The sequence below is a fragment of the Spodoptera frugiperda genome, chromosome 17, assembly GCF_023101765.2.
Source record: "Spodoptera frugiperda isolate SF20-4 chromosome 17, AGI-APGP_CSIRO_Sfru_2.0, whole genome shotgun sequence".
In the NCBI taxonomy this organism is placed as follows: domain Eukaryota; kingdom Metazoa; phylum Arthropoda; class Insecta; order Lepidoptera; family Noctuidae; genus Spodoptera; species Spodoptera frugiperda.
In genome coordinates, this window is record NC_064228.1 from 6,563,167 (window position 1) to 6,635,255 (window position 72,089).

At 38.2% G+C, this 72,089-nt stretch overlaps 5 protein-coding genes and 1 long non-coding RNA gene across 8 annotated transcripts; 4 read left to right on the forward strand and 2 right to left on the reverse strand.

The window, feature by feature from the left end:
* Positions 1–1,767: 1,767 nt before the first annotated feature.
* LOC118266829 (uncharacterized) lies at positions 1,768–2,891 on the reverse strand. The gene is made up of 2 exons (XM_050699670.1): positions 2,247–2,891; positions 1,768–2,175 (listed from the first exon to the last, which is right to left on the reverse strand). Exons 1-2 carry the CDS (start codon positions 2,889–2,891, stop codon positions 1,768–1,770), a joined length of 1,053 nt encoding a protein of 350 aa, XP_050555627.1.
* Positions 2,892–3,434: 543 nt separating this feature from the next.
* LOC118276873 (pro-resilin-like) lies at positions 3,435–8,524 on the forward strand. 2 transcript variants are annotated; one of them, XM_050699906.1, is made up of 6 exons: positions 3,435–3,723; positions 4,337–4,398; positions 5,465–5,638; positions 6,343–6,448; positions 7,173–7,262; positions 8,138–8,524. In XM_050699906.1, exons 1-6 carry the CDS (start codon positions 3,718–3,720, stop codon positions 8,360–8,362), a joined length of 663 nt encoding a protein of 220 aa, XP_050555863.1. In that variant the 5' UTR covers positions 3,435–3,717; the 3' UTR covers positions 8,363–8,524. The 2 variants fall into 2 exon arrangements, with proteins under 2 accessions (XP_050555863.1, XP_050555862.1); XM_050699905.1 differs by having other exon boundaries at positions 3,447–3,723; positions 7,128–7,262.
* Positions 8,525–10,447: 1,923 nt separating this feature from the next.
* On the forward strand, positions 10,448–14,131 carry LOC118276728 (uncharacterized). Its single transcript, XM_050699903.1, has 8 exons — positions 10,448–10,574; positions 11,352–11,468; positions 11,842–12,058; positions 12,423–12,790; positions 12,871–12,911; positions 13,307–13,394; positions 13,624–13,676; positions 13,758–14,131. The coding sequence occupies exons 1-8, from the start codon at positions 10,569–10,571 to the stop codon at positions 13,774–13,776; spliced, it is 909 nt and encodes a 302-aa protein (XP_050555860.1). The 5' UTR covers positions 10,448–10,568; the 3' UTR covers positions 13,777–14,131.
* A 2,588-nt stretch (positions 14,132–16,719) lies between these two features.
* Positions 16,720–17,556, forward strand: LOC126911623 (uncharacterized). The gene has a single exon (XM_050699672.1). The coding sequence runs from the start codon at positions 16,720–16,722 to the stop codon at positions 17,554–17,556; it is 837 nt and encodes a 278-aa protein (XP_050555629.1).
* A 4,095-nt stretch (positions 17,557–21,651) lies between these two features.
* LOC118276930 (uncharacterized) lies at positions 21,652–23,432 on the forward strand. Of its 2 annotated transcripts, none has more exons than XM_050699911.1 (4): positions 21,652–21,752; positions 22,163–22,330; positions 22,648–22,732; positions 23,254–23,432. In XM_050699911.1, exons 1-4 carry the CDS (start codon positions 21,697–21,699, stop codon positions 23,302–23,304), a joined length of 360 nt encoding a protein of 119 aa, XP_050555868.1. In that variant the 5' UTR covers positions 21,652–21,696; the 3' UTR covers positions 23,305–23,432. The 2 variants fall into 2 exon arrangements, with proteins under 2 accessions (XP_050555868.1, XP_050555869.1); XM_050699912.1 differs by having other exon boundaries at positions 21,655–21,752; positions 22,166–22,330.
* A 3,619-nt stretch (positions 23,433–27,051) lies between these two features.
* On the reverse strand, positions 27,052–40,401 carry LOC118276783 (uncharacterized). Its single transcript, XR_007706165.1, has 4 exons — positions 40,201–40,401; positions 29,011–29,157; positions 27,773–27,964; positions 27,052–27,121 (listed from the first exon to the last, which is right to left on the reverse strand). It is a non-coding gene; the product is annotated as an uncharacterized LOC118276783 (long non-coding RNA).
* Between the last annotated feature and the right edge of the window lie 31,688 nt (positions 40,402–72,089).

Genomic DNA, 72,089 nt, shown 5'->3' on the forward strand with positions numbered 1-72,089 from the left:
TATGACAATGGCACGGACCAAGAGTCCGTGGAGAACTAATACAAATATAATTAAAAAATAAACCTACCAACGGGAAGTACCAATGTGACGTTTCCAACAAAAAAAACATCGTGAGGAAACTTGAGCTTATAATTTCTATTTATAAGTTTGAATTCGCCAACTCGCTTTGAGCAAACGTAGTGCCGCCAAGTGTGGTGATTAATGCTCAATCTTTCTCTTTGCGAAAAGAGGCACGTAAGTGTTGGTAATGTAATATGTGACTCCACTTGTGGCTACTTATAGAATACGCGTAGTTGCAAGCCTTCTAACATACACCGAGCCTTAATTGATAAATTCCAAGCATTTAATATTAAGAATATCGCAAATACAATAATCCCTAACATCTAAAAGGCTGACAGCGCATTTTCTACTTTTCTAGTACGGCGCCGATTGCATACCGCTAAGTGCTCCGTCTGCTCGTTTGCTGGCCTATATATATATATATTAGCTTTAAAAAAGCATGGGATCTTCAACACTCTTTATTCCAGACAACAAACAACATAACTAAAAACTGCAGATACCCAAAAATCCAGTACTTTACGTAATCCAACAATCGATCCTGTTTCTTATTGTTCGACATCCGTTTCCAGTATTCGAGTCAACAGAGGCCACATCATCATAATATGGTTAGACAGAACACGTCCACAACTCAACATAGGCCTTCCCCAACAACATAATCACACTTATAATTATTATAAATGTGCAAGTTTATTTATTTGGATGCTTGTCCATGAATAACGCTGAAACTACTGAACGGATTTTGATGAAATTTTGTATAAACCCAGGGTATGAGCCGTCTTAGGTGATAGGATACTTTTTATCCCACGGAAACGCGGGAAAAGCCGCCGTCGGGGAAAGTATTACTTGACCTTATTTCGGATTTCGAAAATTTCTCAGTAGGAGCATGGAGCTTGGAATGCACCCAGTATATGGCAATAGGCTCACCCCCCCATTACATGGGACTTACAACGGCATTAAGTGCCATAATGTGCACCTCTGCCTACCCCATCAGGGATAAGGCGTGACGTTAAAATAAATGATTGTTAGTCTATACATATGTATATTATGTGTAGTTAATCCAGAGTAAGGTCATATATTGCACACAAGTACTAGATATAATGCAAGTTAGTGCGTGGCAATAGGAAGTCACCGCGTTGTTGGTACATCCTTGAGTGACATCTGTCGACTAGAGAATGGCGTGGAGTTGTGTTATGTGGGTAAAAATTTTATATAGGTATGTTGTTGTGTTAAGAGTTGTTAGTGTCGTGGGTTGTAGATGATTTTGGGTTTCGTTATAAAAAGGGGAGTGAAATTAACATATGTAGGTTTTATGGTAAAAAAACCAGGTGTTACTTTTCAGGAAAATGGACGGTGTAAATGTGATTTTCATTGCGTCATTTAGAACGATTTTAGATGATTTCTTTAGATTTACTAAATCACTTGACTATGGATTTTAAGTATTTTAAGGCTAGATGCTATAAAGTTTTAATTAAATTGAAGTAGTAGCTTAATCATTTAAAGTAATCAATGATAAAAATAGCACCTAGTCCTAAGTATTCCTAAAAGTTGGGCATGCATATTATCATTTTATTTTATTTTATTTATTTATTTAATCTTTATTATCAGGCTACTTTGGCCCATAGATAAATACCTTAAGGACTAACATACATATTATTATAATACAGATTATGTTAGTATATAAACTTATAACTATGTTAGTATTACTTCCTAGGGCACTTTATTTGTACGGTCGTGTGGCACTTGTCCGCGGAAGCGTCGGAACACCACTCCTTGCGGCCAGAAGTCCTCCGCCAAGACGTTGTGCAGAAAACACGTCGGTACTCGCACCACGAACGAATTGAAGTAGACGTTGCGGCGCGATTCCAACTGCTGCACTCTCAGCCTGTACTTGGTCTTCTGGCACACGTACTCCACAATGTCCTCCACCTTCGTAGTATAGTGAAGGCGGGAAATGTATACGGGAGTGTTCGGCTGGGCGACACGAATCGGGATGTTAGCCTTGATGGAAGCTGTGCCGCAGCGGTTCTTGTTAGTTCTTTGACGGCGCTTCCTCCCTTGCACCGTCACGAAACCATCTTCATCAGCCCTTGGCGCTTCCTTCTCGGGAACGGGCTTCTGTTTGAGAACACTAGGAGTGCTCGTTCTCACACACTTTTTGCTGGCGCTGCACAACTTGTCAGCTGTACGGTGTGTTTGTCGGCGGGCGCGGGAGGCCCCGCAGGGGCGGTAGCGGGCAGGCGGGGTGCGCGACTTGCGCACTCAGCTTGCTCAGCAGTCCTCGGTGACGATGACGGTGTAGACAAAACCGCTGACGCGAAACTGACCGCCGATGTGTCAGCAGCTGCTCCGCGACGCGTGTTTACGTTCGATGCCGTTGGTGACCCAGTTACTGTTACCATGTTGCGCAAATCACTAAGTTCCTTACGCAAAACGGCAACAGCAACTTGGGATGCATCTAACCTGTTCTGTACATCCACCAAGCTGGCCTTGAGGACAACGATGTCCTTCAAAAGGCTGGTCACGTCGACGTGGTCGAAAGTTACGGGAGGAAGCTTGTTGAGATCCCTCGCCACAAATGTCGGCACGTCATCCGGGTCGGTCTCCTTGAGCAGCGTGATGATGTCCTGGATGCTTTTCTTGGTCCCGTCACGCCTGCGGGACACCATCTGGTCGCACTTGTTGAGCGACTTGTACAAAAGCAGCTTACCAGCTGCCACATCTTCTTCACTGAAGTTCGTTGCGCAGATCTGGATGGCGGACACCTCGTCCATCACATCCAGTTTCTGCTGCAAGAACGCCAGCAGTTCGTTGGCTATGAGTGTCTGACTCATATCAGAAGTCGAGTAGCGGCTTCCGCCGCCACGTTAGCGTTAATATAATTAGTCACGTCGGAAAACACGACCGCATCGGATCGCTGCCACTACACGACTGTGTCATTATAAGTACAAAGTTGATAAACATTAAATAAGGATGCTTTACCCCCAGAGATGTGCTATGCTACGTTGCTGTGGATGCGTTTGGCTTCCACCAATCATATTCATTGGTACACATAGCTTAGCGCTGGTGGAAACGGAACGAAACAGCTAAGCTTTATTTTTTATATAGAAAAATGCGTGCTATAGTTAGCTTTCCTACTATCGATACATCGCATACTCGAGATACGCATCTTCCTCACACAGCTACATAGCTAAGTATCAATCGAAACGGTCACATAGTTTCACAGCTTAGCTATTACATCTTCGTAGCATAGCACAATTCTGGTAGAAAAGCACCCTGATAATAATTATATCTTACATCTTAAATTTAGTTCAGTCACTACTAATACCAATAAACTAGCAACGCCACAAAAAAACCCAACACAAACACCACTCCACACCTTTCTACGTCTCAAAGCACGTTTACACCTTGAAAGCTCATCTTTTATTCTCTAATGAGAGACAATTATTCATCCCCAAAACCTTTGCAACACATGCTGTATAAAAGCTAAACCCAACGTGTAATCAGTATCATTTTGTAACTAGTACATCAGCTGGTACAAGCAAACTCGGGTTAAATATATAGTTTGGAACTGTTCAGTGTTTTAACAAAGTTGTGTTTTAATATTATATAAAAAGTATTGTGTGTTTTGGTTTGTGAAGAAGTGTTGATTTTGACAATATGAAGGTTTGTTTTTGTTCTTTTGTTATTTGTTTAATTATTTTTAAGGTGTTAACATTATCACAGCCCTTTTTTACCTACTTTTCTTTGGTGACTATTATTTACTTAGATCTTGCATGTTGCCCGCATTACCGTGGGATAAAAGTATTCTATCACTCAAGTCAAGTCATATCCTGTGTATAAAATTTCATTAAAATCCGTTCTATAGTTTCAGTGTGGTTGACGGACAAACATTCACATTTATAATATTATTAGTGTGATTTTTAAACATTGCCACAAATTAATATGTTTTCCTGTGTCGTTGGTGCGTTTACAAACATACATTTTCACATGACTATGTACAAACAGATGGTAACAACCTAAAAATATTAACTCAAACTCAAACTCAAATCATTTATTGCATTCTAACCTAACTTGAAAATCCAATGAAAGTTCTTTCAAATCTTAGGAGCTTATATTACAAACGGAAAATCTATTCTATTTTTTTTTTTTATTTTCATGGGACAAGCCCGCCACAACCTCCCATACAGTTGCAACTCCTGTAAGCCAGGATTTATCTATTCTATTCTATTATATTTTATTCCCAAACCATGCTAATTTGATTGCTTCCTGCTTCCAGACAATCGCAGTAGCTGTACTCCTCGTGGCGTTCGCTTGTGCTGAGCCACCTCTATCAAACAGGTGACTATTGCTCCTGTATTAAATATCTGCTGCGTCATCACCATCATCACTATCTTCAGTCCATTTCCATTTTAAGGGAACAGAGAGTAAAGTTCCCTAAGAAAAGGAGGATCCTCCGGCCAGGTGAGGTGATCGTGCTTGGCGGGCTTTCTGCCCAACTGTTGTTCGTTGGGATTTTCTATCCATGTTTATTCGCATGTAAACTTCATATGTGCGATGCATGATATTTATGACGTCATCCATTGATTTTGATCGTCGATAGTCTAGATACTTCTAGACCTAGACTTCTCCAACATCACCCCACTGAGATTAACACATTGAACGCCGTGGTGGTCACCGGTGACCGACGTTAGCGGAGGTATTGCCTTCAACAGTTTTCTATTGGCAGTCAAAGACTTAAAGGTGTGATACAAGCTAATGCCCGCGGCTTCGCTCACGCGGATTATGGACGGTGTGACTAATATAAGTAGCATAAGTTACTCCTTAGTACATCAACTACCTGCCAAGTCGAACTGCGCAGTTAAATCGTAACGTGTGTCGGCTGTATTGTATGTTGTGTAGAGCAAACAGTCGAACAGATTTAACTGAATCAAATAAAGAATGGATATATGTCACACTAGCTACTTCCGCGCTGTTTCACCGCTCTGCTTGGCTCCTATTGGTTATAGCGTGATGTTTTATAGCAGGAATGGCCAACTCATATGTACTCGCGATCGACTTTTTTCTAATAGTTCCTCACGATCGACCTTTTATACAAAATATTTATGTGTACACATACCAAACATTTTGAATTTTTTTTTTATTTCTGGTCCATGATCGCTCAATAATGCTTTCGAGATCGACCGGTCGATCGCGATCGACCTGTTGGCCACCCCTGTTTTATAGCCTATAGCCTCCCTCGATAAATGCACTATTTAACACAAAAAGAATGATTAAAATCGGACAAGTAGTTCTGGAGATTAGCGCGTTCAAACAAACAAACTCTTCAGCTTTATAATATTAAGTATAGATTAATCTAAATGGATGTTCAAATACCTTTTTTTGAAACTAAACCTTTATTTTCCAGCTACTTGCCACCTCCATCTTCAAGCCGCGGAGCCGGTTACCCTCAAGGACCTGCCAACCAGAACTTTGGACCCCAGATTGTAGCGGCTCGCACCCTGGACGGGGCTCAAGGTCGAGCTGGTCATGGTGCGCACGCCCATGGTGGACATGGGGCTCAAGCTAATGGTTTTGGAAGGTAAAATATATAAATCACTAGGTCCAATACAGAAGCAACGCACTTTCGACTCTTCTAGTGTTCAAATTAAAATACTAATTAGTTTATTTGCCTTAAAACATGGTATTATAGGTGTTACAATGGAATTAGAATGTACATGTTTTGCTAAAGATACATACCTATTTAGCATGCAAACTTATGGCCTAGGTAGGCGTTATATAGTGGTAGCCTGGAGGTTTAAAACGCCAGCTTCTCGGGGTCAAAACCTACCTACGACAAGACCAATGCGACATTTTCCGAATTATATGTGCTTTCTAAGATTATTTAAACACCACTGATAAACGGTGAAGGAAAACATCGTGAGGAAACCTGGGCTTATAATTTCTAATTATAAGTTTGAAATTGCCAAACCGCGTTGAGCAAGCGTGGTGATTAATGCTTAAACCTTCTCCATGTGAGAAGAGGCTTTGGTCAGCCTAGCCAACTTATAGGCTGAAGATGATGATCAGGCGTCATATCGCATCATAACAAATTTCAAATACATAATAAACATCAAATAATTATTGTTGGTGCATGTTTTGTCTCAAGAAACTCTTTAATAGACTGATACAAATCTCCATATGTGGCACCGATTATAACCATCACCGTTTGCTCGTATACCGCCTTATCCATCTTACCAAGTTATCAAGTAAGTAACGCTTCACTCTTCTCTTCCTGTCGTCCAGGTCTGCCCAGGACCATGGAGCTGCTGCCCACGCCCGCCACGGCGCTGAAGAACCAGCTGGCTACCCCAACAGCGCAGCCAGGAACGCTCTAGAGGAGCTCAACTCTGTAAGTAGACAAAATTGACATTATACGATCTTCAAAGTACTTACCACCGTAGTCAAAGTCGTTTAATGGTTACTTAACCTAGTCCTTAGCAATTGTTTTCGGAACAAAATCGTTACTAAGGAATAGTTTAAGTACTTAATCATTAAATGTCTCTTAGTGTGGCAGTCAGCAGTCTCGGTTACTATTTTTGTTAAACAACAAGAAATGTCTCTATTTTTTGAAGAAAATTATTTAAAAGTAATCAACGTAAAACATCTTAAGCAAATATCCCTTTCGTCCAATGATGTATTTTTTTTATATGGAAAGATACGAGCTATGGATGTGTGCTATGGATGGTTTCCCTACTATTGACACATCGCCTACTCGAGTTGGGCATCTTAAAAACACATCTTCTCGCACCTTATACCTTAGTATTCACAGCTAAGCTATTACATGTTCGTAGCATAGCCACAAAGCACATCTATGGTGGAAAAGTGGTCCCATAAAAAAAAACTCTTCATACCTACCTAACTAGCGGGTTTACCGAGGCTCCGGTTCCAAAAGAGTAGGAACGGGGTGGTCTTTAGTCAGTAAGAGTCTGACACTCCCTCTACCCTCGCCCAAGGCAAGAATGATTGGATGATTCTCCCCCCTTAAAAAAAGGGACGTCCTATAGTTCATGAGTTCATAACGTCTACAGGAGCCAGCAGACTACAACTTTGGTTACATGGTGAATGATTACCAGGAGGGTACCGACTTCGGCCACCACGAGGAGAGGCAGGACGAGCGCGCACAGGGAGAGTACCACGTCGTGCTGCCTGATGGAAGGAAACAGGTGCGTAGATTTTTTTTTTTTGAAACAAGCCCGTAGTCGGGCAGACGTATTACCTGATGGTAAGCAATCGCCGCCACCCATGGACACTTGAAACACCAGAGGCGTTACAAGTGCGTTGCCGGTCTTTTCGGGGGTTAGGAATTTAAGGGTTATCGGGGATTGGGAAGATTGGGAAGGGGGAATTGAGCCTCCGGTAACCTCACTCACACAACGAAACACAACGCAAGCGTTGTTTCACGTCGGTTTTCTGTGAGGCCGTGGTATCACTCCGGTCGAGCCGGCCCATTCGTGCCGAAGCATGGCTCTCCCACACTTAAGATTCGTGGAAATCTAGCCAAGTTGTATAGAATAGAGTCAGACGTTACTTTGCGGAAATCCATGCTACACTAAGAATACAATAAATTTAATTCTGCTTGTAGATGTATTTTTGGCATAGGGTGTGTCATCACCTCAGCCCGCAATTAAATGATCATACAGCATAGGTGCAACATACACGTTACGCAACAAAACAATCGACATATGTTTTGCTCCTCCACGGAGCATCTTCAGGAAATTTTGACTCGGTAGCTCCCGCAGTCGAAATCGAATCCGGGGTGCTGCTAAAAACGAATTTATTGTATTGTTAGTCTAGTGAACTTAACAATTAATCAATCGATTTTAAAAGTTCTATAATAACTTGTTCTAAATGGTCGTATAGGTCCTATTTCCAGGTAAATGATTATGAGTTCAATTCTTAAGTCGGGAAAGCTAAATCTGTAATCTGTGGTAACCATCACAAATCCCAGTCCTTATACTGCAAGCTGTCTTTTTACAGTTTAACTTAAAATTAAACACAGTTCGATGGCAGTGGTATAAAAAATACATTTTCTCTCCAGACCGTGAGCTACGAAGCTGATGAACGTGGCTTCAAACCTCAGATCTCCTATGAAGACTCTGAAGACCTGGCTCGTTCAGGAGGTTACGACGGCAATGCGAACAACGCCCGCAGCAACCAAGCCAACGGTTACAGCAACCACGGTAACCATGGCAACGACAACGGTTACCATGGCAACGACAACGGTTACCATGGCAACGGAAACGCCCGCGCTAACGGTTACTGACTCAAACATGGCCGCGTTCTAAACGCTGTTCTAATTTTGAATGTGTATTTTTTTCTTTAATTCTTTTATTATTATTGTGTAAAATGTAAAAAAAATATTGTGTTCGTAATGGTAACTTTTTAAATTCATTTATTGATTTGATTAAATTATTTAAGATCAAAATTATTTTTATCTTTATTTCAACTAAACCCTACTTACCTATCGAAATTTAAGTAATTTTTATCTATTGTCACATTAAATTAGCAATTTTTAATCAATTAATTGAATAGTAAACAATCTTAGACCTACAATAGGCTGTGTGAGAAGAGGCCTTCAGTCAGCAGTGGCCACTTATAGGCTGTTGATGATGATGATCATGAAACAAGCTCTCACTTCAAGTTCCGAATTTAAAAATAAAAAATGTCATCATAGAATATAGTCTTTTTTGAGGGAGGGGGAATCATCCAATGGCTTCGCCCTCGGACGGCGAGCTACCCTTGCTCGCCTCCCTAAACCTTCTTCCAAGTCTGAAAACTAATAAGCTGAAAACCGCATTAAAAAACGGTTCAGCCAGACGCGAGATAATCGCGCATAAACACACATACATACATGCCAAACTGAGAACCTGGTTCTTTTTTTATGTCAGTTAAAAAAAATGCTAAATGCTTTATTTAAGCTTGACATCTCTAACTTAAATATAAAAAAAAATCTATAAATAGATGAAGAATACTCTTTTGTTTTTATAAGAATGACGTCACAAAATTTAGTTGTTCGGTCCCAAAGTAAATAGTTCGCTATGTCCACATGTCCACAATAATTAGCAGAGCGGAACCAATGTGTGGCCTTGGGCCATAACTAGGTATTTCTATTTAAGTACCTACTTCTTTAATTAGATTTCCGCATTTAACTAAAAAGCTGTTTGTTGATAGAAGAACAGATAATGTCACTACTACTCCAGTAGGATTTTTTCCTGTCTCGTGTTCGTGTTTACAAAAATATAATTTCACATGCATTCGACACCCAGACCCGAAACAACAATTTGCGGATTATATAAAGAGTTGTTCCACCCGGGAATGGAACCCGCGAACAAAATAGGGATGATAATAAGGTACCACGATGCTTAATAACGCTGGAGAAAAATGATTTGTTAAATAAAACTAAAGGTTTTTGAAGAACCACCCAACAACTAACAACATGTACAATTCCAGACTCGGGGATTACTAAAAATTTTAAGAAGTAAAAGTTGAGTAACACAATATGAAACTTCATTTATAAAGATCATATCGTTAAGGTCATTGGTCAAAAGAAATTTAAAGTTGACACAAGTATTTGTAACTTCAAGTCATGGAACAAAACTTCTCATACCAGGGCGAGGGGAAAGAGAGTATCAGACTCTTACTGACTAAAAACCACCCCGTTCCTACTCCTGCTTGTCGAGCCGGAGCCCCGGTAAACCCGCTAGGTAGTCCGCAGGTCCGGAGACTCATGCACGCTACACCATCGTATCGCTCTCATTTGACACAAAAATGTCTAACCTATCAGTAAAATATTACTTACAGTCAGAAGCTTTAACAAACTGACAACAAAATCAACGTAAGATTAATATTGGAATGTAAATTAATAAAAAATAAAATATTTGAAAATGGCGGCTTACTCACATGAAGTTACTGGAAAAGTTCTACTAGTATCAAGACACAACGGGACTCTTATTCATAAGCAACGTGGATAAACACAGCCAATCTTAAAGTTCTCTATGTAAAAGTCAGTAAAAAAGCAGAAAATGCTAATTTAACCGAACAATATTGTTTATATTAAGTACTTTCCATAAATTCAATCAAAAGTTTCACTTAAACTTACAATCTCAAAGAAGAATCAAAATAATCAGACTATTAACGTACCTATTAGTCTCGAAAACGAATTCAAAATCACCAACTGTAAACCCCATTAATCTTCACCGAGTGATCAATTGGAATAATCAATCGAAACTACCAATTCTACCTACCCCACTTAGACAACAGAATCTTGACCTTGACTAGTTAATCCGAACAATTAATCCACATTAAAAATTGCACAACGATAACTCAATTAAATCGGCGTTCAGTAAATATTTGGACAAAATATTGATCAAGGCTTTTTGGTCTATTGTTTGATTTATCTCCGTATATAAACTGGGCCGACCGAACATTGAGCATCATTCGAAGAACCAGTTCTTTAGATCTCACACAACATGAAGGTAACAAGCCCTTTGATATTATTAAAATATTCTTCCTTCCTTTCAATGTTTTTCTCAAATCGTTCCGCTCTATTTATATTCAAATGAATTTGTTATTATAATCATCGAGTGATTTTGTTTTCTAATATGTTTTGTTAAAAAACAGGAACAAAATACTCATCTCCTTTCTTGCCTAAAGCTTGTTTATCTCAATATAACTAAGGCATTAAATTCCGCATTTAAGTTAAATATGTGATCATACATAATTACATACATAACCTCACGCCTATCTCCCATGGGGGCAGGCAGAGGCAATGGAATGCCAATTGCTACGATTCTTACACACATCTTTCGCTTCATCAACAGTCATCAGTAAATATTATGTAATCATTAACTAATTCATTTTAAATAATCTTAATCAATCACTCACAAGACGCTGATTATAGCTTTCCCAATAACTTTCAGTCTAGTCGATTGGAAGCGATCTGTATCCAACCATTCCTTACTTACAACTCATCAACCAATATTAATAATCTATTTATCGTCAAAATAATCATGTTTAATTGTGTAAAGAAGAAAGGAGTAGAACTCCTTGCCGGAGTCTGTGTTTCTTGATGGGTATAACCTGGGTGTCTTCAAAGCCCGAGTGAATAGGTTGCTTATGGGCAGACGTGCTCCATCGTAGGCCGCATCATCACTTACCATCAGGCGAGATAGCGGCTAAACGTCGGCCCATTTAACATAAAAAATAAAGAAAAAGAAGTAAAATTCCATTTCATCTTCTATTCCTCCATTCAGGTCATCATTGCTATCATTTTCGCCATCGGCTCCGTGTCGGCTCTGGGCTCTGGACCCTACCTACCCAGTGGATGGAGGCCTTCAGGTCCCAGCTTCTACCTGCCTTCGGAAGTCGCGGTAAGTACTATGTTATTATAACTACACGTACCAGTGAGTACGTGTCAGTAATTAATAAAAAAGTAAGAACTGCAAATAAAAAGCTCTCCTTAGCTTTTATCAAAGAACTAGCCAAATCCGCGCGGTTTCACCCGCTCTGCTTGGCTCCTATTGGCCATAACGTGATGTTTGTGCCTATAGCCTTCCCCGATAAATGCACTATTCAACACAAAAATAATGATTGAAATCGGACCAGTAGTTTCGGAGATTAGCGCGTTCAAACAAACAAACAAACTCTTCAGCTTTATAATATTAGTATAGATTTGTTATTTTTGTCTCAAAATAAATGTTCACCTTAAAATTCCTCTTTACAATCATAATCCCAACTTTACAGAAATCATCAGAGGGTCCAGTGAAGGAGAACCTTCTTCAAGAGACTGAAGCCTCCGGTTCAGACGCTCTCAGGGAATATGGACCCCCGAAAGAGGAAGAAATCCAGTACAGCGTGAACCAAGGGCTTCCTGATGTGGCTACTGAACAGACCTTCTTTGTACAATCCCTGGCTACCCAGGAACTGCAGGCTGGAGCTGGTGAATCCGTTGCCGTCGAAGGTAAGGATTAGTTTAAAAGTAAAATGTAGAAATCGGTAGAAATTGAAGTAGATGAAAAGTAAAGTGAATAACATAAGTTACTAAGATAAAAAAAATAGCTTAACAAAAATTAGCTTTAGCTACCTCTAATAAAGATAAGAATTATATACCTCTTAAATTCCATTGTCACTTAGTAATCGTAAAAGATACGTAAACGCAAGCAACGTAGCAAAACTTATTTTTTATAACACTATAGGTATAAATAAATACCACACATAGAACAATAATATAAATCAATTATACTAAAGTAGATAGAGGCCAAACGTCGGCCCATTTAACATAAAAAAAAAATACTAAAGTAAACAACTCAATACTATTATTACAGTTAACACAGAATCCGCCGCCATAGTAGAAGAAGTAGCATCAACTGCTGAAGCTGTAGCTGAGAAAATCGAACAAGCTGAGGTCATCTCCGAAGTCCAGCCCACTTTGGAAGCTGTAGCTGAAGTAGTCGAGCAAACTGAAGCTGCCCAGGCTGTTGAAGCCACAGAAGCAGCTGTAGCAGACATTGTGGAACCAACTGCCGCTGTCGAAGAAGTGATAGTGGCTGAGGAGGTTGTACCTACTGTGGTAGTGGAAGAGGCTGTTCCTACTGCTGTTGTTGAAGAAGCGGTGGTTGAGAAAGTAGCTCAAGGTGTTAACAACATCGCTGAAGCTATTGTTCAGGTTGAGACTGAGGCTAATGCTGCTGAGGTAATTATAATGTCAATTGCTATAGTTTAACTTATAGTTCATGATAGAGATTATATTTATTTGATTGTTTTCTCTTGCAGGCTGTTGAATCTGCTGTGGAAATCAAACAGAAGGTTTCAGGGTAAGCTTTAGCTCAATTTCATTCAAAAATATACCTTATTCATAGGTATTAAGAATATCTTTTAAATAAAAAGAACAACAGTAGTAAATCAAACTTTAAGAAATCAAACAAAATTTTTAAATCTAATGTGATAAGTGGATGATGCATGAAAAGCCTGATGACTGTTGATGAAGCGAAAGAGGTGTGTAAGAATCGTAGGAATTGGCGTTCCATTATCTTTGCCTACCTCATGGGATACAGGGGCCTTAGTCTGCTATTACAATTGTGTCAGAATGGTCGATCACTGAGCAGTGCAAGAGGGACGGAGCTATGTAGGTTGTATAGCTCCGTCCCTCTTGCACTGATGCAGAATAAGGCCCCAGGTGTGCGGTTATGATAAGTGATATTGTTTCCAGATCCCTGCAACAGGCTCCTGAAGGTTTCCTCGAATACGGACCCCCTGGCTTCAGGGAATACGGACCCCCTAAGTCTGCTGCAGTTCAGGTAAATGCCAGAGAACCATAATTATTATATTTTATGGGCCGAACATTAATCCTGCCATGTTAAAAAAAAATGAAAAAAGTTCTTACATAATATGTCTTATCTGTTTACAAAAAAACATCTTCAGTCGTACCATTGATCGCAATAATATATTCATGTCGCCATTTTGGTACCTATTTTCAAACTTTTAAGGTCTAAAATTGCAACTAATAATTTGTCTTTTTATTTACAGGCCGCCCCCGAGAACAACGAAGTGAGAAGGAGACGTTTCTCACCCAAATTCAAGTAAATATTCGATAAATTAAATAAGTATAGGTACTAAATAGCGATAGAACATCACACATTAACTTTATGTTATTTCCCCAGGTCCCACAAGAAACACTAAATGTGAAAAACCTAAACACTAGACCGATGGCAGCCAACAACAACGGATTTCGTGGAACACTTCTTATTTAAAAAAGCAAATTAAAAAAAACACTTTCGCTATTAGAGTTTTTTGACAGCTGTCCGCCATCTTTGATTTGCAATTGGCGGGAAATTGTTGACAGTTGTTTGACAGTTCGCTGTCTCAACTTGATTTGAGGTTATATTAATACATCTAAACTTTTAATAGCAAAAGACAATAAAATAATATGTTTATGTATGTAAATAACTATTATGAATAATTGTTTTACATATCTTCGGATGTTAAAAATAATTGCATGTGATAACTAATTAAATAAATGAATCTTTAATTAATATTTTATCTTTTTTATTTGATACCTATTTGGTCGTTTTTATTTGTAGTACCTAGCTATAAAAACAAATAACACTACACTCATAGACATACACATAGGTCTTTGATTATATATAAACAGTATGGAGATCACTCATATGATTTAAATGAAACTACAAGTACTTGTTGTAAAATTGAAATTTTCCAACATGATAATGAAATTAAACAAGTATTAAATTCTGTGGGATCAGCTCCATGTTTCTTTACCATAAAAGCACTGTAATTTTGTAGGTTGTCTAGGAATTTTACGGACATACGGCGCGGTTGTTATAATGCCATATTTGTAAAGAGTGTCCAAATTAGCTCAAAGAGAATAATGCACTTTTTGGCTTAACTACTGGCTTATTTCACAAATTATCTGGGACGAAAATGTTCTCCTTAAAATTATATAAAATATATTCCATGACAGCATATGTAGGTATATCTTTTATGGTTGACTCACAATAACACGTGTGACTCCCGATAGCTTAGCAGTTCGGAGCTTTCTGATTATATTTGTCTACTCTTATGGTGGCTACACACGTAGCGGTATACCGGGACTGAAAACTTGTGCAAGTATACCGGAGCGTGTGTGTAACAAAAAGGGGGTATACATTTACATGTCTATTGCACGGTTTCTAGATAGCATAACAATTAACAAACGATACTGGAAGGGTTTTTTAAACTCATGTTTTCATGGTACCAAATTACCTATGAATTTTTCCAATCGCGCCGCCGCGCGTATCAAAATTAGGTAGACATGTACTAGGCGATCAGATTTACAGAAGAAATGTTTCGTAATAAATTAGCGAGTGATCCCTGTAGTGTTATGACACGTTTGTATGATTTGAAATCAAGAACTATGCGATACCAAAGTATTTGGTACTAATTTTTTTTAAACGTATTTTAAGCTGAAACTTCGTGTAGAGATTCTATTCAACCTGTATTCATCAGCGTTTCTTTATGTATATGGTCATTTTGTTACACGTTATAAACTACTCAAAACTAAATAGGGCCCACCATGTTTTTTTGCTCTAACTTAAAATTGAACCGAAAAATTCAGTTTTTATGAATGTACAAGTTTCAAGTGGGCTTTCAGGAATACTGTAAAACAGAAACAATAGAAACTTTGGTGTATTTTGTTTATTTAATCAATAAATTACACAAAAATATGGAGTTTGTTATTTTTTAATAACGAGTGGGCTCTCCTCTGCTCCGTACGCACTCTCTGAGCCTATTTTAGACACTTTCAATCAAGTGCGTCACGGTTTCTTCCGGTATTTGTTCCCAACAGAGTTTCAGGGCGTTTATGAGTTCCTGCTGGCTTTTCACATTACTGTAATTTTCTTTCAGGCGTCTTTTGAGCTGATCCCACAAATGTTCAATGGGGTTGAGGTCGGGACTCATGGCCGGCCATGGTAAGATGGTGATATTGGCTTCAGAGAGTGCTCTTTGTGTAAGACGAGCTGTGTGTGCACGAGCTTTATCATGCATAAAGACAAAGTTATTGCCCAATCTTTGTGAAAATGGGATGACATGAGGCCGGACTACTTGCTCGATGTAACTGGAGGCGGTTACGGTACCTTCATTTAGAATTACAGGCTCTGTTTTGGCATATAAGCTAATTCCACCCTATATCATAACACTGGGACCCCCAAAACGGTCTGTTCCATGAATGCAGGGTTCAGAAAAACGTTCCCCTTCTCTTCTCCACACGCGTACCCGTCTGTCGTCACTATAAAACTTCACTTTACACTCGTCGGTAAAGAGCACATTCTTCCAGTTGTCCATGGTCCATTCCAAATGCTCGTGAGCGTACCTTAAACGTGCCGCACCCCTCGTCAGTTTCAGTCGAATAGCTCGTACTCTGAAGCATTGTCCATCTTCATGAAGCCGATTCCAAATGGTTTGATCGCTGACTCTCGTTCCTGTAGGTTACCGTAGTCGAGTTTGTAAGGTACGAGCGGTTACAGTACGCTCCCGGCGCGCAGTCAATCTTAGGTATCGATCTTCCTGGGCAGTTGTAGCCCGAACTCTTCCTGACCCAGGTCTCCTGGCTACACTTCCCGTCTCCTGATACCGTTCCCAAACGTTTCGGATAGCTCGTCGTGATACACCGAGCTGCATAGCCACAGACCTCTGAGACTCTCCCTCCTGAAGCAAAGATACCGCTCTTGCAGCGGTTTCCATGTCCATATGTCGGCGAAAACCAGGCATAGTGTTCACAATGAATACAGAAATCAATCAAAATCGTTAAAAACGTGAGTGTTCCACAACAGCGTTTAGTGTAGACTGAAAACATAAGTGACTGAGAATTTGTGCAATCGATGTTTTTTTCCAGTATTTCAGTTTTTAGCCACCCTCTTGAAAACAATATGTATGCTGTCGGAATAAACATTGATAAGGCACTCCTAAACATGTCAGCTTGACGGTTAAATGCATAACTTTGTCAAAAACTACTTAAATAATTATATATTAACCGAAATTGTGACTAATTCGAAGTGGGCCCTATTTTGTTTTGAGTAGTTTATATATACCTAGTATATGAGCTTTTTTGAACCCTAGTCAACAGTGATGAATTATAATAATAATCATCATCAAAATAAAAATAGGGCGCTGGTAAGCGCTCGGGATTCGCTACTTAAAACATATTTTGAAAGTAGCGAAAACCTCTATGATACACACTCGATCCTGTACTGTGAGGCGGTAGCAGCTTGTCGAGTGGCTAACGTCAGATTCTCGAATCTTGACGCAGCAGTCCGACCAAAACCAGCAGTACCAGCCTGGCAGTGCAGGATTGAGCGTCGTATCAGTGAGGCCAGGGTGCTTATCGGCAAACTATCCTGCTTCAGGGAGGGCAATACTCGTCCTAGAGTGATGCGCTTTGTAAGACGTGCATTTGTGGGGACTGAAACCAGTCCTCATGAATACATGTCGCATGTTACAGAGCGCATCGACTTCCTGAAGCAGAAAGTCTACGCATGGGCAAATCGTATCAGGCGGTACAAAAAACGAGTTGAGCGATATACTCAGAATCGCATGTTCCAAAGAGATCAGAGATGGGTATATAGAAATTGGGAACGATCCAACCAAGATGTGACTGATGGGCGGCGACCGGATGATGAAGCCACTAACACATTTTGGCGCAACATCTGGTCGGTGCCTGTCAGCCACACAGAGGATGACTGGATTTGTGATGTTGAGCGAAAGTGTGAAACTGTGCCAGAGATGGAGGAGGTGATAATCACCTCCTCTGATGTGAGCAGTGCAGCCTGTTCGGTCCCAAATTGGAAATCACCGGGGCCAGACGGGCTGCACAACTTCTGGCTCAAATGGTTCACCAGTTCACACGCTCGCTTAGCATCACAGTTCCAGGCAGCTTTAGAAGCTGATCGTTGCCACAATTTCTAACAACAGGCGTTACCCATCTGCTCCATAAATCAGGTAGTTCCACTGAACCCAAAAATTATAGACCAATTACATGTTTACCAACGGTCTATAAACTTCTTACATCTATTTTGAGAACAAAAATAACAAAACATATTGAAAAACATTCCATTATGTCTGTATCTCAAAATGGATGTAGGAAGGGGTCTCGTGGAACTAAGGAGCTACTCCTCATTGATATGGTTGTAAGCCAACAGGTTCGTCGGTCGCAAAAGAATTTGTCTACATGCTGGATAGATTATAAAAAGGCATATGACTCTGTGCCACATACATGGCTCATGAGGGTGCTGGAGTTGTATAAGATAGATGCAACTCTACGCGCCTTCTTGCAGTCATGTATGAGGCAATGGAGTACTGTGCTTTGCTATCCGGGATGTAGACAAATCCAAGGGAGTGAAGAACCTGTAAGGATAGTGCGAGGAATATTCCAGGGTGACAGTCTGAGCCCACTATGGTTCTGCTTGGCCTTGAATCCTCTCAGTACTTTATTGGAGGCTTCAGGGCTAGGCTATCCTTTGCGGAGAAGGGGTCTAGTCATATCCCACTTGCTTTACATGGATGACCTCAAGTTGTTTGCTCCAAATAATAAACAACTGATGGAACTACTGAAAAAAACTGAAAAATTTAGTAGTTCCATCAGAATGGAATTTGGAGTAGATAAATGTGCTGTCATGCATGTGAAGCGAGGTGGGATTGTGGAATCTGAGGGTCTAGAGCTCTCAGATTTCACAAAACTAAGAACGCTCTCCGCAAATGATACTTACAAATACCTGGGTATGTCAGAGGGATTAGGCTTTAATGGACCGGACATGAAACAATCGTTACGGGAACGCTTCTTTGGCCGCCTGAATAAAGTGCTGAAAAGTTCATTAGCAGGCGGAAACAAGGTGCGAGCCTATAACGGTTATGTCATGCCGGTCCTGATGTATTCTTTTGGTATACTCAAGTGGACTCAGACTGAACTTGACGCCCTGGATAGGCGAGTCCGAACATTGCTGACTGCAAATCGTATGCATCACCCTCGTTCATCGATCATGAGGTTGTACATCCCGCGGAAGTGTGGGGGTCGAGGCTTATTAAATGCTAAGACCCTTCATAACCGTGAGGTGTGCAACCTCAGGGAATATTTCCTGAAAGTAAACGAGGGTATGCATCGAGAAGTAGCAGCAGTGGACAATGGATTCACTCCACTATCTTTAGCAAAAGAGAACTGGCGCAAACCTGTGGTATTAAGCGTCAATGACCGCAAGGAGGTATGGCATAGCAAGGAGCTCCACGGACGCTTCTTCCGGGCCCTTCATGGACCCAGTGTAGATTTTCTGGCGTCCGTATCTTGGCTACGATTCAGTAATCTCTTTGGTGAAACTGAAGGATTTGTCTGTGCAATTATGGACGAAGTTATCCTTACGAATAACTACCGGAAATATATTATTAAGGATGGGACCGTTGACATATGTCGGGCATGTCATAGTCCTGGTGAATCCATAAGACATATAATTTCTGGTTGTGGTCGTTTGGCTAATGGTGAATATTTGCATAGACATAATCAGGTGGCCAAGATTATCCAACAGCAACTTGCTTTGCACTACCAACTTGTTGAGTTTGAGGTTCCATACTACAAGTATGCGCCCGATCCAGTTCTCGAAAACGGCCATATCACGTTGTACTGGGATCGATCTATCATCACTGACAGGACTATTGTAGCCAATAAACCTGATATAGTGGTGATAGATCGGCAAACGCGCCGCGCGATTATAGTCGATATCACCATTCCTCATGACGAGAACCTCGTGAAAGCTGAAAAAGATAAACAAATAAAATATCTTGACTTGGCTCACGAGGTTGTCGACATGTGGAGTGTGGATTCGGCTATCATTGTGCCGATAGTCGTGTCGGCCAACGGATTAATACCCAACAGCCTCGACAATCACCTTAGGAGGCGTTGATGGGGTTGGGCGGATGGATCAAGCTGGGCCTGATGCAGAAGGCAGTACTCCTCGAAACGGCACGTATTGTGAGGAGGTTTCTGTCTCTGGAGCCCTAACCACCGGTAGCTTGGACCATGTTCCCGCTACTGGTCGGCTCCTATTTTTATATTTTTAAATATTATTTTATATTGTGTGTTTTAAATATTATTTAAAAATGTAAATTTAGAGAATTTTAAATAAATATAGTGATCATCATCATGATTATAATTCATCACTGTTGCACATCACAACAATCAAATAAATATAATGAGAGGGTTGGTAGATGGCTGGAATTTCTTGTGTGCTGTCCCGTATCCAGTAATCTTACTTTGCTATCCCGGAATGAAATATCGCGCTGCGTGAGTAGCGGGGCGGGAAGGGTGAGTTCTAGGTACCTACTTAAGTCCTACTTTTACAGTTTAGTCTCGGATGGGACACTAAAGCTCAGATTCCATTCGTGGCCTTAGAAATGTTCAGGAAATGATTTGTCTAGATCTGGCAACCCCACTATTGACCGGTCTTTTTTTTGAGGGGGGAAAGTCATCCAATAACTTCTCTCGCCTTGGGCGAGGCGAGAGGGAGTGTCAGACTCTTACTGACTAAAAACCACCCCGTTCCTACTCCTGCTTTCCGAGCCGGAGCCCCGGTAAACCCGCTAGGTAGTCCGCAGCTCCTTGACCGGTCTATGTTTATAATTAATCACCGTTGATTTATGTAGAAAAATGGGTGTAAAATGACGCATGGTCCATTCGTAAATGGTAATTAACAGGTCCCATTTTGCCGTTTTTAAGTCAATATGAAATGTGACAAAAATTCTTGGACTGCGTCAAGTAAGTCCTTTCCAATCGTGTACGTCTGTAGATTTCGTCATCGCTTTATATTTGTGCATTTAATATTTGTTCATACAAACTAGTTAGTGCATCGCCGTAGTTTGTCGTAGCAGACTGCATGATTGATGCAGTGACGAAAAGTGATAACGGCATTTTCTGAGAATGATCCTTACCTATTATTTCACCCTCCCTTTTTGTTTTATTTCTTCCTGCTTCTTGATTGCATCGTTGATCGAGTAGTTGTAAATGCGACTGGTGTGTGTGTCGGGTTCGATTACCGGGTCGGGCAAAGTATTACTGGGCATGTTTCGGTTTTTCGAAAATTTTTCGGTAGTAACACGGAGTCTGCAATTGTGCCCAGTATATGGCAATAGGCTCACCCCCTATTACATGAGACTTGTAATATAAATGGTGAAAAGTGGGTGTACATTGTATAGCGGCATTACGTGCCATAATATGCATCTCTGCCTAACCTTTCGGGGATAAAACGCGTGACACTCACGACACAGGAGCAAATCCTAATGTGGGACAAAAACATAATTATCGAATCTATATAAAAGTTATTACAGTAGCTATTACAAAAGCAATTCTGTTGAAACTGAATACATTTTCATTTCTTTTGCGCAAAAGTTTTCCTACATGTCTGTTTGTCTGTATTATAATGGCCGAAAATTAACTGATCTATCTAAAGATTCGAATCCAAAGGATCGATCAATTTTGTTACAGAAACTCACAAAAATTAACCTTAATCCTAATGATAATAACCTTAATGATTTTGAATTGAATTTTGTTAATAATTTCAGCCTTTTGAGGGATGAAAATCGTAAAATCACTCCTCCCACCTTGGGTAATGCGAGAGGCAGTGTTAGACTCTGACGGACTAAGCACCACGCTGATCCTACTCATGCTACCAACCGGACTTATAAAACAAATGGTGAAAAGTAAGTGTACATTGTATAGCTGCATGACGTGCCGTAATGTGCAACTCTGCCTACCCCTTCGGGATAAAATGCGTGACGTCGCATTAATTTTCAATCTATTAACAAAAATAGAAACTTTTGGAAAGTTGTTCAATTGTGACTAGTGTTTTTAAACAGACGAAGTCGGGTAGACAAATATTTAATAATATGTATATTCGGGAATCTACATAGACGGTGACGAACAAATTATCTTAGATTTAATTTTTAATAAATAATAATGACTCAATCATTACATATTAGCATTTTTATGGGAAAGATGGGTATAAATGGTGGAGTACTCTTAATTTCCAACATTAAGTATCTAAGCCTCGATTGGAAAACAGTAAAATGTTTTCAAATAAGCTTATTTTGAACACCATCGTGGTTGTCTCCATTTTATTCATGTGAGTTAAGCATTTAATATTTACTTCATTCTTTTATCTTCATTATTTTTTATAACAAACTTTGTTTCACACTAGGATTGGGTAGGATTTTCTTGTTTCCTAATTCCTAAATTATTGCAACATCACGCCTTTTATCCCCGAATGGTTAGGCACATTATGTACACCCACTTTTCATAATTTATGTTATAAGTCCCATTTAATAGGGGGTGAGCCTATTATGCTACTGAGAAATTATCGAACAACCGAAAGAGCCCAGTAATACTTTGCTTGACCCGGGAATAGAACCCGAAACATCGAGACCTTTTGTCCGGCAGTCGTACTTGCGACCACTTGACCAACGATGCAGTCATCTGAATTAATCTAACAATTATAAATAGGTAATTGTTTGTAACGAAGTATTCCTATTTCAGCAGCTGCGCCCCAATGGTCCAGAGTTACAGGATCCTGGTATTCAATCCAGATGAGCAAATGAATAGATACGCCTGGGACCACAAGAGGTCGGAATCCTATGAACAGAATATGATTTCGTCCACCAACAAATCGCCAGTAGATCCTAGCTGCTTATCTGAGCCATGCAAGTGAGTTCATTGCATTTATTTACTCATTTCTACCACTCTGCCTGCGTCCCCGTGGGATAAAACAGTAGCCAGTGTTTTAGACTCCGGAGAAGACAACGTAAAAGGTTACCGGGGCTCGGGCTCAAAAGCCGGAGTAGGAACAGGGTGGTTTTTAGTCAGTAAGAGTCTAACACTCCCTTTCGTGCTTCATGTATTGTATGGTAAACTTTTAGCTAACCAGTCCTCTTGCTATCCCAAATACCTGATCTCATCAGTAGGTATCACACTCCAAAAATGTACTTATAGATATAGATTAAAATATACTATTTTTCTTCCAGTCCCGATGACCTGGCACCCAGGCCCCTACCCGATATGAGTGCAGATGAAAAACAAAAGTCCAGTATTAATAATAGACACAAAAAGGTAACTCACTCTATCTATTTCCCTCTCTCTCCCTCTATCTACCTATCTCTCTCTTTTAAAACTGTCATGTTCTCCTATGTCATAATCATGGTTGCATTTGCTAACTTCTAACACCTTTTTATAGTATATGATCACCTGATGGTAAGCAATTACCGCCGCCCATGGACACTTGAAACACCAAAAGCGTTATAAGTGGGTTGCCGGCGTTTTGGGGGTTTGGTATTTAAGGGTTATCGGGGATTGGGAAGATTGGGAAGGGAGGTAATTGGATCTCCGGTAACCTCACTCACACAACGAAACACAACGCAAGCGTTGTTTCACGTCGGTTTTCTGTGAGGCCGTGGTATCACTCCGGTCGATTCGGTCCATTCGTGCCGAAGCATGGTTCTATTCTATACGATTCTAAGCTATCTGATCACCGCTTTTCAGTAAACTTGGTTGCGCCGTTCTTGAGTTAACTAACACAAATTTCTTTATATATAAATATCGATATATTTACATAATACTTTACTTTCTTTCAGTTCGGTGCGTCCAAAATCTTTTACTGGCCCATGTTCGAAGAACAAATGTGAATAGACCACACTCGCTGCCAAAGACCAATATTTTAATGTACCGAATGAGATTATTGTACCGAATGAGATTATTAGAATTAAGTGATAAATAATGATAATTTATTGAATAAAATGTTGTTATTTTAAGAGTTAAATCGTATTTTTTTTTTAATTTCGTCACGCCCTTTACCTCCGAAGTTTAGGCATTGGTGCACATTATGCACGTAATGCCACTGTACATTATTGTACATCCACTTTTCACAATTTATGTTGTAAGTTCCATGTAATGTGCGAGCGGCGCGTCGCGTTCCGCGCGCGCCTCAAAGAGCCATCAGACCACCACAGATGGGGCCCAATAGGGCTGATGCCTGATCCGGAGCTGCGGACTACCTAGCGGGTTTACCGGGGCTCCGGCTCGAAAAGCAGGAGAAGGAACGGGGTGGTTTTTAGTCAGTAAGAGTCTGACACTCCCTCTCGCCTCGCCCAAGGCGAGAAAAGTCATTGGATGATTTTCCCCCTCAAAAAAAAAAAAAAAAAAAAAAAAAGTTCCATGTAATAGGCGGTGAGCCTATTGCCATATACCGGACACATTTCCAGACTCCGTGCTACTACTGAGAATTTTTCGAAAAACCAAAAAAAGCCCAGTTATACTTTGCCGAACTCGGGAGTCGAACCCGAGATCTCTTGTCCGGCAGTCGTACTTGCTACCACTCGATCCACGAGGCAGTCATCTGAATAATTATAGAAAAGAATCTAGGAGGGTGGAAAATCATTCAATTACTTCTCCCGCCTTTGTTGAGGCGAATGGGAGTGTCAGACTCTTACTAACTAAAAACCACCCGGTAACCCGCTAGGTAGTCCGCAGCTCCGGAGCTTATGAGTACCTAGGAAAAAGCAAGGTTCAGGAAAAAAGAAAAACAAGTAATCAAGTTGCGTAACTTTAATAAATATCCTTATTACATAATACATACAACATACACATACAAATATGTATTTATTCCATTCAGTCACAATGAGAATCAGATACAAACTATACTTAATTCATTCATTCATTCATTACATTTATTTTAAGTAGTTAATACTGATTAAAAGAATGTCACTATCGGGATGTTTGTCAGTCATAAATATATAAATAAATTATTGTTTACATTACTTATATTGTAACGTTTCATGAGACATAGTAAATTAAATAAAAATCACGTTTTATCTCACGCATTATTAATTGAGAAAAGCTCTACTAGTTTCGAATCACAGAGGGACTCTTTATCATGAGTAGCGTGCGCAGACGCGGCGACATCGCGCAGCCTACTGACGCCGAAACTAGTAGAGCTTTTCTCCAATACGTGAGTAAACCGTGATTTTTAGTTAATACAGTATGTATCACGATAGTTATTATAAAAAGATGTTCTAAATTAATTATTATGTTATCGGCTTACTCACGTAACTGTTTGACGCGAAACTCGAATAGTTTCAAGCCATGCTAGAGGTTCTTATGAGCAGCATTCCGACATAGTAGCAAAGCGACAGTCGCCGCGTCGTGTGTCGCGATAACATAATAATTAATTGTTTACATTGTTTAAAGGAATGTTTGTACATTTGTTAATTTACAATTAGGTACAAACTATATTTTTTCCTGTTGGAGATATTCCAATTTTACAAATATATCTTTGAAAATTCCATATAGGCTGTTGCTAACCACTAGCACTCTAGCACTCTATTATTAAATAAAAAAAACTTTTTTATTAAATAAAAAAAAACTTTTTGCAAAATAAATAACCGACTTCACTGCAGAAGATCGGTTAAAAAGAACAGTAAAATGGTCAAAATAACTTTTATTTCGGAGGTCGGTGTTAAATAATTAACGAACAATAATGAGAAACACCGACTTTCGAAATCAAAGTCAATTTGATCCTTTTAATTTTTTTTAACCGTCTTTCTTTAGTGAAGTCGGTTTGTTTTGTAAAACGTTTTTTTTTCTATACAGCATAATAGAAAAGCTTGGCACTGACTATCACTTATAAAAAAATCTATAATTATATCTTTTTCGTTGGGACAAACAAATGAATAATATATTTTGTAAATTTTAATACTTACGTTTTTTTTAGCAATTTTATCATCCATAGCGGTTAAAAATAAACTAAAAATCTAATTTGACTAGCGAATATATCGAAAAAATTAAATAACTTTAAATAGTTAAACATTATGCAAAATAATTACTTTTCTTTTTCATATCTATCTGAAACTAGAAAAACAATTTTTTTCGCCAAATATTTTTTATATATCGGTATTACCGGGTATCTTTGACCCAAATGGTCAAAGTCACCCCCTTGGGTCAAAGAAACCCAGTCCTACGGTAACCACAATTTTCATCTTAGATAACACATATAAAATAACTAATGACTATAATAAATATAATGTAGAGGTACAGTCAATAAATTTTAGGGCCCAGTCACATAAAATCGGAACCGCGGCGGTTTTTAACCGCATAGTTGAGTGAAAAATGAAGCCAAATATAAGTGTGCGAGAGCCATGCTTCGGCACGAATGGCCCGGCTCGACCGGAGTGATACCACGGCATCACAGAAAACTAACGTGAAACAACGCTTGCGTTGTGTGAGTGGGGTCACCGGAGCCCTAATTCCCCCCTTCCCAATCTTCCCAAACCCCGATTCCCCAACAACCTTTAAATTCCTAACCCCTAAAAGGCCGGCAACGCACTTGTAACGCCTCTGGTGTTTCAAGCGTCCATGGGCGGCGGCGATTGCTTACCATCAAGTGATACGTGACGTCTGCTCGTTTACGTTGCATAAAAATTAAATACGAGAAACCGCATTTGCGGTTAAATTTTAATACAATAAACCGTCACGGTTCCGCCCTAATCCGACTAGTGTCTTAGCCTTTTATATACATAACATATTTTTGTAATAACTATCGTGAAACATAGTAAATTAACTAAAAAACACGGTTTACTCACGTACATTAATAGAGGAAAGCTGTTCATCGCGTCACACAGCTTACTGGCTGCGTGACGTCATCAAGAGTCCCTCTGTGACTCGAAACTAGTAGAGCATTTCTCTATTAATGTATGTGAGTAAACTGTGATTTTTAGTTAATACATAATAATATACTTAATCTGTATCATATTCTTCAGATACAAGAGTGTAGTTGGGTACGTTTACAAATACATAATATACATATACTGGGTGACTGGTGTGATACCTTCAATATTTGAGGACGTGATAGTATGCGAACATACATATATCATGAAATAAAATAACATAAAAATGAAATATTAAATAACTTCTTAGTAAACTTCGTACACAGTACACCGAGAGTCCAGTATTTATTTATTTAACTGCGGAATACTTGGACACCGCGCGGACGCACGGGGCGCTATCAACACAGAATACATAGGCACCTACACTGTACAGCTGTTACCTACCTACATCGAGACCTATTCAAATTTCACTTATTTTTAGAGACAGTTCGATAAAAAAATAAGTATCTATTATTTTTTTATACCAAGTTGACGAGAATCGAGTACTGAGTACTCTCCATAAGTATTGAAGGTATCTCACCAATCACCCAGTATAACAATTGGTGGTTCACATAAAGAGTTGTTCAATGCGGGGATTGAATCAGTCTGAGTATATAATGTGATAGGGGCGAGACTTCTAACCCGTTAAGGCTGAGTTCTACACCTAATTTTATGGACAAAAGTCGGGGATCGAAGTGGTCGAATCCCCTCCCCTAAAAGTTATGGCTATTTTAATATTGAGTTTTCCAAAGAGTTGTCAGTAACATCCCGATGAGAAGGCGGCACTTAGTCAGCGAAACGACTGAAAAAATAAGAAAAAAACTTCAATTCAATTCAATTTCATATTACGAAGACCCATTTAGTTGGTAACATGAAATATACATACCGCCGCATTAGGAGATATTTAATGATTACTCAAAGTATTCCTTAGTAACGATTTTGTGTCGAGGACAATTGCTAAGGACTGAGTTAAGTAACCATTAAATGACTGTGAGTACGGCCGTAAATCTATTTTAGTTTCTATTTAGAGATAATCACATTAAATAATTAATAATCAAAGGGCATTCGAGTGCTTTCCACCAGATGTGTGCTATGCTAAGAATTGCTCCGTGCGGGAATCGAACCCGCTCCACGTTGCACGGCAGCCAGTTGCCCAGCCACCGCGCCAACCGTGCAGACAAATCGTTGCAATTACATCTTCGTTGCATAGCTACATAGTACATCTATGGTGGAAAAGCAAAATAATTTCAAAAAATTGGTACCCCTATTACATGGGACTTTAACACAAAATGGTGAAAAGTGGGTGTACATTGTATAGCGGCATTACGTGCCGTAATGTGCACCTCTGCCTACCCCTTCGGGGATAAAAGGCGTGAAGTTGTGTGTGTGTGTGTGTAATTGTTATCAGCTAATTAATGTCAAAACTAACCGCTCTCCCCCTTAAAATGCTTACCTATTTTAATTCGAAAGTGGAATTATCGAACAATCATCACAGTCGTCAATCAAATTGCTCGTTTCGCCATTGCCAGAGTCGCTGCCCGAATCATTACTGTTCTGTCTTGTAAAATTATCATCGTCACCGATTATTGTTCCGTCTGACTCCGATAGCTCAGGTTTTCTTTCAATAGGTCGCAAGTCATCCGGACTGAAACATAATTTGTATATTAGTTTCATAAGTCATAGAAAATAACAATACTAAGATACATAGGCGTAGCCAGGTTTTAGTATCGGGAGGGGTTCAAGAAAGTAAAACGAACAAAACTTCCTTCATGAACTTCTTTCATTCATGAGTAAAAAAACAATTTATGTAATATATGTAATAAACAGATTCATAGGTAGTCATAGGGACCCATTGCCAAACAGGGGATTTACTATGCTAACTAGAAAAATAACGCTCTGTAATGTCTAGGTACGCATTTTTCGGGGGGGGGGGGTTGAACCCCAAACCCCCCCCCCTGGCTACGCCTATGCTAAGATAAAACGAATCAAAGTTTAGGGGTGTGTATGGGTTGGTACGTCATTTCTACGAATAAAATGTACCTAGAAGTGATTAAATTAGTGGTTTGCACCGGAGCGAAATCTAGCGTACCGGTGAAATTCACCGGTGATTTGCCGATCTCCGGAGATTCACCGGTGATGAAAACCATTAATTTCAAATCAAGTTTTTATTAATTGAAAAACAAAACTTCAACGGACTTTGAACTCTTTGGAAAGCTAGTAGCAAGTGAATTGAACCACATAAACGGCCAAGAGCGCTTTGAGTTGATGACCGAAATAATTTATATCATTCGAAAGAAGCAAATCAGTAAAAAAATATCTTAATTATGTATTAAATTAAAAACTGATGATTATTAAATATTTCTTTTAATTTAGTAGTATGTATTATTTTTTAAATAAAAATATTTTCTTAATAGATTTTTATTTCATTTAGATATAATACGATCACCGGAGTTTAATCGGTTAACAACCGATTGATTTCAATCGAGTACTTTTACCGGTATATTACCGGTTATTCTCCGGTACTCACTGCTCCGGTGCAAACCCTTATTTCAAATCGATATATCTTCGACCCGCTTTTAACCCCAATGTCGCGAGATTTGCATCCCCTACGCCCAAGGCACACATTTGATTTTTACACGACTCTGAATCTTATGTCTTAGGAATAAGAAACAAAATCCATAATGAACTTACTTTCCACCAGTGCCCAGGGTGTCGCCATCAATAAAGTCATGTGACTCTGTCATTCTTTTGACTTTCTTCCACAGAGAAGATTGGAACTCCTGATCAGGTTTGTCTACCTCAAAAGCCACGAAGCTTTTGCACCAGCTGGGATGTGAACTGAAACAATATATACGGTTTCTTATAACTTCATATATACATAATATATAAACATGCAAACAGAATTAAAAATAAAACCGGCTAAGTGCGATTCGGACTCGCCCATGAAGGGTTCTGTAGCAGCAAGTAGATGTCATCATATAAAAGTTATAAAATAACTTGGTTTTACATAGTGTTTGTATGAACGACAATGTTATATTTGCGTTTTTTTGACAATGTATTATATCTTAAAAACTAATAATGATATCTCGTTCAAACCAATTTTCGTTGAAAGTTTCCATTAAAATCTACAACATAATTTTTTTTTAGTTTTCTCACTCTCTTATTTTAATGGCTATGACATATAAACGGACGGACGGAAAGACAGACATGACGAATCTATAAGGGTACCGTTTTTTGCCATTTGGCTACGGAACCTTAAAAACTATTCTTATAATTATGCTCCAATTTCACCAATTCGTGGGTTTTTTCAAAAACAAACGGTGTATCAAATATACACCGTTTGTTTGCAAAAAATCTGTAAATTCCCAGGTGTATATTTGTGTGTAAATTCACAGCAATAAACATGTCATGATATTTTTGTAAATATCTATCATTAGGAAAATCTGAAAGAATTGCTAAAATGTATTCGAGTCCGTAGTAACATGATGTAACAGCATGTATTCTAGTCAATATATAGATGCTGAGTTTATTATACGATGTGTAAATAGTACATAAATAACACACCAGAAGCATAATACAACTAAATATTTCAACAAAAACCAAAAACATCAAAAAAAAATTTTTTTTAAAGAGCAAGTCTTTACAAAAAAAACACAAGGAAAAAAATCCCACTCTAGGATTTTCTCCTGTGTCGTGGGTGCGTTTACAAACCTACAAGTTCACATACACATGACATCCAGACCCGAAACAACAATTTGTGGATCACACAAAGATTTGCTCCATGCGGGAATCGAACCCGCTACAAGTTGCACGGCAGCCAGTTGCCCAGCCACCGCGCCAACCGTGCAGTTAAAATAAATTAATCAAGTATTAAATTCTGTGTGAACAGCTCCATATTCCTTGACCACAGAAGAGCTGTAATATTGTAGGTTGTCTAGAAATGTTACGGACACGCGACACGGCTGTTATAATGCCGTATTTGTAAAGAGTTTTCAAATTAGCTCAAAGAGAATGATGCACTTTTTGGCTTCCCAACTGGGCCTATATCGCTCATTTTTTCGTATATCGTCAGCCAAGACGATAACAAATACATATGTGGTTTAAATTAAGTCGTAAGTGGTTTCCCCATTCGGTATACAAAGGTTATCAAAATGTCATATTAATTGCATCGTGAATCCATAAATAAACTGGTGCATCTGTTTAAGTAATTAATAAAGCAAATGATCTGGGGCCTTAGTCTGCTATTACAATTGTGTCAGAATGGTCGATCATTGGGCAGTGCGAGAGGGATGGAGCTATACAACCTACATAGCTGCATCCCTCTTGCACTGCTCATGACATTCAGTGTCTTATTATATTATGACATTAACAAGACACACACATAACGTCACGCCCTTTATCCCCGAAGGGGTAGGCAGAGGTGCACATTACGGAACGTAATGCCGCTATACAATGTACAACTTTTCACCATTTGTGTTATAAGTCCCATGTAATAGGGGGTGAGCCTATTGCTATATACTGGCTACTACATATATTGCCATATAACATCCATAAAATAGTGGAAAAATACTGTTATTTTTACCCGACTGCGCCAGGAGGAGGGTTATGTTTTTCGAGAGTATGTATGTATGTAAGTATGTATGTATGTATGTATGTATGTATGTATAATTGTTTGGCACGCTCTGCAGCCTAAACGGCTTGATGGATTTTGGCTTGAGAGGTGTCGTTAGATTCGTATTTACTGTGAGAGTGACACTGGATATATCAAAATATAAAAATAATAAAACTAAAAGAAATAAAAATAAAAAAAGGTAATTTAAAAAACTAAAAAACCCGACTGCGTTTCTTTATAATAAGAAAATGAAAAACCCCTAAAACAAGAAAGTCATCGTAAAATTTAAGCAGTCGGGACCCATTCTAGAAAGCCAGCCATATGTGCACAGTCTTTATATTTAGAATGGGTCCCGACTGCTTCAATTTTACGATGACTTTCTTGTTTTAGGGGTGTTTCATTTTCTTATAAAGAAACGCAGTCGGGTTTTTTAGTTTTTTAACTTACCTTTTTTTGAGGTTCTCAATGTCGTTACTTATCAAATTTTTTTTTAGGTTTTTTAATGTGATGTCATTAATTATCAATTTTTTCCATTGATTTCTTTTATTTTTGAGGCTTTTTAATGTGATGTCGTTAATTATCCATTTTTTTTCACTTACATTGCAAACGTAGCTAGTTACTTAATAGATTATTATACACATACTATATCAATTTTTTTTTGAGAGTTATTAGGTATCATTCATACATACCATTTTTAAATAAAACAATCTTTTTACAAAATTAAATAACCGACTTCACTGAAGAAAATCTGTTAAAACGAACATTAAAATAGTCAAAACAACTTTTATTTCGGAGGTCGGTGTTAAATAAGAAACGAACAATAATGAGAAACACCGACTTTCGAAATCAAAGTCAATTTGATCCTTTTAATGTTATTTTAACCGTATTTCTTCAGTAAAGTCGGTTATTATTATTATATATATTTTTTATAAACAGTTTATTTTTTAAATGGAATGTTTGAATGATACCTATCTCTAACTTTAAGTATTTAAGTCAATTAACAGATATATATACCTATAAGGGATTGAGGCACTAAATAAGTATTTAAGTCAATTAACGGGTATATATTGCAAGATGTGCTTACCTGTAAGGGCCATCCCTTACTTAGGCACTAAATTAAACTAAATTTGTATTCCTTATACTGTCAACTAAATTTGTATCAATATACTCAATCGCTGCTGAGCCAAATAAATAAAAAATAAAAGTCTCAGAAAAACATTTGGCTGGTGATAAAAAATACAAGTTGTATATACTATATACAAGAGTTATTGTATATAAGACAGACTCTGTAGTCTCTCTGACTGACCTTTCCTCATGATAAGACGAAGAATGATAATTAGAATTGTATTATTTTGATATGCGTATTTCCCCGAGAGAAGTCGCGAGACAATCGTTTAACATGTCGCCGATATATCAAACAAAACAAGACACACATTGAGTCTTTTTGTTTAACACTTTAAACGGCACGGGGGTCACCGGTGACCGACGTTAGCGCGAGGATTTGCCTTCAACAGTTTACTATTGGCAGTCAAAGACTTAAGGGGGAAAATCGTCCAATGACTTCTCTCGCCAGGGCGAGGCGAGAGTGAGTGTCAGACTCTTATTTATTTATTTTCAGCCATAGTCGTCCCACTGCAGGGCAAAGGCCTCCCTACCCTCCTTCCACTCGTCTCTGTGCAGAGCTTTCTGTGGCCAATCCTTTTCATAGGCGTCGAGTTCATCCCACCATCTCCTTCTAGACTCTTACTGACTAAAAACCACCCCGTTCCTACTCCTGCTTGTCGAGCCGGAGCTCCGGTCAGCCCGCTAAGTAGTGCGCAGTTGAGTCTGGTGTATATCTACGCCCCCGCATATCACGGGTAAACAAATTGATGTAGACACAAATTGAATAAAAGAAACGGCTTAAACTTTACTGCTATTTTGAATCTTATACCAGTGAGTTTAAAGTTCATGTTCATTCATATCGATACCACAACAACACACCTCGGCATTGTAACTTTGTAGTGAAAAGAAACATATGTTTTTTTCGAGACTTTAAATAAATAAATTGTATATTCTGCATAAATCTTTTGTTATGATGACGGGGAGATTCCTAGTGTCTAGCTTTCTGAGGATAAAAGACTAGATGTAGGTAAGAAGAGTGTGGGTTATTTAGCTTACTAAAACCACCCCGGTGGCCACCCTCAGCACATGTAAGGGGCACCGGGTCCGCTAATAGACCTGCCCCGGAGCCCTCACGGTGCAACGCCTGTTACGGCACCTCCTTAGGACGACGTGCGTCTCCCAAGAGCCTCGCCGTGCAAGTTGGACGGCAGCACGTGACCACTAGGCTACCGTCCTCCCTGAAGCCACGGAGTGGGCACCTAGAGTCCCCACCCTATGCACCCGTAGCCCCAAAGGTACGCCTGCAGCTGGTGCAGGCGGGATTTCAGCGTGTTAGGCGTCAAGACGATCTGCCCTCTCGCGATCCCGCTCAGCAGCCTCCCTTTGTAACATTACCGTCTCACAAAATGAGACCACTTCCCTCCAATTATCTGTCTCTTTCAACATAGACTTAACTACTGCTGGCAGAGACAAATGTCGCCCTATTCTGGGGCCTTAGTCTGCTATTACAATTGTGTCAGAATGGTCGATCACTGAGCAGTGCAAGAGGGACGGAGCTATGTAGGTTGTATAGCAATAGCAATTGTAATAGCAGACTAAGGCCCCTGGATCCTATCAGGACTCGCCGCTGCGAGGCCCACGCTGGGCACTCCCTGAGTGTGTGCTGTACACACTACGGCAAATTGAGCTGCCTGAACTTATTCAGGCAGCTCAATTTGCCGTAGTGTCTCGCCCTGTCCTGATCAGGGGGCCTACTCTAATTCAACGAACGAACGAAAAATCTTCGCAGATTGCATACTACAATTCTATTTATTGCGAACTTTCGTAGAATGAAGATAATGAAGATAAATAAATAGGTTTTGATATGAAATTAAAAATAAAACGTTATCTATATTTATTTAAAACACTCTAAAATTATATTTTTAAACATTACTTATAAAAATAAAAAACAAAATAACATTTAAAAATATAAAAATAGGAGCCGACCAGTAGCGGGAGCATGGTCCAACATAACGTTAAACGTTATCTATATATTATTACGTGATGCAAAAACTTTGTAACTGTTTTTAAGAAAATTGCGCGGACGTAGGAGCATAAAATTTGGTACACTTATAGTTTATGTGTAGGAGAATTGCAGAACGTTAATATTTTTAAAAAATAATGCTTATAAAGTACATTAAATCAATAACTAAAACATTACACACACTACCATGCATAGTATCGTATTTGACAAAACGTCAAAATTGACAGACATTGCGATGTTATTCTCACGTCTCATATGAAAAGAGGTTTCTAATTGAAGGAAGTTTGGTTATGGTTGCGCTGGAATATATTAATTTAAATTTTAAAAAATTAATAGCAATTCGTTAAATACAAATTATCCTTGAACGTATGTTAAGTGGTATTGTAAATTAAATCGTATATGGTCGAATTTCGACCACTAGGCGACCACTAGTTTTAAGTAATTCTATTAGTAAATCAATAAAACCTACGGCCGAAGATTAAACGAAACTTCGGATTCGAGAACCGGAGTAGGCCCAGGTGCTCACAGAAGCAACCATGCCCGGTCAGCACCTACAGAAGACGAGCTCCTCCGTTTTCAGCCAGGCTTCGAAAAAAACCTCAAAAATAACAGTATTTTTCCACTATTTAATGGATGTTATATGGCCTGAGGCCGCCTTGCCCGGCCCCTTATGGACGAAGAACCACAAATAAGAAGACTAAAGCGAAAAATCCCACAAGATTTGGTCCAATCACAGTAATATATCACTGTCTCAGTTGATGAGGTTGTAACATAGGTTACATACCACGCAAGCCATTAGAAGCACATCCAACATACTTCTGAATGTCCCAGAGAAGGAGACAGATTGTAGTATAATGATATTATAAAAAAAAAAAAAAAATATGGCCGTAGGCAAAATGTCTTTGACTACGCGCTTACACGAGAACGCCGGCTTAACCTTTTGACCGCCAGAGCATAAACGCTTCGCTGTGCCCTCCACGCCAAGCCACAAATTCAACGAAATAACCTTGAAAATATTTGGGACTAGCTTTTGCCCGCGACTTCGTTCGCGTGGAATAGTGACTTCCGGCAAATTTTTGGTTTTAACCACATAGTTCCCGATCTCGCGGGATCTCTTCAAAAATGAGATGTGGAAGATATTCCAGGGAACTCTTCAAAAATCAACATAATGAGCTCTGCGTTTGAATTTAATAGATGTATACTCACTTAGGGCATTGAAAAAATAGTTTAAAAACGGACTTAAACTAACTTAAAACTAAAGAAAGCTACGAATTACGAATTTATAACAATTAAAAAAGAAACTATATTACAACCTATCCTCTATGCTATATTAACCCAGCTTAAACTAAATAATTTAAAAGAAACGACTTAAATCTAATCTAATTAATTTATAAATTAGACTTACAATTTTATTAAAAAAACTAACTACAGTAACTACTAATAATCGATATCAAACTAAACCTACGTTAAATAGTTTAACCAAAAAACCAGGAAAACCCAACAAATAAACTTATTAATTGACAAATACAACGAAACCAATTTAGAATATACGAAACAGCAGGACCACTAGAGACAAATAATCATACGACTGATAATACACTTTTTCTACGATAGTACCGAAGCGCTCGGCCGATACCCAACCAAATGAATGTAACGAAACCATAGGAGGATAAAGACAACTTGGATTATTTATTTATACTCCGTTCGGGCATTTTCTTTGTACTAAAAGTTTAATTATATTGATATTATTTTTTTCATACCTTTTTACTATTTATTTACTTTTTTTCGATGAATTAAAACAATAACATGAACCGAAGTCGTGTAACGATCGACATAGAATTATCTATACTCCGTTAGAGCATTTTCTTTGTACTAAATGTTTTATTATATTGATATTATTTTTTTCATACCTTTTTACTATTTATTTACTTTTTTCGATGAATTAAAACAATAACAAATGAACCGAAGTCGTGTAACGATCGACATAGAATTATTTATAAATAATTTATTTCTTATTTTTATTTTTTGATTTTTGAAATAAAAATATATCTATGTCCTTTCTAAGGTTCTAAACTATATCTGTACCAAATTTCAACCAAATCCGTCAAATAGTTGCGGAGATTAATGGTATAAGCATAGAATGTTCGACGTGATTCTTTAATTTGACATAACTTTTTTATTTATGAACCGATTGACATGAAACAAACACTAAATGTAAATTTAAGCATCCCACAATATATTCGTGAAAACCGCATCCAACTCGGATCAGCCGTTTCTGAGATTAGCGCGCACAGACGAACAGACAAACAGACAAACAGACAAACAGACAAACAGACAAACAGACAAACAGACAAAAAAAAAGTTAATTACATTTTTGGGTTCGACATCGACATAACAATAACCCCTGCTATTTTTTTTATTTTTATTTTCAATGTACAGACAGCACTTTTCTACGATTTTATTATATGTATAGATTCCAAAATGTTATCGATAAACCAAAGTGAGTAATAATTTTCGTCTGAATTTTTTTGAATAAACTGCTTATAACATAAAAAGAATATTTATTTAACCTAATCTCCCACTGTAATAAACTTAAGACCACATTAATAGCAACTATCAATAAAATATCAGCCTTTTGAGACACAAAAATACATATAAAATTGCAGCAAGTTACAGCACTATTATCTATCAGTTACGCGCCATTGGCATGTATACATGCCAATGGCGCGGGCAACTATCCATTTTTTTTAAATCTCTCGTTTATGATTAGGGATGTAGCTGAATAATGTAACTTATCGAGTTCATTTATGTATTAGGTAATCAAATTTGAAAACTGCTAAATAGGTACAGATTTTAGTGATATTATTTATACACTTTCATATTCTTAAAATAGTTGCCTTGTATTTGTAAAATGTCACATGAAACTTAAAAATATAAAAAATCAACAATCGTATTTATTTATTATGCTCATTAACAGCCTTGTAATTGAAACCGTCACGTGAAACTTAAAAATATATAAAAAATCAACAATTGTGTATAATTATTATGCTCAATATCAGCCATGTATTTGTAAAATGTCACATGAAACTTAAAAATATAAAAAATCAACAATCGTATTTATTTATTATGCTCATTAACAGCCTTGTAATTGAAAAAGGTTACGTGAAACTTAAAGATATATAAAAATCAACAATTGTACCTATAAAACATTATGCTCACTAACAGTCTTGGAATTGTAAAATTTAAAACTAAATTGTATATTATCTATAATTATTATCAATAACAAAAATTTAATAAATAAATAGCAATTATAATGTAGGTACTCGATAACATATTTTTTGCAACTTCCCCGCATTTAAAAACACGGCACGCGCTTACGACGTCACGAGTCCGACATCTATACATGTCAATGGCGCAGAAGGGATTGCATATCGGTAGTATGCTAGGGATGCGCATGATTGGCGAAAAGGGAATGTCGATAATATTGAAAATATAGTAAATATGCTATTATACCCAAGAATTTTTCAGTTTAAAATATAGTATATTTACCTTTTTTCTCAGAGACTAAGGTTATATATATACTTTTTAATAGTTATTACAAAAAATAAGCGAGTCATTTAGCTGAAGTTTTAATATTACTTGAATTACACTACATCACTAGTAGGCATGTATACATGCCATTGGCGCGAGAGAACATTCTTTTTTAGCCGATATTTAAGTTGTTTTTATCAATCAAATATTAGAATAACTATATTGCAATTTTGTTCACTGTGTACAATTATGTAATAACTGGGTATTCAGTTCTTAAGATACATCAATAAAACACGTGAAAGTAATGATTTAATGTGTTTATTTTGTTTTTCTCTGTGATCTGTTTCTTGGCATCTATAGATGTCGGTGGCGCACAGGGCACGCTTGCGCATGACATCTATACATGCCATTGGCGTTCAAAAGGTTAAAATTTTGTTGTAACCGCATAAAATTTTTGGATCGATCCACGTTTTTACAGATACTCCGTATATCTAGTGTGAAATCCAAAGATTTTGAAATGAGATCGATGATTATTGATCGATAAATTCCAGCCATTAATCAAACAAGAGCCAAATGTGTACAATTATGATTTAGTTAATATGTAGTTTAATATAGTTATTCAAAATTCTCTAAAATTTTTAAATACTACTTATAAAATACAAAATAAAATAATATGTAAAAATATAAAAATAGGAGCCGACCAGTAGCGGGAGCAAAGTCCAATAGTATTTTAACAGTTTTTAATTGTTATATTATTATTGAACCTTTACTGAAGTTTACTGAAGAATTTATTGTATTTCTAAATTGTATCCACTAATTAAACTAGGTACAGTGAAACTTAGTTAAGTGGGACCTGGATAAGTGAGAAACCTCCACAACTGGAACTCATACTGAGGTCCCAATACATTGGCACTGAATTACCTCTATTAGTGGGAAAAACAATCCTCTTTATCTGGGATTCGTTATTTCGATTTAACATCATAGTTACCTAGTAAGTATAGTTAAGGTTCCTCAAACTAGGACCGTGTCTGTTTGACTGCACGGTTGGTGCGGTGGCTGGGCAACTGGCTGCCGAGCAACGGGTAGCGGGTTCGATTCCCGCACGGAGCAACACTTTGTGTGATCCACAAATTGTTGTTTCAGGTCTGGGTGTCATGTGTATGTGAACTTGTATGTTTGTAAACGCACCCACGACACAGGAGAAAATCCTAATGTGGGACAACGTTTAAAAAAATAAAAAAAAAAAAAAATTAAAAATTAAAATAAAAAGTGTCTGCCAGCATACAATTTAGCAAACGGTCTACGCAGCTGTATAATAGAATAAACAAACACGTATATACATATTTACTCAAAAACTTATTATGAGGCCAAAAAAATACTAACAGAATGGATAAAAACTCTTTCTTATTGTGATACTGAGACACTTCTTCAACACTTACTCTAACACTCAATTAACCATAGTATCATCGCACATGTTTTACACGTATAATACTGTTCTTTAACTTGACACTACTTATTTATTAGCACAATTACTACTTATTATTTTAACTACCTATATAGATTAAATTACAAATTATCCTAGAATAAAATTAATTAGATTAAGTAAGTAATATTTGCTTTCATGGAATGTTATTATGTACGTTTTTGTTATGAAAGAGCGGAGTCTCCTAATATAGGCATATTTTGCTTAAAAGGAGGCTCCAATCGCATTTTGTTACCACCATAACTTGTTTTGCAAATAAACGATTCTTTATTATTAAACGATTCTTTATTTACCTCTAGAATTGAGATAACAAGTGAATATTAAATACATAAACCTCAGTAACTGATAAATGTACCAAGTTCGTTTCGTTAGTTGACTTACTTATTCTTATTCAATTACAATGTGCACATAACACATAGTCTTATCTAAGAATCACACCTCTTTATCTGAAATAACCTGTATTTTCACCTCTATTAATGGAACCCTCTGTAAATGAGACAAATATTTATTTATACCTGGTTATCTGAGACACTGTTAGTGGAATACCTCTATAAGCGATACGAATTTAAAGACCCGAATGACGAATTTGATGTGTCACTTAACAAGGTTTCACTGTAATAAGTACAAAATATCTTGTAAGATTACTACACTATCGAATTGGATTTATTCTGTAATGATAGTTGTTAGTGAAATAAATAAATACATATTTCCATGTGTAAAGGAATGAGCCTATTACCATAGACCAGACACAATTCCGAATTACATGCAGTACTGCTATTGGTATGAAGTCTTAAAAGACTGCACGGCTCACTGGCTGGACAACTGTTTGCCGTACAATGTGTTGCGTTTTCAATTCCCGCACGGCAACTCTTTGTGTGATCCACAAATTCTTGTTTCGGGTCTGGGTGTCATGTGCATGTGAAATTGTATGTTTGTAAACGCACCCACGACACAGGAGAAAATCCTATTGTTCAAAATCCAACGTTAAAAAAAACAAACCCTATAAATTCTTTTACTAAATTCGAACTCCAACTCGACACCCCTCTCAAGTATCGCAGTTAAAACCACAAATAGATAAAAACTGATTATTAATTCTAATTAGAAAGAAAAACTGTAAAAGTTACTTACAATATGTGAAAATTATAATTTGGAGATCACTTTTTATTAACCAAAAAAAAAATGTAAAAATGTTTTAAGAGACACGAGAAACTGAGAAACGAATATTAAATTAAACAACACGAAATTATTGAATTAGGTGTAACAAACACTTAAATATAGGTAAATGTAACACGTCTGTACTCCTCGAGAGCTTTCGGCGTACTGAACCGGTTGCAGTTGTATTTCTTATATATATTCGTTGTTGCAACAATTGAAGTTGCCAGACTTCGCGCGCTATTAATAAATTGCGCTTGCACGGGGACCGATAGTATTTTTCCTTATACGAAAAAAAAATTGACACGTAATTTCCAATATGACCATTTTCGAGTTTTACTAAGAAGAAGAATACACCTTATCTTCTAGTTTATAGCTATACTTATAATATATGTATATGTAGAGAGGTCTATTCTACATGATATTGATCGATCCTGATGCCAAAAATGCAATCAGTAAATTTTTTGTCTGTCTGTTTGTCTCTATGTTCTTTATAAATAAAAACGTGGATTTTTGACTTGGTACAATCTTCATACTCCTGGGCAGGTTAGAGTATACTTTTCATCACGCTACAATCAATGGGAGCAGAGCACTGAAGGTAAATGTTGGGAAAACGGGTTCATAACTTGGTAACCATGAAAACATGAGTTTAAAAAACCTTCCCGTATCGTTTGTTACAGGTTCCATAAAAAACTAGCAAACCCGGCGAACTCCGTTTCGCCACCAATAATTTTCCCTGTTTTCATGCTTTTTTCCTAAATTTTTCATGAATTTTCTTTGCTATAAACCTCATGGAGCCCGAGACCTTTCCAACGAATGCAAAACCGTGCAAATCGGTTCGTGCGTTCTGGAGTTATATCGTCCGGAAGGAAAACCCGACCTATTTTTATACAATGTGATAGGGGTGAGACTTCTAACCCGTTAAGGCTGAGTAATACATCTAATTTTATTGACAAAAGTCGGGGGTCGAAGGGGTCGAACCACCTCCCCCTAAAAGTTATGGCTAACGTCAAACGGCAGCTAATAACCTTGGCTAACTAATTCATTACTTTTTTCATATGTTTGATAATGTTTTGGTGAGAAAAAAAATCATTTGTGAATTATTTTTACCGAAAAAATCACAATTTTTCAATATTTTCAATTAGGGGTTCAACACCCCATATTATTTTTTTTGTCGATAAAATTAGATGTAGTACTCAGCCTTAACGGGTTAGAAGTCCCACCCCTATCACATAGTATAATAGATATTACATGACAGGTTGACTTACAATACTGCGGACAACATAAAAGGTTACCGGGGCTCCGGTTCAAAGCAGGAGTAGGAACGGGGTGGTTTTTAGTCAGTAAGAGTCTGATACTCCCTCCCGCCTCACCGAAGGCGGGAGAAGTCATTGGATGATTTTCCCCCTCAAAAAAAACAAAGGTTGACTCACAATAACATGTGTTACTCCCTTAGCAATATGAAGGTTTCTGATTATATTTGTCTACTCTTACGTTTTCAACACACTCTTTCATCTCTAATTTAAAAAAGTTAACAGTAGATATTACCTATTCACAAGTACCTAGGTATCAAATAGCTTATTTCAATCTAATAGACGTAATTTAGGTCTGATCCGGAGCTGCGAACTACCTAGCGGGTTTACCGGGGCTACGGCTCGAAAAGCAGAAAAAGGAACGGGGTGGTTTTTAGTCAGTAAGAGTCTGACACTCCCTCTCACTGTGCTCAAAGCGGGAGAAGTCATTGGATGATTTTTTCCCTCAAAAAAGACATAATATAGGTATCTACTTATATATTTTTTAAGTTCTAGAAATATTTAGGTACACGTGTCAGACGGGTCAACTGTCAACTGTCAACAGTTTACTCGGAAGCTTTGCGCTGAAAGTATTGTCATTAAAAATGTAGGTTATATACCTTTCAATAAACACACACAAAAAATTTCGAACATCGAAACTAGTTTTTTGTCATCCATATTAATCCTCACGTCACGATCACCACGAGATTTGGTAAAACCCGTCTAAAGCCCGCTCCGGTCCATTTTTTTATGGAACACACCGGTATACGTACAGACGTATCTCCTGACGGTAAGCAATCGCCGCCTCCCATGGACACTTGAAACACCAGATGCGTTACAAATGCGTTGCCGACCTTTTGGTGTTTAGGAATTTAAGGGTTCTTGGGGAATCGGGGATTGGGAAGATTGGGAAGGGAGGAATTGGGCCTCCGGTAACCTTACTCACACAACGCAAGTGTTGTTTCACGTCGGTTTTCGGTAAGGCCGTGGTATCACTCCGGTCGAGCCGGCCCATTCGTGCCGAAGCACGGGTCATTAGAATCTATCGTGTCAATGGACATGGATTGAACATAGACAGGCTGCGCCGAGTCGAGCTCAGGGGTAGCCCTCTTTTTTTTTGAGGGGGTAAAATCATCGAATTACTTCTCCGGCCTTGGGCGAGGCGAGAGGGAGTGTTAGACTCTTACTGACTAAAAACCACCCCGTTCCTACTCCTGCTTTTCGAGCCGGAGCCCCGGTAAACCCGCTAGGTAGTCCGCAGCTCCGGATCAGGCATCAGCCCCGGCGTCTACACGAAATTTATTTTATTGCCACAGAGATATGGTGATTTGGGAGGAAATCGCTGAGAGACAGGTGTAAAAATTCAACACCTTTAGTTCTTTTTAGGTGAAGATCTCGAGGGGTTAAGTCTCATTGAACAATATTGCCAATACATTAGGTAACTTAATAACACACAAGGAATTACACGCTGACGTAGTCTTGGGCACAGCTATCTTTTGTTTTACATTTAATGGGTCGACGTTTGGCCGCTATCTCGCCTGATGGTAAGTGATGATGCGACCTACGATGGAGCACATCTGCCTATAGAAATACATCTACTATCTATTTATATCTATGAAAATATAGTGTATGCTCATAAAAACATAAAATTATTTAAAAAGTACAGTGATATACACAATATCAACACTAGAAATAAAAATAAATATGTTGTTCCTACTACTAGACTTAAGAAAATAAGCGGTTCGTTTAGATGTCAATGTATACGCTTTTACAATAAAGTTCCCAGCCATATTCAAAGTTTAAACCTAGGTAAATTTAAAAATGTTATTAAAGAAAAACTTTGTAGTAAAGCTTTTTATAAAATAAAAGACTACTTGGAGGATAGTCAGGCTTGGGAATGAACTGCTATAATGTCCACACAGGTCTTGCTGACATGTTTGTAACATATAGTTACATTTTTTATACAATTTGACATTAACATGATTTGACATTGTTTTATATATTTTTTTTTCCTTTTATATTTTTATATTTCCTTTTAAAATTGTTAGTTTGAGGACCGTGTGAGACTTTTGCTAGTCATTTTATTTTTAGTAAATTATATTCTGACAGTTTGAGCATTTGTGTGGCCTACCCAAATGTTCTTTTGGTTGGTGTTGTTCGTCGGATCATTCAGCAACAGCCGTCAGCTGAGCTGATTGTAAACTGACACATGCGTGCTGCCATCTGAACAGGTCCGCTCAAACTGCTGTGGTTCTTTCCTCTAAAGTCCACTACAGAATCAACTTGCACGGTTCTCCGACATCTATAATTGATTTTGTCTGGACTTTAAAAGAGACTATGTATGACCTCTGAGTTTGTTTCGGCATTTCTTCTCAGAGTAGTCCGATAGGAAATGCCGGCCCCATCTAGTTATTTAAGAGATTGACGTGTAAAAGTGTTATTTTATAACCTATTTGCAAAATAAATATCATTTATCATTTATAAATATACTTTTCTGTCCGAAAGTCACTATCACAAAGTCAGTCAAAGTCAAAATCATTTATTTCAATTAGACCAGGAAGGCAATTTTGAACGTCAAAGCAAATATAATAATATTAATAACGTCTGTCTGTCGGTCAGTCTTCTAGTGAAGCTATTTGCTCGTTCCAAAGTGTAGATGCCTATGGAGAAGAACGAGTAATGTTCCACACGCGGACGAAGTCGCGGGCAAAAGCTAATACTTACAATGAAAAAGAAATGCACACATTATGCACACGCGATCACGGTAAAATGACCTTGACCTTAAACAATATTCTAGACTGCCGAAGCACAATCGCACTTAGAGGGCAAAAAGGATGCCCGAGACGCACTGCTTACATTGATTCACCGGTTCACGGTCAAAAAATGAGGTATTCTACATTGGGCACCCGTTTACATAGCACCCACGCCAATGGCACCTGAGGTGTTCCCCTTACGGCACCCATTGGTGTTTTTCGTGGGTACCATTTGAGGAAAAATTTTTAATTTTATATTTTATTCCACATATGGCACCTGCGCATAAGTAGATAGTGTTGGGAAGTTTACGTTTCTCAGTATGTTAAGTAATCACTACATAGTAAAAACAAAGTCGCTTTCTTTGTCCCTATGTCCCGTTGTATGTTTAAATCTTTAAAACTACGCAGCGGATTTTTTTATGGATAGAGTGATTCAAGAGGAAGTTTTATATGTATAAGACATGCATCATAATATATCACCATTGCATCCGGTCGCACCGGTATCGGACACAGTATTATATAAATAAGATTAGTTCCTACTAATATTTGTAATATTCCTTGTAATAGTATGTTTGTTTACATATTAAGTACCTATCGTAACGTGTGTGTAACGTGTGTATTAGTCACAGCGCCGCCGTCACACAGTCTGCGAAGAGCGCCAAGTACTTATTACCCGAATGAAAAAAAACAGACGTCTGTCATTTAAACAGCGGCGCTAATATTTAAGTTTCGTTTTATGAAAATGTGTTTGACACTAGCGCTACCGGGTGTTGATGGAAGTAATAAGGGTAGGTGCCAAATTTTATTTTAATGGCCGTCTGGTAAATTAGTTTAAAAAATTACACACGCATTTTTTTTTCTTAGTACCGCAAATACTTTCGAAGATACATCGATTTGAAATATCGCATGGCGTCTTTTACGTCGCTCCCACTCCTAAACTTTGATTCGTTTTATCTAGGTAGGAATTGTTTTCTATGTGTGTTTATGTCTAATATTTTTTCTTGACCTAATTGACAAACCAAATAGATTTATTATGCCAGAAGCCAAGTATTTTAACATTTTGGTTATTAAACCGTAAGATCGGGTTTCTATCACCCTATATAACTTTGGCCCAAACTTAGACCAATGAAAATATAAAATACGCTTTACTCTCATAAACAGTCGTATGTTTCTAAAAAGTTCGATACTAAAAGATTTTAGTAAATACATATTATATTACTAGTCTTCTGCCCGCGGCTTCGTCCGTGCTACTGTATGTAGCCTATTATAGGTATGTAGTATTCCAGACCATAATCTACCCCTATTCCAAATTTTACACCGATCCCTTCAGAAGTTTTGACGTGATTGAGTAACAAACTCACAAACTTTCGTAAACAAACTGTATCAAAATCGAATCATGATTTTTTTGATTAATCTGTAATATAAAAATAAGTCAGGTTTTCCTTCCAGACGTAATTTTTTGACTTGGTGAACGTGTACGGCATGCGTATGGCGTAGTTACATGGTAGAGGCGTTATAAAATTTGCCATAAAAATAATTTACAACGTCGCTAACGACTATCGACAAATACTATTGCTTCAAACTCATGCTACTGAACTACATGGCGACCGTCAGAGTTGACTTCTTAAAATTATATTATGCGGGCTATATACATATAATCGATATAAGTTTTTAAACAGACATGGTCACTAACACTAGAATTGAAACTTAAAACGGGATATTTACCATGTTTTTCATTATTTCTCACAGATATTTATCACGGATAAACTTATCCGTGATCATGGCGCTTGCAATAGTGCCGAAATATCGGAAACTCATAAATAATAAAAAACATGGTAAATATCCCATTTTAAGTTTCAATTCTACATATAATCGGTTTTTAGAAAATTTCTCAGTAGTAGCATGGAGTCTGGAAATGTGCCCGGTATATGGCAACAGGCTCACCACCTATTACATGGGACTTCCAACATAAAGTGTGAAAACTTGGTGTAGGTACATTGTAACGTGACATTACGTGCCATAATGTGCACCTCTGTATAAAATCCTTCGGGATAATAAAACTAGTCGAGTTCCTCGTCAAAACATTACATGAGTAAGCCGACAACATAGTAATAAAAATCCTTCGGGCATAAAATGCGGGAAGATATATATGTCTGTAACCAAAGTGCAATGATCTGCAATTGTGAGGTGTGCTACGTGACCAAGACAGGAACGGATGCCATCAATTTAGTCTTGTTAGCTCGCGTTGCATTAAATATTAAACTGTTTATTTTCCTTATACTCTGTTTCTGCCTAAATAAATATAAACATGAATGACCAATTTGTACTCTTCACAGAACCTGTCCGGATGATAATGATATAATATGATTATGTTATGACTTAATTTTTTGTCATCGCCAATATCGAGTCATATAGATATCTTACCAGGAAAGACTGTAACTGTAAAGCTAACGCCGTATCCGCTGTGTCGAAACGGGGCCCGCGAACCATGGCCCAATGTGCATAAGGAAAAATTTTAAAAACTTCCCAACTATTTATTTACAGCTGTATATTTAGAAAACTAGCAGACGAATGACCTGATGGTAAGCAATCGCCGCCGCCCATGGAAACACCTGAGGCGTTGCAAGTGCGTTGCTGGTCTTTTGGGGTTTAGGAATTTAAATGTGGATGGGGAATCGGGGATTGGGAAGATTGGGAAGGGGGCTAATTGGGCCTCCGGTAACCTCACTCACACAACGAAACAAAATGCAAGCGTTGTTTCACGTCGGTTTTCTGTGAGTCCATGGTATCACTCCGGTCGAGCCGGCCCATTCGTGCCGAAGAATGGCTCTTCCACACTCTTCCTTCAAAAGTTTTTTTCTCTTCCTTTTCACCAGAGAATATATTAATCAGAAATCTCTTTACTCAGGGCGTAATATTAATATTTTAAAATCCTCATTATTTGATATTTGTACGCCGAAATCCTGGCGATTTACCATTACAATTTGAAATAAATAAATCGGACGGAATCTAAATACTATTACTTTACTACTATTACTGTCGCCAGTTATTTGCAGCTTGCACCTTGAAAGAAACTCGAAATAGAATGATTTACGAAGAAGTAGTATTTACCAAATTCCCAATATAAAAATCTTTTGAACACATGTATTTTTAAAACTACACTTTTTAGTGTTATTTTTATAGCAACACTTGTTTATAATTCATCGAATCATGCTAAGAAGCAACTTCTAATAAAGAAAAAATGTTAAAACACAACTTCACGCCTTTTTATCCCCGAAGGGGTACTTAGGCACATTATCTAGGCACGTAATGCCGCTAAACAATGTACACCTACTTTTCACCATTTGTGTTGTAAGTCCCATGCAATAGGGGGTGAGCCTTTTGCCATGTACTCGGCACTATTCAAGACTCCGTGCTACTACTGAGATTTTTTTCGAAAAACCGAAGAAAGCTCAGTAATACTCTGCCCGACCCGAGACCCTTTGTCCGGCAGTCCCAATGGTTTCTCCCGCCTTGGGTGAGGTGGGGGGGAATGTCAGACTCTTACTGACTAAAAACCACCCCGTTCCTACTCCTGCTTTGAGCCGGAGCCCCGGTAACCTTTTACGTTGTCCGCCGCTCCGGATGGAACCTTGAAACTTTATAACACCTAATTTGTACCTACATTCATTGCAAATAAATAAATCTATTCTATTCTATTCTACTTTATTATTACTTAATGACGATTTACTTGGAAACAATAGTAAAAATTTGGGAAACACTATGAATCTAGGTACACATAAATTATTTAAATAGATTCTGGGTTTTTGCTCTATGCATTTTTGGGCATTTTCCTTTCCAGCTACTAAGCTACAAGCCTGCTAACCCCAAGTGCATGTTAAAGACAAATCATTGACTGCACGGTTGGCGCGGTGGCTGGGCTTCTATAATCCACAGATTGATGTTCCGGGTCTGGGCGTGATGTATATGTGAACTTGTATGTTTGTAAACGCACCCACGGCACAGGGGAAAATCCTAATGTGCGGCAACGTTTAATTTAAAAGAAAGAGAAGAAAGAATTTATTCCAATTAAACGATATACTTAGGTACTTTTGAAACGTCAACAAAGAAAGAAATAAACAATAGTCAGTCAGTCAGTCCGTGAGTGCTCATTCCAAAGTTTAGCTTCGAATGGGGAAGAACGAGCAAGAGACTCCATGTAGACCGTATTACGAAAATATTGCAAAATAATATTAGTTACAACTTAAAAATAACTAAAAAAAGAAGGAATAAAAACTAATTTAAAACTAAAACCGCAAACTGAACAGCGCGGAGTGAGATCGCCGATGCGTGCGGCAATCAAAATAAAAAAACCGGCCAAGTGCGAGTCGGACTCGCTCATGAAGGGTTCCGTAACAGCAAGTAGATGACATAATATAAAAGTTGTAAAATAACTTGGTTTTACATAGTGTTTGTATGAACGACAAAGTTATATTTGCGGATTTTGAAAATGTTTTATTTCTTAAAAACTAATAATGATATCTCGTTCAAACCAATTTTCGTTGTTAGTTTCCATTGAAATCTACAGCATATATTTTTTTCAGTTTTCTCACTCTCTTATTTTAAAAGTTAGAGGGGGGGGGACACACATTTTTCCACTTTGGAAGCGTCCAACTTTCAAACGATTGATTTTGACGAAAAGTGGTTTTAGGGACCTTAATGTCTTTTTTAAAGACCTATCCATAGATACCCATCACGGATATGTAAGCTGAAAAAAAATTTTTTTTTAATCAGTTCCATGTATGTAGTGCCCCCCTTTAATTTTTAAATTTTTTTTCAAAATTCTAATAGCGGTTACCGAAATACACCATCTTACAAAGTTTCAACTATGTAGGTCCAACAGTTTCGGAAATAAATGGCTGTGACATACGGACGGACGGACAGACAGACATGACGAATCTATAAGGGTTCCGTTTTTTGCCATTTGGCTACGGAACCCTAAAAACCGTGTATCAGAATTCGCGTAAAATTGTCACGTACCTAAGTCAAGGTACTGTATATTCATTGTATATTAATCTTATTTAACTTTTACTTTTTCAGATATTAACTTTACGAACATGATAACCATGTTGTGATAGTGAGGTATTCCTCGAAACGCAACTGTTTTGAAGCGCACCTCTTCAAGCGCACCTATTTTATTCCTCGAAGCGCACCCGTTAGTTACGCTGCAAGGAACTATTAAAAATATTAATTTTTATTTCCTCAAAGCGCACCTATGTTTTATTTTCGACTAGAGAGGGGATGCTAACTGAAACTATCGATAATAAGATATCGATAATCTGATACACGTAGTGCTATCTATGAGCAAATAAGGTTTAAACCTTTAAAAATAGTATCATGTCGATGTATGACATCGCAAAATGAAATTTTTCGCTTGAAACCGCCAATCAACGACTTTTATTAGTTATTTTATACAATATTCAAGAACTCTGTGCTCGTCGACCATAGATTGTTATTTTTTTACCCGACTGCGCCAGAAAGAGGGTTATGTTTTTAGAGAGTATGTATGTATGTATAATTGTTTGGCACGCTCTGCAGCCTAAACGGCTCGATGGATTTTGGCTTAAGAGGTCTCGTTAGATTCGTATTTACTGTGAGAGTGACACTGGATATATCAAAATAATAAAAAAAAACAAAATGGCGGATTTTTGGCGCCAAATTCGAATATTGCTCACTCTCTAGCCTGAACGACTCGATGGATTTCAGCTTGATAGGGGTCGTTTGATTCGTATTTACTGTGAGAGTGACACTAGATATATCAAAATATAAAAATAATAAAACTAAAAGAAAAAAGATAATTTAAAAAACTTAATATTCAAGAACTCTGTACTCGTCGACCATAGATTGTTATTTTTTTTTAATAATGATCCTAATAAGTGGACAAAGACCCCAACCGAAAGTATTAGTATAATACGTACACTTTTTAATTTGTGACAATATATGCACGTGGCGCGGGAGCAGTGTACACATATGCGCGCACGCACACACATACACACACAGACAAATAGACAGACAGACAAGCCGTAGCCATAGCCGTGCGGGAACTGGTGGATGATATTCATGAAGAATCCATGTCTACCTTGGACCCTCTTCCCGAGCTTTATAAAAGTCATCGTAAAACTGAAGCAGTCGGGACCCATTCTATATCTGAAAACTTAGTGAGGGCACATACTGCTGGCTTTCTAGAATGGGTCCCGACTGCTTCAGTTTTACGATGACTTTCTTGTTTTAGCGTTTTTCTTCTTTCTTTTCTTTCAATTTGGCGCCAAAAATCCGCCATTTTGTTTTTTTTTATTATTTTGATATATCCAGTGTCACTTTCACAGTAAATACGAATCTAACGAGACCTCTTAAGCCAAAATCCATCGAGCCGTTTAGGCTGCAGAGCGTGCCAAACGACAAATACATACATACATACTCTCTAAAAACATAACCCTTTTTCTGGCGCAGTCGGGTAAAAAAATAACAATCTATGGTCGACGAGCACAGAGTTCTTGAATACTATATAAAATAACTAATAAAAGTCATTGATTGGCGGTTTCAAGCGAAAAATTTCATTTTGCGATGTCATACATCGACAAGATACTATTTTAAAGGTTTAAACCTTATTTGCTCATAGATAGCGCTACGTGTATCAGATCATCGATATCTTATTATCGATAGTTTCAGTTAGTATCCCCTCTCTAGTCGAAAATAAAACTTAGGTGCGCTTCGAGGAAATAAAAAATAATATTTTTAATAGTTCCTTGAAGCGCAACTAACGGGTGCGCTTCGAGGAATAAAATAGGTGCGCTTGGAGAGGTGCGCTTCAAAACAGTTGCGCTTCGAGGAATACCTCGTGATAGGAGGAGCTAAAAAGTTTTAATAGTGTAAATTACTTATTTTAATTTTAATGTCCGTATTTTAGATTATTGTAAAATATTAGACACGTATTTTTTATTACCTCATGGAAACGAATAATACCTTCGATTTGAAATATCGCGTGACGTCATTGCTACGTACATTTTATACACGCGTAGAAATTACGTATTTGCCAACTTTTAAACTTTGATTTGATTTATCTAAGTATTGTTATCTTATACGACGAAGTAAAAAAAGACGATAAGTGTCTCATATAGGTATTTTCATTACTTAACTGATGGACTTAGTAAATCAGTTCATCCGTGATCATGGCGCTTGCAACAGTGCCGAAATATCGGATACTCATGAAAATGAATAAACATGGTAAATATCCCGTCTCAAGTTCTAATAATAGTGTTAGTGACCATGTCAGTTTAAAAACTTATAGGAAATAACTATACTAAATAGATTTTTAATTTTCATGTCCCGTCATCATTCCTATTATTCCAAGAAAGCTATGTTGGTAAGTACCGGCCGGCATTGACGTTCTATTTACACAAATAAATAAAAAATAAACTCATACATACCAGCTTTATGTACTGCAAAATTGTTTCAAGGGAAAATTGCAGCAACACAATATAAAAATAACTATTATTACAACTAAATTGAATAATCTTGTAACGAGTTCAAATCTGGAGCACAGCAGGTAATAACCTAATATTTGCACGGCTGAGACTGGCCGTCCACTGTAACAAGTGACTAATGAAATCAAAAGCCAGTGTTGCCAAATTTATTTTACCAACCTACCAATTAATGAGGCCGTGAAAACCACCAGAAACCACTAAAACTTAGCGGCCTCTTAAGCCACCAGAATTCCTCAAGATGGGTTCCCAACCTCTTTTTCTTGAGGCTCCCCGGATTATGAATCCTACCAGTGATTTTTTTTTTTTTGAGGGAGGATAATCATCCAATGACTTATCCCGCCTTGGGCGAGGCGAGAGGGAGTGTCAGACTCTTACTGACTAAAAACCACCCCGTTCCTTCTCCTGCTTTTCGAGCCGGAGCCCCGGTAAACCCGCTAGGTAGTCCGCAGCTCCGGATCAGATCTCACCATGCATACGGTCTAATTAGAAAATATAAAATGATGATTTGAAAATAGGTATAAAATTAAGTGCGCTATTCCCGCCGTCAAACTGTCTTAACAGATTGGTGGGTTTATGACTGTATTCTTTCTTGTAAAACAAATAAAGATTTTTATTATTTCTTCATTATTTTATTATTATTTATTATAGAATAATATTTCTATGCCCCCCTTTACTCTTTCAATAAATACGCACACTATTTAAAAGGGTTTATTTTAATTGTAATAAAAGATTTTTATAATATGGTCTGTCTAAAAAGTCAGTGTGTTTTAGTAGAAACTATGTAAAAAAAATATATAAACCATTTGTAAACATAATTTTATTTAAATTTTTGTGTTTAATATAATATGTTTTAAAATATTCTTTATAATATAAACTGACTTTATAGACAGACTCTAATAAGACACTTGAGATTGCATATTTGTATAAATGCTTCAAAAAGTCTTGATTCTGTCGTTGCCTGCGCAGACGCCAATTAAGGTTATTTTTTTTATGTGCACTGTTTTTGTGATTTAAAATGCTTAAAGGCATTCAGACTTTGGCGACTCCGTTTTTTTTTTGATGGGGAAAATCATCCAATGACTTCTTTCGCCAGGGCAAGGCGAGAGAGAATGTTAGACTCTTACTGACTAAAAACCACCCCGTTCCTACTCCTGCTTGTCAAGCCCCGGTAAACCCGCTAGGTAGTCCGCAGCTCCGGATCAGGCATCAGCCCTACTGGGCCCCATCTGTGGTGGTCTGATGGCTCTATGAGGCGCGCGCGGAACGCGACGCGCCGCACGCACGCACGCACGTGGCAACTCCGCTATGAATGACTCCAAGCGTATATGCTCCTGTCTGTGTGAAATGAAAAATGCGCGCCGATGCTCTCCGAGCCGGTCTGTGTGAACGGATTCTAATTCCCACCTAAGGGATATACGCCCGAATACTGAAATGCTACTCAATTTAAAGTTGTACTTAAATATCGTGCTATCTCTGTCATTTTATAAAGAATTGATAGGGACAGAACTAGTTTTGAGAGCGTCTTAAAATTGAGTAGCGTTTGAGTATTCGGACAATAAACTCTTTTATGCTGGGGCCACACCAATGGAATATGCCGTTTGATTATGGCGATAATTGCTGTTTGTACGAACATTTAAAGTTCATAATCGTTCATTTGTTTTCAAAATCAATGGCATATTCCATTAGTGTGGCCCCAGCATTACAAAGACACTAGCAATACTGTCTGAAGTATTTCCAAGTTGATCTCTAATTTATTTGGCAGGGATATCAGCTCTTTTATATTTAGACTGTCCAAAGTATAAGACTATCGTCACACTATCAGCGAGCCAGAAAGCGTCTTTGTAATATTTGTTTTTATACATAAACTAGCTTCAGCCCGCGACTTCGCTCGCGGAAAATTAAAAAAATTAGGGTTGTACTACCCCTAACATTTAGGGGGAAGAAAAATAGATGTTGGCCGATTCTCATAGATATCGGATAAGCACAAAAAATTTCATCTAAATCGGTCAAGCCGTTTCGGAGGAGTATGGTAACGATAACTGTGACACAAGAATTTTATATAATTTTACGATTTGTTTTGCTTTAATATAAACAAACGATAATATGCAATGAATGACTTGTTATATTGTTATCTTATTGTTTTTTTTTTTTGAGTGGGGAATATCATTCATTCGGTGAGGCGATAGGGACAGGGAATGTCAGACTCTTACTAACTAAAAGAAAAGCATCCGGGTAAACCTGCTAGGTAATCCGCAGCTCCGAATTCTTATGTGTTAGATAGTGCATTAATCGAGGAAGGTTATCTATACTAGAATTATAAAGCTGAAGAGTTTGTATGTTTGAACGCGCTAATCTCAGGAACTACTGGTCCAATTTGAATAATACCTTCCTCGATAAATGCACTATTCAACACAAAAAGAATTATTCAAATCGGACCAGTAGTTCTGGAGATTAGCGCGTTCAAACAAACAAACTCTTCAGCTTTATAATACAGTAGAAGCTCTTTATTCGCGGGGTATGCGTTCCGTAAATATGCCGCGAATACAGAAACCGTGAATATGGAATGGTAATTTGTATGGGGTTATAGGGGATACGTTCCTAGATGACGAAATTAAGAAGCAAATAGTAGATAAAAAAAATGTTTAATTGAACTTTCTGATCATACAGATTGCCTGATGATAATATTATTATCATCAGGTTTAGGTCTCACTAGGTTTAGGCAGAAGTCACAATCTAGACGTAGCTGTAATAAGGTCTATTTACCCGACTGCGCCAGAAGGAGGGTTATGTTTTTCGAGTGTATGTATGTATTTTATTTTTTTATCCTTCTACTAACGCATTGACAAAGGATAACGAATGTATTTTTTTAGGTTACGCACCGATATTTCGATTCGATCCGCGAATAAAGAAATTTTAGACCGCGAATATGGGAATTGGGTCGCAATTTTTCAATCCGCGAATAGTGAAAACGCGAATGAAGGAAGCGCGAATAAGGAGCTTCTACTGTATAGATATATGTACCGATTTGTTTCGCTTTAATATAAACAAGCGATAATATGCAATGAATGAACAGTTATATTGTTATCTTGTTGTTTTTTTTTTAAGTGGGGAATATCATTCATTCGGTGAAGCAATATAGATAGGGAGTATCAGACTCTTATTGACTATTAGATACCTAGTGCATTTATCGAGGAAGGTTATCTATATAGTATATCTATACATACATACATACATATCGTCACGCCCTTAATCCCCGAAGGGGTAGGCAGAGGTGCACATTATGGCACGTAATGCCACTGTGTACACCCACTTTTCACAATTTATGTAGTAAGTCCCATGTAATAGGTGGTGAGCCTATTGCCATATACCGGGCACATTTCCAGACTCCGTGCTACCACTGAGAAATTTTCGAAAAACCGAAAAAAACCCAGTAATACTTCGCCCGACCCGGGAATCGAACCCGAGACCCCTTGCCCGGCAGTTACACTTGCAACCACTCGGCCAACGAGGCAGTCTCTATACTATATATATATATATATATATATATATATATATATATATATATATATATATATATATATATATATATATATATCTATATATCTATACTTAATTAATATTATAAAGCTGAAGAGTTTGTATGTTTGAACGCGCTAGTCTCAGGAACTACTGGTCCAATTTGAATAATTCTTTATGTGTTGGATAGCGCATTTATCGAAGAAGGTTTTATACGATCAATAGGAACCGAGAACAGCGGGTGAAACCGCGTGGAAGTAGCTAGTGGAGAAATAAAACATTCACGCGAAGACCGACATCCGCGCGGACGGAGTCGCAGGCGGAAGCTAGTATTAGTATAGAAGTATAGATATGGATCGACACAAGCTTTGACTTGTTTTAACGAATGCCATCGTGCAATGGTTTTTCCCATCAACTAATAAACTGAATGAATTACTATGAATTACCTAATTTTATTTCTTTTCCTTAATTTTTTGTCACTAACGGTTGACCTTACCTATATCAGTTTATTCATTCATCTTAAGGAAAAATTAATGAAATATATCCATTTATGGTTATAATGAGAAATGTATGTATGTGTAAATAGTAGTAGTACCTAACTGAATTAATTTGATTTTAATTCTTTTCCTTAATTTTTCGTCGCTAACGGTAGACTGTTGCCTTATGCACATCGATTTATTTATTCATTCATCTTGAGGAAATATCGTCGAAAAATATCAATTCATGGTAATAATGATAATATTATGTAATAAAATAAGTTTAATGAATTATAGTAAAGTCTATAAGTTTTTAAAGTGACATTGGTCATTAGTAATATCATTAGAGCTTAAAACGGGATATTTACCATGTTTATTAGTTTTTGATTTTCAGATATTTCGGCACTGTTGCAAGCGCCATGATCACGGATGAACTCAATTCGAATTTTTTTCAGGGGGGAAAATCATCCAATGACTTCCCCGCCTTGGGCGAGGCGAGAGGGAGTGTCAGACTCTTACTAACTAAAAACCACCCCGTTCCTTCTCCTGCTTTTCGAGCCGGAGCCCGGGAATCCCGCTAGGTAGTCCGCAGCTGCGGAACAAAAATGCAATACTATGCAAAAGTCAAACCAAACGTTGTGACGTGCTCACAAATCGCGCTGCGTGGGGTAAGGGGCGAAAAGGTGGAAGTCACTTAATTCCTACTTTTACAGTTTGGTCTCTGATGGGACACCCAAACTTAGATTCCGTTCGTGGCCCCAGAAATGTCCAGGAAATGATCAGTCTGAATCTGGCAACCCTAACTGGGCCTCATACTGAGGTTATTGGCACTGTATTACCTCTTTTTGGGAGGAAAAAACAATCCTCTTTATCTGGAATTAGTTTTTATCAATTTATCCTCATAGTTATGTAACTCGGACTGCAAATAAAATTTATATGCATAAACATCAGACTGAGATAACATTGTTTTGTTTGTTGACTTACTTATTCTTATTTAATTTTAACTGTACTATCTGCATTTGCATTTATATGTATAATGTTACCTACACATGTTTATACAAATAAATTTATCTTTATCTTTATTCTAATTTTTTTATGGAACATAAAACGAACATACGTGTCACCGGATGGTAAGCAATCGCCGCCGCCCATGGACACACTTGAAACACCAGAGGCGTTACAAGTGCGTTGCCGGTATATTGGGGGTTGGGAATTTAACTCCTCACACACACAACGAAACACAACACAAGCGTTGTTTCACGTCGGTTTTCGGTAAGGCCGTGGTATAACTCCGGTCGAGCCGGCCCATTCGTGCCGAGGCATGGCTCTCCCACTCTTTCATTTACAATGTGCACATAACACATCGTTTTATTTAAGAATCGCGCCTCTTTTTCTGAAATAACCTGTATTTCCACCTCTATTAATGGAACCCTCTGTAAATGAGACAAATATTTATTTATATCTGGTAACTGAGACACTTGGTTAATGCTATACAACACAAAAAATATTATTCAAATCTGACCAATATTTCCGGAGATTAGCGCGTGCAAACAAACTAATCAGCTTTTTATATCAGTATAGATACAAATTGTGGTTTCGAGTCTGGGTGTGAAATGAATGTGAATTGGTTTGTTTGTAAACACATACAGGGTGTCCCTGAAGCCCTGAAGTCGACGTCCAACAGGCACCAGACGATCGGCAAGGTTCCAACTGTTATCAAAAAAATATAAAAAAAAATCTGTCTTACAGTTTTTAAATTACAGTGACTTATGTGAATTTAAGAAAAAATGTGCAAAGTGCTATTCCATTTTATAATCCTTATTAAATGCGCCAACTTTGGTGAAATTTGCCACTACTAGCGCCATACATAATTTATTCAATACAATCACTTAAAGTAAGGTGAAAAATTTATTCAGAGTATTTGGTTCGTCTAAAACTGACAATATTTTCGAATCTAAAGCAGTTGGCTAAGAATTTATGATTCCATATTACTGAAGCACTATTCAGGATAATGTAAGGAAGACTGCAGACGAACAGAACAAGAGTCAAATGACTGGCACAGGGTGTACTTTTTCGTGGATAACACATAAGTCACTGTAATTTGTATTTGTAGGACTTAGATTTTTTTTTGGGTTCCCTCTATCTGGCAGAATTTTAATGCTCCGAAATTTGTTTGGCATAACACACTTGGTAGAATCTTCTTTAAACGAATATACATAAGGCATAAAATCATTTAGTATAATTATTGTTTTGCCGAATGTTTATATGTCCGAATTTACAAAGGCATACTTTTGAGATGACAGAATTTTATTTGGATAATTACTTTTGGCAAAGCCTAATTTTGCATAATTTGGTTTCATATAACGTTTATTTAGAGCGACGATTATTAGGAATAATTTCACTTGGCATATTAAGAAGATGGTAGAATATCATTTGGAATAATTTTACTAGGCATAATTATTGTCATTTTTATAAAGTGTAATGACATTCTTAACCTTAAACTAAAATATTGACTTAAAAAGTCAATATATTGTACTACAAAAGTTAGTGAAGTGACAGAATCGAATCGCTGCAAAACCGACTGCACGTAGTCTTGTCTGCCCTACCCCTAGAGTGCAATTTAAAATCGCGTAGGCGCGTGGGACCTCCGGAGCCCCGCAGCTCCGGAGCCGTGACAGAAACTATGCTTGCTTGCATGCTGCATGTTTGCTTGCATGCTGCATGCTTGCTTGCATGCTGCATGCTTGCTTGCATGCTGCATGCTTGCTTGCATGCTGCATGCTTGCTTGCATGCTGCATGCTTGTTTGCTTGCTTGCTGCATGCTTGCTTTCATGCTACATGCTAACAAATGAAATATGAAAAGTATGCCAAAAGACGATTCTAACTTGTGAACTTTCTGCAATATGATGTTTCTACCTTTTAATTATTATGGCTATGAAATTTATGCCAAAAGACGATTCTGACAGTAAACTTTCTGCTAAATGATGGTTCTACCTTTCAATTATTATGCGTATCAATTTATGCCTAAAGATGATTCTGACTTACAAAATTATGCGTTTTTAATGTATTACAAATGATGGTATACCAAATGATTTTCTGCGAAATGAAGATTCTGCCATGCGTTGTTATGCAAAATAAAATTATGACCAAAAAAATTCTACTAATAAATATAAAAAAAGGGTCTACCCCTTTTTTTATATTTTTCTGATAACATTTGGAACCTTACCGATCGTCTGGTGCCTGTTGGACGTCGATTTCTGGGACACCCTGTATACATAGAGAGACGGCCAATTTGTTAAGTCACGTTTAAAAAAAAACAATAAACAAATATGCATGCAGCGTTGGCGACTGTTTACTATGAGTATGAGATGTAGTACTATAAATACTCAATTAATTATTATGTTATCGGCTTACTCACGTAACTGTTTGACGCGGAACTAGACTAGTTTCAAGCCATGCTAGAGGCTTATATTCATGAGCAGCATTCCGCGACATACGACGCGGCGATTGTCGCCGATAACATAATAATTAATTTAGTATGTCTCACGAAAGTTATAATAAAACTATAAATACTTTTTAAAATTGTTAGTTTGAGGACCGTGTGAGACTTGGGCTAGTCATTTTACTTAATTACATTCTGACAGTTTGAGCATTTGCGCGGCCTGCGGTCTACCCAAATGTTCTTTTGGTTGATATTGTTTTTCGAATCATTCAGTAACTGCCGTCAGCTGAACTGATTGTAATCTGACACATCATGCGTGCTGCCTTCTGAACAGGTCCGCTCAAACTGCTGTGGTTCTTTCCTCAAAAGACCACTACAGAATCAACTTGCACGGTTCTCTTACATCTTTATTTGATTTGTCTGGACTTTAAAAGAGACTATATAACCTCTGAGTTTGTTTCGGCATTTCTTCTCAGAGGAGGGCAGGCCTCGTCTAGTTATTTAAGAGATTGACATGTAAGAGTTACATTGCAACCTATTTGCAAAGATAAATATCTATTATCGTAAATAAGTAATATTTATTATGAAATAATTATTATTAAACATTAAATATTGCTACAAGACACTTCAAGACACTTGTAGCAATATTTATTTAATCTTAATCGTGCATTGACGGTGATCAATGCTCTCTTGACGTCTGCACCAGAATGTGATTTGTTCGCAGCGAGATGGAAGGATGTATGTCGCGAATGTTTAAGATTTTGTGAGAAGATGGATGGTTGATGAATTAGTTTTAAGTACCTAATTAAAATTATTTTACATTTTTTGTCAAGTAGGTAATTACATAATGTGAAGTAGTTTAGCTTTTAAAATTATGCAATTTTTTACCCGACTGCGCCAGAAGGAGGGTTATATTTTTCGAGTGTATGTATGTATGTATAATTGTTTGGCACGCTCTACAGCCTAAACGGCTTGATGGATTTTGGCTTGAGAGGTGTTGTTAGATTCGTATTTACTGTGAGAGTGACACTGGATCAAAATAATAAAACTAAAAGAAACTAAAATAAAAAAGGTAATTTAAAAAACTAAAAAACCCGACTGCGTTTCTGAAAATGAAAAACCCTAAAACAAGACAGTCATTGTAAAATTGAAGCAGTCGGGACCCATTCTGGAAAGCAAACCGTATGTGCCCTCTCTAAGTCTTCATATTTAGAATGGGTCCCGACTGCTTCAATTTTACAATGACTGTCTTGTTTTAGGGTTTTTCATTTTCAGAAACGCAGTCGGGTTTTTTAGTTTTTTAATTCATATTATAATGAAACGCAGTCGGGTTTTTTAGTTTTTTAAATTAACTTTTTTTATTTTCTAGAAATGATTAAGTGTTACATCGTTCGTAATTCACACTTCATGTATTTTCTCTGGCTCATTGCACCAAGCAGTGGCTTATTGCCAAAAACAAAATTTCAGTGAACTGTTATCACTAAGAAATAATCTATTATATAAAAATAAGTCGGGTTTTCCTTCCTGACGCTATAACTCCAGAACGCACGAACCGATTTCCATGGTTTTGCATTTGTTGGAAAGGTATCGGGTTCCGTGAGGTTTATAGCAAAAAAAAATTTAGGAAAAAAGACATGGTGGCGAAACGGAGTTCGCCAGGTTTGCTAGTGACATATAAATATAATTCATGGAATAGGTACGTGGGAGGACCATGCTTTATTTCTGGCGCCAGGGAGTGCAATCACCACCAGAGCCAGACCACCACAGATGGGGCCCAGTAGGGCTGATGCCCGATCCGGAGCTGCGGACAACGTAAAAGGTTACCGGGGCTCCGGCTCAAAGCAGAAGAAGGAACGGGGTGGTTTTTAGTCAGTAAGAGTCTGACACTCCCTCCCGCCTCACCCAAGGCGGGAGAAGTCATTGGATGATTTTCCCCATAAAAAAAAAAAAAAAAGGGTGTGCAATCTGGATCTCGCGAGATCTCGTTCATTTTTTGCGAGATTAATTTTGTTCCGAAATAGACGACGCTTCAGACAGCCATCAGACCCGTAACTGCGGACTCTCTAGGTGGTTTACCATGGCTCTGGCACAAATAGCAGGAGTAGGAACGGAGTGGTTTTTAGTCAGAAAGAGTCTGAAACTCTAAATGATTTTCCCCCTTTAAAACAAAAGCTATTACATCTTCACAGATAGGGCCCAGTAGGGCTGATGCTTAATCCGGAGCTGCGGACTACCTAGCGGGTTAACCGGGGTTCCTGCTTGAAAATCAGGAGTAGGAACGGGGTGGTTTTTAGTCAGAAAGAATCTGACACTCTCTCTCGCCTCGCCTAAGGCGAGAGAAGTCATTGGATGATATTCCCTTCTCAAAATAAAAGTCCTTAGTCACAGAACGACTCGCCACAATTTGCGATGTAGGTAACTAATGAATGCATCATTAGTTACCTACATCGCAAATTATAACATGAATGAGTTACCGTTTTACCTACAAAGGTTACAAATGATTGCCTACTAATATTAAATGTGGTTACAAATAATTTTCCTCGTACATATACAGCGTGTAACAAAATGCCCATATACATCAAGAAGCACTGAAGAATACAGGTTGAATAGAATCTCTACACAAAGTTTCAGATTAAATACGTTTAAAAAAAAATAATACCAAAAGTATTTGGTATAATTTTTTTAATCAAGAACCATGTGACACCAAGTATGGTGTCGCATGGTTCTTGATTTTATAAATCATACAAACGTATCACAACACTACAGGGGTCACTCGCTAATTACGAAACATTTCTTCTGTAAATCTGATCGCCTAGTACCTATCTACCTAATTTTAATTCGCATGAAAAATAAAAAAAAACATTGGAAAAATTAATAACTTCGTTCGAATGAAAACATGTTTAAAAAACCCTTCCCGTATCGTTTGTTAAGTTATCTAGAAACCGTGCACTTGATGTGTATAGCCCCTTTTTGTTACACCGTGTATAATATATACCTTTTTATAGCTATATTGATAAGGCAATAGTCATTCATACATACTAATGTTTCCTTTTGTGTCGAGTGATTTGGCACATATATACGTCACGGGATTTGCGAGTATATGACGTTACAGTTAGTCATGTAAGACAGTGATTTTAATGGCACTATCACCAGGTGTTTAGTAGGTCATATTGCGGTATAGGCATGGTTAAAATGTGATGTTCGATGTCATATTTTAGGCTGGCAACGCACTTGCGTTGCTGGCCTTTTGGGGGTTAGGAATTTAAGGGTTTTTGGGGAATCGGGGATTGGGGAGGGTAATTGGGCCTCAGGTAACCTCACTCACACAACGGAAGCGTTGTTTCACGTTGGGTTTTTGTAATGCTGTGGTATCACTCCGGTCCAACCCTTCCCAATCTTGCCAATCCCCGATTCCCGAACTTAAATTCCTAACTCCCAAAAAGCCGGCAACGCACTTGTAACGCCTCTAGTGTTTCAAGTGTCCATGGGCGGCGGCGATTGCTTACCATCAGGTGATACGTCTGCTCGATTACCGGCGTGTTTCATAAAAAAAAAGCATGGCTCTCCCACACTTAAACAGAAGTTCAAAGAACACCATATGACATAACAAAGTTCCTAGTAGGTCACACATGGGACTTTTTGCACGTCACATTTTTATTGCCAATTGATTCGACATAAATTACTTATATCCTGTCTCATTAATCATCACTTTAAAGTATACATCCGATACTAAGAACGTTATGGACCTATTTAATGCCCAAGTGTGCTTTCAAGAAACTGTAATACTCAGTATCAGTGTGAAATAATAACTTCAATTAATGACGCTCTCATATTTCACTGTTCGAGGAACATCTGATGTGAAGATGTAATTAAATACATGGCCACCATGTTTTACTCTTCAATACTAATGTTTTTTTTTTATGGAATAGGTGGCAAACGAGCAGAAGAGTCACCTGATGGTAAGCGATCATCGCTGCCCATGGACACCCGCAACACCAGAGAAGTAACAGGTGCGTTGCAAATATGTCTTGTTTATAAGTTTTTAAACTGACATGGTCACTAACACTATTATTAGAACTTGAGACGGGATATTTACCATGTTTACTTATTTCGATGAGTTTCCGATATAAATTAACGTGGTAAATATCCCGTCTCAAATGTGTCTAGTTTCTCAAATAACACAAGTCTAAATATCGGGCAAGAGGTTAAAATGTCGATTCCCGAGTTAATGGGTTTTTCCACCAGAGATGTGCAACGTTTTGGCTTTTTTCTTTGGTTTCGAAATTTACCTACTAAGACTAATATTTTTTTTTATATCTTCTACATATATACAGTAATAACACTTCTACAGTTTTATTACATGTATATAGATACGATGAGCGGTGTATCTTATTTGACATATAAATATTTATTTTACTATTCAGAGCATGCTTGCACTTCAGGTCTTGTATTTTTAAAGTATTTTTCCTTCTCAATACTCAGGGCTGCTAGTCTGAATTATATGCAATGTTTTTGCCAATATAGCCTAATCTAGGCATTTTTTAGGGACAAGCACGCTTACAACCTCCCATACCGCTGCAACTCCTGTAAGCCAGAATCTACAGTAGATACAACCATGAAAACACCGGAACACTGAAATCCGGCGCGTCCTAGGGACATGAATGACTGTCTTGGATCCCGCAACGAAATAAATCAGAAGATATTATTAGAGGAGAATAAAAAAACGATAGTTTCCACTTCCCTCGGTGAATTTAATGCAGGAGATAAAATGACTTAAGACTAAAGGCACAAAAGAGACTGCACAACTGCGAGAAGCTCAGTCGCTAAATTAGGCATACGTATTTAATCTATCATTGCAGTTACTATCTTTATAAGGAGGAGATTAAACCTAGAAGGAGAGCATGCCAAGCAAGCATCTTATAAGCGACCACCACAGATAGGGCCCAGTAGGGCTGATTCCCGATCCAGAGCTGCGGACAAAGTAACAGGTTACCGGGGCTCCGGCTCAAAGCAGGAGAAGGAACGGGGTGGTTTTTAGTCAGTAAGAGTCTGAAACTCCCTCCCGCCTCACCCAAGGCGGGAGAAGTCTTTGGATGATTTTCCTCTCTCAAAAAAGCACCTCGTAACCGCCTCATTTTCTTTTGGTGCCACCGCCAAGCTCGGAGAAGTGTATCTAAGTAAGCTAGAAAGGTATGTGGCTGCCTGTGTGAATGGTTGATTTGATATAACACCATATCGTTGCATAATTAAATTTAACAGGGCACGCCTTTAATACCCGAAGGGGTAGGCAGAGGTGCATACTATGGCACATAATGCCAATGTACACCCACATTTCACAATAATTATGTTGTAAGTCCCATGTACCTAATAGGTGGTGAGCCTATTGCCATATACCGGGCACATTTCCAGACTCCGTGCTACTACTGAGAAATTTTCGAAAATCCGAAAAAAGCCCAGTAATACTTCGCCCGATTTAGTTATTAAATAACAGTTACATATTTTTACGGAACAAGTTCTCAGATACCTAACAGGAAAACTGGTTGCTCTCTTGTGAAGAAGAATAAATACTTAATACCTAATTTATACTCATAATAAATCTGTAGAGAGGTTAATTTTGGGGGTGATCGATACTAAATGCCAAAAATGCAATCAATAAAAATTTCTCTGTCTGTATGTTCTTTAGTAGAAACAAAAACTACTCTACGAATTTTAATGAAACTTGGCACAATTTTTCTTCATACTCCTGGGCAGGTTATAGTATACTTTTCATCACGCTACAATCAATAGGAGCAGAGCAGTGAAGGGAAATGTTGGGAAAGGGCGAAGCAAGACAGTGTCAAACTCTTACTAGCTAAAAACCACCCTGTATCTACGCCTGCTTTTCGAGCCGGAGCCCCGGTGACTCGATAGGCAGTCCGCAGCTCCGGATTTGTTTACTGGCTAATATTTGTATTCTGTGCTGGGTAGGGAATCAAGATTACATTACAATTGCAAAGTGTTCCCACGAAAAAGAAAAAACAAACGAAAACGCCAAGAATTTTAAAATACCTATACGTGTTTTGTTTTCCAAGATTTTCCTTGTTTTTTAGGGTTCCGTAGCCAAATGGCAAAAAACGGAACCCTTATAGATTCGTCATGTCTGTCTGTCTGTCCGTCCATCCGTCCGTCCGTATGTCACAGACATTTATTTCCGAAACTGTTGGGCCTACATAGTTGAAACTCTGTAGGTTGATGTATTACAATAACCGCTACTCGAATTTTGAATAAAAATTAATAAAAAAAATTAAAGGGGGGCACTCCATACATAGACTGATTAAAAAAAATTTTTTTTCAGCTAACATATCCGTGATGGGTGTCTATGGATAGGTTTTTAAAAAAGGCATTAAGGTTCCTAAAACCATTTTTCGTCAAAATCAACCGTTTGAAAGTTAGACGCTTCCAAAGTGGAAAAATGAGTGTCCCCCCCCCTCTAACTTTTAAAATAAGAGAGTGAGAAAACTAAAAAAAATATATGCTGTAGATTTCAATAGAAACTAACAACGAAAATTGGTTTGAACGAACGTATTAGTTTTTAAGAAATAAAACATTTTCAAAAACCGCAAATATAACTTTGTCGTTCATACAAACACTATGTAAAACCAAGTTATTTTACAACTTTTATATTATGGCATCTACTTGCTGTTACGGGAACCCTTCATGGGCGAGTCCGACTCGCACTTGGCCGGTTTTTTATAGCTGTGTCCGGTCAATTTGTGATTTAAAAATAAACTTTATTGTAATAAAATCCTATTATTGTACAATGTACAACCAATAAAATTACGCATTTAACGACCTAACAGATGTTTTATTCTTTATTTATAGTGTTTTGTTAATGTCAAGATAGTAAAACCACTTTTATATGAAAGAAAATTGTTGGAAATTCACTGGGAAATTGTTATGAGTAGGATAAAGTAAATGTAAAAATGGAGGAAAGCTCTAACATTAGAACTTAAGACGGGATATTTACCATGTTTATTTATGCCTATGAGTTTCCGATATTTCGGTACTGTTGAAGAAAAGCTCAACTAGCATAGCGGTAGAGGGCGCGATGAGCGCGCCGCCCGCCAGCGCCAACACACGGTCTAACCAGGGGCCTTAGTCTGCTATTACAATTGTGTCAGAATGGTCGATCACTGAGCAGTGCGAGAGGGACGGAGCTATGTAGGTTGTATAGCTCCATCCCTCTTGCACTACTCAATGATCGACCATTCTGACACAATTGTAATAGCAGACTAAGGCCCCAGTAGGCTGCGCACGCTGCTCATGATGAAGACTCCTCTGTGACTCGAAACTAGTAGAGCTTTTCTCCATTAATTTACGTGAGTAAAAGGTTTCGATTACTTTAAACGTAAAGCTCATTTCTCTGTACTACCCTATGGTTGACTGTTAGAGAATGCCTTAAGGCATTAAGTCCGCTATTCACTGTTTTGTGATGAAGTTTAAATGAATAAATAAAGCAAACTAGTACTGATCAACAGGTTCAAATTCCGCACGGAGTGCGAACGAACTCACCTTATCACCTCTTATCATAACTGTATTAATCACACTTACGTAACAATAGTGTTTATAAACAAAAGTTATTTAACAGTAAAGTCGTTTTGTATGTATCTTATCTACATTACATAAAATCTTTGACACAGTTGTCGGACTGCCTAGCCGGTTACCGGGGCTCCGACTCGAAAAGCAGGAGTAGGAACGGGGTGGTTTTTAGTCAGTAAGAGTCTGACACTCTCTCTCCTTAAACAGAATGGATGATGATGAAAAAAAGCAGGGGGCCTACTCCGGTTCTGGAATCCGAAGTTTCGTTTAATCTTCGGCCGTAGGTTTTATTGATTTACTAATAGAATTACTTGAAATAACGTTTTATTTTTAATTTACAATCCTATTTATTTATCTTCATTTCATTCGTTCATTTTTGTTCACGAAAGTTCGCAATAAATAGAATTGTAGTATGCAATCTGCGAAGTTTTTTCGTTCGTTCGTTGAATTAGAGTAGGCCCCCACGTTATGTTTTATGGTTTAGGGAACAGCGAGAAAAGTTCCCTAAGAAAAGGAGGATCCTCCGACCAGGCGAGGTGATCATGTCTGGCGGGCTTTCTGCCCAACTGTTGTTCGTTGGGATTATCTATCCGTGTTAATTCGCATGTAAACTTCATATGTGCGATGCAGGATATTTATAACATCATCCGTTGATTTGCTCGTCGATAGTCTATGTGTGACTTCTGTCATCTGTCACTTGTCAGAGTGTCTCCAAAATGGAATACTTAAGGGGTAAACGAGATCGGATCACCTGATAGTAAGCGATCACCGCCACTCATGTACGCCCGAGGAATCACAGGTGCGTTACCGGCATTTTAATACGCATAGGTACCTAGTAGATATCGATGGTCAAAAGGATATAGGGTATTAGCGACATTTTGGTCAAAAATGAGTTTATTATGCTATCCTACGTAAAATTTTCCGCTCTTTCGAATGCGCTTACTCTCATGGCTCTACGATGACATTTTTGGCGTTTATACCCTAGCAAAAAAAAAACATTTTCCTAGTATTCTTTCGACGACAGACGAGTTTAAACGGTTCTCCTGAACATTTCATTTTTTGTCGCTTATACCCTATTTCCTTTTAACAGTCGATATGTATAAGAGTATAATACCCCTACTGAATCTTTTATCACTCGCTTCACGTATCTAGCAATTTGCATGATTGATGGTTATCTTTCAAATTGCTAGACTTTTTTGGGTCGATGGTTATCGACCCAAAAAAAAGTCTCCGTTATCTAAATTACCTAACTTAATTCATGACAAATCATGTTCGGAAGTTAAGCAAATTAATTTTTATGAGGACCAAACATAAAGATGGAGGCATAATAGGTACCTACGAACTACTTGATTTATTATCTTTTTTTATGGAATAAAAAGCAGCAAGTAGCAAACGAGTCAGCGATCAGCGCCGCCCATGGACACCCGCAACACCAGAGGAGTCACAGGTGCGTTACCGGCCTTTTTAAAAGGAGTACGCTTTTCTTTGAAGGTTTGAAGGTCGTATCGGTTCGGAAATACCGCCGACGACAGCTCATTTCACAGTTTTACTGTACAATTAAGTATCCAATGCAGATAACAAACTCGTTACCATGGAAACGTTTTAACGTTTGTTTATCAGTGTGTAGTATATGATATCTATACATAAATATATTATGTAACTCAAAGGTGAATGACTGATTGACCGTGATCTATCAACGCACAGCCCAAACCACTGGACGGATCAGGCTGAAATTTCTCATGCAGGTAGATGTTATGACGTAGAAAGATTTTGATCAATTCCACCCCCAATTGAATAAAATAGGGGAATAAAGTTTGGATGAAACTTTGTAAATTTTAAACCGATCGGACTGAGAGCGCACGCAGAAAGGATTTTGGTAAATTCCGTTAATAGTAATACTTCTTAACGTGAGCGAAGCCGCCTGCTAAAGCTAGTATGCGCATAAGGCTAAAATGTTTGTTTTTTGAACGCACTAGTCTCAGAAACTTACTTGTTTGATTTAAATAATTAATTTTACATGGGATAGGCAATAATAGCCTTCCTCAATAAATGCACTATCCAACATCAAGGAGATTAGCGCGTTGGAACAAACAAAATAAACTCTTTGGGGTTAGGAATTTAAGGGTTGTTGGGGTATCGGGGATTGGAAAGATTGAGAAGGAGGGTAATTGATAATTGATTGCCTCTGGTAACTTCACTCACACAACGAAACAAGACGCAAACTTTGTTTCACGTCGGTTTTCTGTGAGGCCGTGGTATCACTCCGGTCGAGCCGGCCCATTCGTGCCGAAGCATGGCTCTCCCACACATGAGAGATGTATAAGTAGGTACATACATGATATCGTTCAATATGTTTGTGGCGACACCTGACAAGTGACAGATGACAGAAGTCGCACATAGACTATCGACGAGCAAATCAATGGATGACGTCACAAATATCCTGCATCGCACATATGAAGTTTACATGCGAGTTAACCGGATAGAAAATCCCAACGAATAACAGTTCGCGGCACGACCACCTTCGGGCGCTGGCGCCATACCATCGGCGCCCCCCCGACGGATACGGTCTGCCGCGAGACCTGGTCGCCCCGACCGACCCACCTGACGCAGCCACATGAGCCTCCCGCCCGCCCTAGCTAGGGCGGGGCGGTAGAGGCTCCCCCACCGGACTTGACCACGCGCCGCTACCCGCCTGCTGCTCGCCGGGCCAGCCCGGCTTGAGCGCGGCCGCCAGCGGCGCTACCACACGGATATGACATCGCATCGGGCCCCTCGCGGGGCCCGACTACTCCAACCCCTCGCCCGCAGTTGCGGGCAGCGACTTGAAATCGCCGAAACAGGCCTCGGCCTGGATCGCGCGTCCTCGCGCCCCCAGTCGGGGACGTAGAGAAGACTTCGAGAGGCAACAGTTGGGCAGAAAGCCCGCCAGGCTTGATCACCTCGCCTGGTCGGAGGATCCTCCTTTTCTTAGGGAACTTTACTCTCTGTTCCCTAAATGTTGTATCACACATTACGTTATTACTCATGTGTTATGTCTGATTCATATTCATTTCACCTAATTACTGGAGTATCATTGATCAAAGTGGTCCAAGTGCAATTGCCGGTCAATGTCTCTTTCATTTAATTCCCGAGGTTTCGGGTTTTTTAGTTTTTCAATAATATTCTTAGTCATAGCACGAAGCCCGTTGCTGAAGCATGAGAGTTGGAAATCTGTAGGTCTACGTCTCCGGTTCTCGAATGCGGAATTTCGTTTAATCTTCGGCCGTAGGTTTTATTGATTTACTAATAGAATTACTTGAAATAACGTTTTATTTTTAATTTCATATCAAAACTTATTTATTTATCTGCATTTCATTCGTTCATTTTTGTTCACGAAAGTTCGCAATAAATGGAATTGTAGTAGGTATGCAATCTGCGAAGTTTTTACGTTCGTTCGTTCGTTTGTTGAATTAGAGTGGACCCCCTAATCTGGTGGTTCGAAAAAAGCCATTTATTTTGTAATTTTATTAATCAGTGTTGTACAACTCATATAACGAAACCATACCGCGATGTATTTCGATCCCAACGCCATCTATCGAGCGAGGGGTAAAACTTTTTAAAACAAATTGATTGATATTTATTCTTGATTTACACATTGGTAAATATGAACTGTAGCGAATATTTTACTAGTAGTGCCGACCCTAAGTTGACATTTTAAATTTAATTGACCTTCCTCCTGTGAATTTGTGCTCCTTTTTACCGACTTCACAAAAAGGAGGAGGTACTATGTTCGGCTGTTTGTATGTTTTTTTTTTTTTTTTTGTATGTTTGTTCATCGAATACTCCGTCAATTGTCGACGGATTTTCAAAATTCTTTTTTTGTTCGAAAGTAGATAGTTCTGAGTTGGTCCCATTGTCACCAAGTTAGGATCTGATGATGGGATCTTAGAGAAATCGAGGGAACTCCTCAAATACTATAGGGAACTATATAGTGATTTTGGTATATTCATCTAGAATTGAAGCATTTACAGTCAAAAAGTAACCTTTGAAGAGGTGGAACTGATGAAGAAGACCAGAAATGGCCAATGGAACTTCATACTCACAAGAAATCACAATAAAGTTATACTCCGTCAATTGTCGACGGATTTTCAAAATTCTATTTTTGTTCGAAAGTAGATAGTTCTGAGGTGGTCCCATTGTCACCAAGTTAGGATCTGATGATGGGATCTTAGAGAAATCGAGGGAACTCCTCAAATATTATAGGAAACTATGTAGTGATTTTGGTATATTCATCTAGAATTGAAGCATTTACAGTCAAAAAGTAAACTTTGAAGAGGTGGAACTGATGAAGAAGACCAGAAATGGCCAATGGAACTTCATACTCACATAGAAATCACAATAAAGTTAATAAGTGACTGTGACAATACAAATAAATAAAGTAGTTATTGAGATAGAGAATTTTAACCGACTTTTTTAGTTGCGATACTGAGTATCACAACTAAAAAGTGTGAAATAAAAAACTTTTTACAAAAAAATAAACCGACTTCACTAAAAAAGTTAAAAATAACTTTAATTTCGGAAGTCGTTTTTTGGAGGCTGAGTCACCCTCGTCCGTAGGAGAGCACCCAAAAAAACGAACCCCTACACGTGGCCTCTGGGTGGTGCTAACCAGGTGACACTCTGGTGGTAGGCTTCGGCCGACGGCATTATGACCACCCACCGAGCAAAACCGTGTCGCCAAGCGGCCTAGCCGTGTTCCGCCACGATGCTCGGTGAAGCCGTATGAGAGGATGGGTCGAGATGTTTGCTCCACTATGGGTAGACCGATCTGGCGCGCGCTGGTGTAGCTTCATCGGGTGGCCAGTCGCGGAGGGTAGCGGGATCCGAGGCACGGTGCACCGCTGGCCGACCGCAGATAGTTGGGGGCCCAATTAGCGTGCTAGCCACACGTGAAAGGCTGCCCCGCCATCTAGCGAAAAATCCCATGGATACGCCATCGTGCCGGTTGGCGACCGGACGAGAGGGCCCGATGGATATTCATGGGGGGGCTCGGGCGTCCCCGCAGTCTCCAGGCTGGCTTCCCAATGATGTAGCTAACTGCGGCGCGCGTCTGGGGTCGCCTGTGTGGATGAACATTTCACTGCCATCCTCTCAGCAACCTCATACTCATAAAATGAAAACAAGAGCAAAGAAAAGGGTTCAACAGCGGCTGCACTCTCTCTCCCTCAAAGTGCACCTCTCAAATATTCGAGGCTTGCACTCAAATATCAATGCGGTCCATCACCACCTAGAGACCGAGAACCCC

What these genes read in the sequence shown, in the direction of transcription:
- LOC126911623 (XM_050699672.1), top strand. Translation starts at nt 16,720, where the DNA reads ATGAATTATAATAATAATCATCATCAAAATAAAAATAGGGCGCTGGTA.
- LOC118266829 (XM_050699670.1), bottom strand. Translation starts at nt 2,891, where the DNA reads ATGAGTCAGACACTCATAGCCAACGAACTGCTGGCGTTCTTGCAGCAG. An exon ending in CGCCCGCCGACAAACACACC is followed by an intron (nt 2,176 to 2,246) that starts GTACAGCTGACA and finishes GTTCTCAAACAG; the next exon opens with AAGCCCGTTCCCGAGAAGGA.
- LOC118276873 (XM_050699905.1), top strand. An exon ending in GAGCCACCTCTATCAAACAG is followed by an intron (nt 4,399 to 5,464) that starts GTGACTATTGCT and finishes TTTATTTTCCAG; the next exon opens with CTACTTGCCACCTCCATCTT. An exon ending in CTCTAGAGGAGCTCAACTCT is followed by an intron (nt 6,449 to 7,127) that starts GTAAGTAGACAA and finishes TAACGTCTACAG; the next exon opens with GAGCCAGCAGACTACAACTT.
- LOC118276930 (XM_050699911.1), top strand. Translation starts at nt 21,697, where the DNA reads ATGTTTTCAAATAAGCTTATTTTGAACACCATCGTGGTTGTCTCCATT. An exon ending in TGCTTATCTGAGCCATGCAA is followed by an intron (nt 22,331 to 22,647) that starts GTGAGTTCATTG and finishes TTTTTCTTCCAG; the next exon opens with TCCCGATGACCTGGCACCCA. An exon ending in TTAATAATAGACACAAAAAG is followed by an intron (nt 22,733 to 23,253) that starts GTAACTCACTCT and finishes ACTTTCTTTCAG; the next exon opens with TTCGGTGCGTCCAAAATCTT.
- LOC118276728 (XM_050699903.1), top strand. An exon ending in ACCTGCCTTCGGAAGTCGCG is followed by an intron (nt 11,469 to 11,841) that starts GTAAGTACTATG and finishes CCAACTTTACAG; the next exon opens with AAATCATCAGAGGGTCCAGT. An exon ending in CTGAGGCTAATGCTGCTGAG is followed by an intron (nt 12,791 to 12,870) that starts GTAATTATAATG and finishes TTTCTCTTGCAG; the next exon opens with GCTGTTGAATCTGCTGTGGA.